Here is a 62,040-nt window from a genome sequence, read left to right on the forward strand (position 1 = left end):
TTGCATACTGCTCATCAAGGGAAACAAATGGGCCGGTATGCGTGTGTGCATGTGTTGCATACTGCTCATCAAGGGAAACAAATGGGCCGGTATGCGTGTGTGCATGTGTTGCATACTGCTCATCAAGGGAAACAAATGGGCCGGTATGCGTGTGTGCATGTGTTGCATACTGCTCATCAAGGGAAACAAATGGGCCGGTATGCGTGTGTGCATGTGTTGCATACTGCTCATCAAGGGAAACAAATGGGCCGGTATGCGTGTGTGCATGTGTTGCATACTGCTCATCAAGGGAAACAAATGGGCCGGTATGCGTGTGTGCATGTGTTGCATACTGCTCATCAAGGGAAACAAATGGGCCGGTATGCGTGTGTGCATGTGTTGCATACTGCTCATCAAGGGAAACAAATGGGCCGGTATGCGTGTGTGCATGTGTTGCATACTGCTCATCAAGGGAAACAAATGGGCCGGTATGCGTGTGTGCATGTGTTGCATACTGCTCATCAAGGGAAACAAATGGGCCGGTATGCGTGTGTGCATGTGTTGCATACTGCTCATCAAGCTTTGATTATTTTAATCATGCATTATTGTAATAGTGAACACCCCAAAAAATGATGTGCACCCCTTGGGGTCCCAAGGACCGAGTTTGGGAAAAGCTGTAAGAGTTGAGTACCCATGGTATAAAGAAAGACAAGAATACAACAGAAAGCAGAAAGTGCATTTTTGTGGGGAAGGGGACTAGACATGTGAATAGGTGACTATTGAAACATTCCTCTGCCTTTGTGAGACTTTACTTTCTGACTGCACGCACTTCTTTAGTATCTTTTTAGGTGTCTTTGACACGGAAAAGCCTGCGGCTATATTAAGATTCATAAGCCAAATGATCGTTTGTAATATAACACACATTGATACAGACAGATGTCTAGACTGCCTCCACATGTACCCTCTCAAATTCAAATACAGACGTATCCGCCGGTTGCCATGGTGATCCTTAATTATATTGAAGTAAGGCTTCATTGTTGTGGCCAAATAAAGTGCTCACTATTGATTGCAATTAGGAAATGTATCTACTATTACCATTGATTTTAATAAGGTAAGATGTTTATGCATTGATGAAAGAATATGACTAGGTGTCACACACCAATACAAATACACTTTGTGTGGGCTATCACACGCTTGCTTGCGCACGCAGGCACACTTGTAATGCAATTCTTAATAATACGTGCAGAGTAAAAGAACACAGGCACATGGTTGAAGAGGTGGTGGTTAGGGCTGGGCGATAAATCAATATCAATAATTATCGAGGTAATTACTTCCCTCAATAGCGATATAAAGACGTTTAGATTCATTTTCGATAATGTCGATATAGAATAATTAGGTACAGCAGTCCATTTCACCCCTGACGCAGCAGGAACATGCGGAGAACTGACAATATGCACGTGGAGAGGTATACGCCCACTAAAAACCACTTAGCACCTCGAGTGATGGAGAAGCCACTATTAACCACAAAATGAGTGATGTAGGCGAAAACAGTGGCAGTGATAGCCATGGAGAAGGAGAAGCTCCCAACGAATAAATTATTGATAAAAAGGGTTAAACTGTTTCAGTAATTTGGAAGTGGTTTGGCTTTTTGAAGTTTGACAGTGGCTACGAAGTCTCGTAACATTTTTCATCTGAAGCAAAAATCACTTTTTGGAACATGAAGAAAGTTTGACTTTGCGCCACGGTATTGATAAACTCCCCTCAAGCTCCAGGCCAATCTAGGGATGTTTGCCCGAAGCAGTCAACACTGATAGTGTTTATGCCCTACAAGCAAACATCAAAAAGACAAAGACATCACAAATGCTATTATGCATTGCATTACTAAGGACATGCTACCAATTAGCACAGTCGAAAAGGAAGGTTTCAAGAGGCTTATCAATTTAATTGACCCCAGGGTATGTGCTCCCTGGCCGCAAACATGGAACAATTTTCCTTAAAGTATAATTTTATGTGTAGCGCACATAATAAAAAATGTAACCTTTATTTAACTTGGCAAGTAAGGTTAAGAACAATTTCTTATTTACAATGACAGCCTATCGGGGAACAGTGGGTTAACTGCCTTGTTCAGGGGTAGAACAACAGATTTGTACCTTGTCAGCAAAACACCAGTCTCAACGTCAACAGTGAAGAGGTGACTCCGAGATGCTGACGTTCTAGGCAGAGTTCCTCTGTCCAGTGTCTGTGTTCCTTTGCCCATTTTAATCTTTTGTTTTTATTGGCCAGTCTGAGATATGTTTTTTTTTGCAACTCTGACTAGAAGGCCAGTATCCCAGAGTCGCCTCTTCACTGTTGACTTTGAGACTGGTGTTTTGCGGGTAATATTTAATGAAGCTGCCAGGCATCAGTTGTGAGGCATCTGTTTCTCAAACTAGACACTCTAATGTACTTGTCCTCAGTTGTGCCCCGGGGCCTCCCACTCTTCTTTTTATTCTGGTTAGAGACAGTTTGCGCTGTTCTGTGAAGGGAGTAGTACACAGCGTCATACAAGATCTTCAGTTTCTTGGCAATTTCTCACATGGAATAGCTTTAATTTCTCTGAACAAGAATAGACTGACGAGTTTCAGGAAGAAAGTTATTTGTTTCTGGCCATTTTGAGCCTGTAATTGAACCCACAAATGCTGATGCTCCAGATACTCAACCAGTCTAAAAATGCCAGTTGTATTGCTTCTTTAATCAGAACAACAGTTTTCAGCTGTGCTAACATACTTGCAAAAGTGTTTTCTAATGATCAATTAGCCTTTTAAAATTGTAAACTTGGATTAGTTAACACAACATGCCATTGGAACACAGGAGTGATGATTGCTGATATTGAGCCTCTGTACGCCTATGTACGCCTATGTAGATATTTCCCCCCCAAAAATCTGCCGTTTCCAGCTACAATAGTCATTTACAACATTAACAATGTCTACACTGTATTTCTGATCAATTTGATGTTATTTTAATGGACAAAAAAAATAGATTATTTCAAAAACAAGGACATTTCTAAGTGACCCCAAACTTTTGAACGGTAGTGTATGTACTGAAAATATTAAATACATTTTACTGTATGCATCCATTTGTTTACCTTGTGACTGCTAAAAAGATCATATAAATATTGAGGAGACTTAGAAAGACATGAAATCACCATGGCGACAACAAGAAGAGTACGATAATAATAAAGGTTTTCAGTGGACATGGACTGAAAATTAGCAAGACAAAGAGGGAAAGACAAAGCGAGAGAGAGGGATGGTCTTTTGACGGCAATTCATGCACATTGGTTATGACTGCCCTGTGCCAGGAACATAATGAGTCAACTGATCAATGACCCGGTCGATGCAAGCTGTTTTGACATTGTACATTAAGCACTAACTAATTGCTAGATTGCTAAATGCTTTTAAAAAACATATCCAGGACAATCAATAATGCAATCGCTCACACTCACACACACACACACACACATAATACTGTCAGGGACAGGCAAGGAGAGAGGAGTTGTTGTGGTCCATGAACATGGGAGTTGTGGTTTAGGACTAACTGTGATTTTGGTTGGGTTTCATTCTCAGTGGAATTGTTGATTTGTTTCACAGCTCGGGTTGACCACCATCCATTTAAAGAGCTCAATGGAAGTGAAAGGTGGTTTAACGTTAAATGTGTGTAATGTACATAGTGTGTGTGTGTGTGTGGTTGCGCGAGTGTATGAGTTCTTTATAATTGCGTACTGATGATTTCATAGGTCAGGGAAAGTGAGAACATGATTTATCTCAGAGTAACAAGGTCAGTGTGAGTAAGAGAGTGTGTTTGTGTGTGTGTAATATGGTGAGGGACATTGTGAATGATAATCCAGTCAATCGCTTTCCTTACAAGAAAGAGGAATTTAAAAATCCTTTCGATTCATTTTGAAGCGGAGTGAGGCTTCAGTTGCTGGAGGTCTCCCCTTATGTATAAATGTTTAACAGTACAGGGTGGACACGAGGCATTACAGTTCAGCTACACAGGCTGTTATTGTTGTACAGAGGAGCACATAAAACAGCCTGCCTGTAAATCATGTTAAGTGCAGCTGGATACACTAGTTGATGACAGGCGAGGGGAGGGGTGTCAATTTATTCAATTGAAATCCACTTCCTGGATGGAAAATTGCCCATTGTTTTCTATAAGGCTTGATCAAATTGAACATTTCATTTACTTCACCTTGCTTCGTAGTGTGGCTGACATTTTTTATTTTCAACATGCGAAAATAGTGTAAAGACCTGTGTTGCCGTCTCAGCATGTTCCGATCCGTACACAATCGATGAAGCCCCTCCCCTCACAAGCCGCCCATCACGACCACGCTCACTATCTGTTACCCTCTTCATGTTACGGTTGAGTTCCATATGAAATTGGATCATGTGGTCACCTGGAACACTGTGAATCAAATCAAATCAAATCAGAAGAAGCAGACAGAAGATTGATGCCAAGCTAAAGAAAGCTGCATACTGGAAAACCACCTAACCACTGCTGCCCTGGGAGAGGGAGGCTTCATTAAACCCACACAAATAACACGGATCCACGGTCAGGTACACGAGGATCACAGGAATGTGATGAAAGGAAAACCACACTTTTAGCACTGACTTCGGGTCAGATATCAAATGGATCACACAGGTTTATTCATAAAGGTCCAAAACAAGCACACAACACTGACTTGGCTCCATTATAGGCCTTACAACAATAACCTTGCTAATGTTGATGTAACGTTGCTATCCCCAGGACCCCCCTCCCTTGTGTGCCTCTCCCCACAGCCCCCCCTTCCCAAGCTCCAAGTTGTCTCCCATGCCTTCCTTCCTCCCATCTCCCTCCAGTAGCAATTACACAGATAAATTATTAATCATTATAATAATCAATCAATAATGCTCTTTCTATACCACTTAATAATTGACATATCCAGAAAGAACCTCTACCCTTCGTAGAGTGTGTGTCAATTTGTTCAATGCTATTTTAAGCTTAAGGGTTAGGTTTTGGGGTTAAGGTTAGGGTTTTGGGATTAGGGTTTGTTTTAAAGTTAGATTAAGGGGTAGGGTTAGGTTTAGGGAATATGGATTTTTATTTTATTATTCTTTTAAATTTTACCCCTTTTTCTCCACAATTTCATGGTATCCAATTGTTAGAAGCTACTATATTGTCTCATCGCTACAACTCCCGTACGGGCTCGGGAGAGACGAAGGTTGAAAGTCATGCGTCCTCTGATACACAACCCAACCAAGCCACACTGCTTCTTAACACAGCGCGCATCCAACCCGGAAGCCAGCCGCACCAATGTGTCGGAGGAAACACCGTGCACCTGGCAACCTTGGTTAGCGTGCACTGCGCCCGGCCCGCCACAGGAGTCGCTGGTGCGCGATGACATTAACATTTTTACTCACAAAAATAAAGCAGTGTGTAACAGTATAACTTTAGACCGTCCCCTCGCCCATACCCAGGCACAAACTAGGGACCCTCTGCACACATCAACAACATTCACACACGAAGCATCGTTACCCATCGCTCCACAAAAGCCGCGGCCCTTGCAGAGGAAGGGGAACCACTACTTCAAGGTCTCAGAGCAAGTGACGTCACCGATTGAAACGCTATTTAGCGCGCACCGCTAACTAGCTAGCAGTTTCACATCCGTTACATGTGTTCATAAGACAGTAAATGTTTCCAGAGTAATAATGTGATGTGTCATAATAATGTGATCTTTCTATAGTATGGCTATAGGCCACATAAACCAGGGCCAGAATAGAACCATGACACAGATGCAGGTTTCTCTAATCACAGCCACTTTCTCACTCTAACCGTCTCATCTGAGCAACAAACCCATGCACAAACATCCACCTCTAGAGTCTAGGCTAGCCCTCTCTAGCTACAGTACCATCATGGTTTGTTTTGCGGGTACTGCATTGGCTCTTATGAGGAGGGCCAGACACCTCAGATATGACAAACATCAAGGCCTGTATGCATAAAGCATCTCAGAGTAGGAGTGCTGATCTAGAAGTCTGGGTAATCAAAAATAATCTTGCTCAGGTATCCCTCAACACTGACCGTTTTAAACTCTTAACCAAACACTGTGATATCTAACACAGTGAAAAGGAGATGACACTTGAACACCCTCAGGGGGAGCAGAGGCTTGTGGGAGATTAGTGTTGTAATGACGGGTTCCTCTGGGGCTTCCTGTCACAACTAAACAACTGGAGGCTCAAGGAGATTTCAGCACCAATACCAACGCCTCTATCAGAACAGCTTGCGGTAAAAACAAACATGTCCTCTCATTGACTCTAGCCGGCTTAATCATGGGGCGTGTCTGCCCAAGGTTGCAAATTCATGGGGTGAATAGTTATTTTGCTGCAAACTGTGTGTACGGGGCCTCTGTCCCTGACCCTTCAACACTGCACCCTAAATGACCTGCTAGCAGGACCTTTCAGACAATTATGTTAAGCTCAAACTATGGCTCTGATTGTTGTGACTTGTTGTGATGGAAGTGAAGAGCTATTTGATTGACAATTCTGTAATTCCTTACTAAATATACTGTCTTTCACCTGTCACATGTCCAGCAGGTATGCTCTTCTTCCCTCACCTGTTATTCTCAGGCCAGTTAAAGACCTGCACATGTTTGATAGGGCTGGTGGTGGGAGTGGGTGTAAGAGAGTGAGTCAGTGTGAGTGAGTCAGTGTGAGTGTAAGCGTGAGAGAGAGAGAGAGAGAGTGAGATGCTCGCAGGTTAACTACGCTCATGAGAGGGTGTGTGTGTGCTCCAGTGTCTCTCTTGGAGCCTGCTTGCCCCCTGCTTTAACCTGAAGGTTATTGCTTTTAACTCAGACGGTGTCCATCGACATCCCAGTCGACCTGGGCAGGACCCGCTGACATAGGACTAGCCCGTCAGTCGTCAGCTAATGTCCATCAGTCACTCACTCCATCACAAACATCCCAGCTAGTACATTTGGAAGTTGTGGGAATGGAACGTTTTTTTTAAACGTTCTGAGAATGGAATGTATGTTTTTATATAGCATTCTTAGATCATTCTCTGAACGTTACTAAAGTTTTCTTGTGGTTTTTAAGGAAAGTGTTCTTAACGTTCTCTGAACAATTTGAGAACATGGCTTTAAATAGAATCATGAGGAAACCTGTAGGAAACGTTCTGGTGTAGTACTGAAATTCTCACAGAAGAACGTTGTTTCTTAACGTTCTCTGAACTATTTGAGAACATCCCTAATTTCTAGATCATTACCAAAAAAGTAATGAAATATCAAGAAATAGTTTTTTGTGTGTCAATTTCCTTAAATATTCCAAAGCCAAGCAACTATCCTGCACCATTACCAGAAAGTTGTGGGAAGGTTGTATGCAAAATGACCATAATAGGAGAAAGATGCTTTCACCAAGCTCTAAGAAAACATACGGTTCTCTGAACGTTATGTGCTATTTAGGATACATGTTCCTTTTTCTTCGCCCCTCACACTCTTTCACATCTCAACATTGTCCTCATACGTAAATGTGAGTTTGACCTCTGGTACCCTAGTCATTGGAAAGACTACAGAATAAATAACCAGCCCCTGGGTAATACATTGTCTCATGAGTCTGTTTTCAACAGAGTTATAAACTAGGGCACAAAAATACTACAGTATGTCAGTCTGTATGTTATTATTTTTAACTGCCCCATCTATCACCAGGCCAGTGAGAGCTCTGGCTATAGGGCACCACTTCCTGTTCTCCCACAATGACAACCTGATATGCCCGAGAGAGAAAGAGGGAGAGAGACAGAGTGAGAGAGACAGAGCGAGCGAGAGGAAAAGCGAGAGAGGGAGAAGAGACAGAGAAACAGAGAGAGAGCAAAGAGATGCACACAGACACAGAAAAAGTGTCTGTATTTACCTTTATTTAACTAGGCAAGTCAGTTAAGAACAAATTCTTATCTTCAACGACGGCCTAGGCGCGCTTCGACTTCTATGCGCGCTTCGAGTAACACTGAAGCATGCATGACAGCACCAGCTGTTCTGGACGACTGTGTGATCACACTCTCCAAAGCCGATGTGAGTAAGACCTTTAAACAGGTCAACATTCACAAGGCCGCAGGGTTACCAGGACGTGTACTTCAAGCATGCGCTGACCAACTGGCAAGTGTGTTCACTTACAGTTTCAACCTGTCCCTGGCCGAGTCTGTAATACCAACATGCTTCAAGAACACCACGATAGTCCCTGTGCCCAAGAACACTAAGGTAACCTGCCTAAATGACTACTGACCAATAGCACTCACGTCTGTAGTCATGAAGTGCTTTGAAAGGCTGGTCATAGCTCACATCCACACCACTATCCCAGAAACCCTAGACCCACTCCAATTTGCATACCGCCCCAACAGATCCACAGATGATGCAATCTCTATTGCACTCCACACTGCCCTTTCCCACCTGGACAAAAGGAACACCTACGTGAGAATGCTATTCATTGACTACAGCTCAGCGTTCAACACCATAGTGCCCTCAAAGCTCATCACTAAACTAAGGACCCTGGGACTAAACACCTCCCTCTGCAACTGGATCCTGGACTTCCTGACAGGCTGCCCCCAGGTGGTAAGAGTTGGTAACAACACATCTGCCACTCTGATCCTCAACACGAGGGCCCCTCAGGGCTGTGAGCAGCGATGAGACAGCCTATAGGGAGGTCAGAGACCTAGCATTGTGGTGCCAGGATAACAACCTCTCCCTCAACGTGATCAAGACAAAGGAGATGATCGTGAACTACAGGAAAAGGAGAGCCAAGCACACCTCCATTCTCATCGATGGGGCTGTAGTGGAGCAGGTTGAGCGCTTCAAGTTCCTTGGTGTCCACATCACCAATGAACTGTCGTGGTTCAAACACACCAAGACAGTCGTGAAGAGGGCACGACAACGCATATTCCCCTCAGGAGACTGAAAAGATTTGGCATGGGTCCTCAGATCCTCAAAAAGTTCCTCAAAAAGTTTGACAGCTGCATCATCGAAAGCATGGTTACATCACTGCCTGGTATGGCAACTGCTCGGCCTCCGACCGCAAGGCACTACAGAAGGTAGATCACTGGGGCCAAATTTCTGCCATCCAGGACCTCTAATACCATGCGGTGTCAGAGGAAGGCCCTAAAAATTTCCAAAGTCTCCAGCTAGTCATAGATTGTTCTCTCTGCTACCGCACAAGTCTAGGTCCAAAAGGCTTCTAAACAGCTTCTACCCCCAAGCCATAAAACTCCTGAACAGCTAACCAAATAGCTACCCGGACAATTTGCATTGATTGCATTCATTTCAAACTTCACATTTCTCTAGTAAAGGCTACTTATCGTAATGAACGATGGCAGCAAAATGCCTGCGATAATTAATCGGTATGGTCGGTGTCGATCATTTTTGGTTTATCGTCCCAGCTCTAGCCTGTACCCCGTCCCTATCTCATTACCACAACTCACGGCCTGTTCCATTCACATCCCATTTTAATTGGTCTCGAGAATTGGGTTTATTTGCATATGCATGTGAACAGGGATCACATCGGAGGAGAGGGAGATAGAATGTAGATGGAGAGAAAAGAAAAACATTTGTGAAGAGGCTGAATGAATAACACGCTGGACGGGAGTAAGCGCGTCCTAGAAAATAGGTCTACAGTTACCGTGGCAACGTGAGGTTGAAGTCAGCTCCGCTTTCCACATAACCAATTATGCCCATGTGAGTATGTCAGAGAGAAAGTGTGTGTGTGTGGATTTTTTTTAAAGCTTATGTTGAAGGTCTGATGGCCAGTTTGGCAGGGACAAAGTATACAGTTAGGCACGGACACTTATGTTAATTGCCCATGTCGTGTAAGGGCCTCAGCTTAGGCCAATAAGAGACCGACTGAAAGCCGTGCATGGCGCCCAAGTGATGTGTGTGTGGGTGTGATGAACATGGCGATCTTCGGCAGCAGCTGAATGCCCCCCTCCATCGTCAAGACAGAGAGAAGCCGGAACTGTAATTGGGTTGGGGGCGGAGGACGTCTTTTAGTTCTTTGTTCACCACATTTCCGAGCGTGTGATTGACACAGGGGAGGGCAGGCAGAGACAGGAAGTGGGGCGTAGGGCTGAAAGAGGAAAGAGTTGTTGATGCTCTGCATCTCTGATTAACATTTTCCTCCACTACTAATCCTCCTCCTAACACAAGGCTCTCTCAGTGTCCTGCAGCTTTTCTCTTCTCCTCCGCTGTCACTCTGCCCATCAGCGGCACAATGCGATGACAGAGAGAGAGGTTGACTGCATGTCCTCCAGACAGGTGGCTCTTTGGCTGATTTATTGACATGCACACTGTACAAATGAATTAATATGATCTGTCTTCAATGACTCCTCTTTCATTCTAGATTTCCCTCTGTCCAATGTCCAGGTTGTCTGTAGGTCGTTGGTTTGGAGACACCACCCTCTCTCCATGTGTCCCCTGATGAACTTTAACCTTCTCCATGAAGCTTTGTCTAACCCATAGAGAATGAGAGGGCTCTAGTGGTCAAAATGACTTTTTAGCATGGGCAGTGCCATAGAGGGCCTCCACCATGCTTCTGCCATTTTAAAGTAGTCAACTGGGTGGGGATTCCTATGGGTTGTAGCCTCAATGGTGCTGCCCATGCTATCACAGACGCTGTAATGGCACAGAAATAAAGAGGAGTCCACTTTCTGTATCAATGGTCCGACCTCAGATTGGCATATACAGCCAGAGGGGCATTAGCGGTGGGCACACACATCACTTGCACTCAAACAGAATCAACAAACACCTCTAAAAATAGAGATAAAAAAAGACATTCTAAAACACATACACCACACACACAAAACACATCCTTCAAAACAAAATACTCACTCGGGCTCAACATTCACATGATTAAATGGATAATAATACACCGCAAAATGATCCAGATATTTTCACATTCACATTTATTTCCCATGATTTCATTGCAAGCTTCAACTTATTTGTGTTACAATCAAATTAAAAGGTTTAGTCAGTTTTCTTTTTTTACTCCCACAAACACAGAGCGTTTGGCTGCCCAGTTCTATGGTGGTCTAGCATTTCCATCTACTAAACACACACACAGTGCGTCTCACAAATAAAATAAAACTAAATAAATAAGAATAACATTAAAATAGTCATGCACCGACTGTACAAACACAACCAAAACCTAATAGCTACTTACATCTAGAAAAAATACAAGTAAAAAATAAAATGTCTAACCTACTCCCAGATAGCACCATCCTTCCTAAAACTCAGTACCATTGCATTGTACGGACAACCAACTAAGCTTACAGGCAGACTAGAGAAATACATATACTTCTCAGTAGCAGAAAACAGATCCACAACATCAATGTCAGTTATCAATGTCAGTTATGGCCTGAGCTTTTGACATTTTACTGTGAGGTGGATTGTAAAAGTGCCTTTTCTTCTGCCCTGTACGTGTGTTCATGTGTACGGTATGCATGTTGATGTGTTACATGTGCAAATGGTTCTACTTTGCTTACTACCTTTCCGGTATGCCAATTGTGCGCTACTGTTATTAGTAGGTAATTGAGACATACTGTACTATTTATGCAAATACGACCAAGGTGTACATTCCATCTCAACTTGTGTCTAACCATAGAATTACCTATAGACAAATTCTCTTTGTGTAACACTTTTCATGACAAATGGCGACATTGCAACAAAACCCTTGTGTTAACTTGTGTTATTTGTCTAACGTGTCTATTCATTCTATAACGCTCTAAATCTGCATGAGATATGCAAGGCAGATATAGCATGGATGTGGTATCCATGATGCACCAAGGCCAGAGGGAGAGGAGTAAGTAACTTCAGAGCAAAATGGGGATATCTGGTTGGGTAGTGATCAGGGGGTTTGAGCTAGGTGAGTGAGTCTCTATGGTTGTTGGACTCGGAGTCGGAGAGGTGGTTGTCGTGGGGGTCGGCGGTGTTGGGGTCGTTGTCGGGTTCGTCGCCACTCTCGGCGCTGTAGTCCACCTCCTCCATGAAGGATGCCTCTTCATCCTCCAACAAGTACGTACTAGGGGTGCTGCTTGACAACACAACACACAGACAGACCATCATTCTAGGCAGGCTCAATGTGTGAAATAGGACTAACATAAAAACACCCACCAAATGATTAAAACACAAAGTATTTGAAAGAAAACAAATATTTGACCACGGGTCTGGACAGAAATTAGGTATAATGATTTATAAGATTTCAGAAAGAAATTCAGAAGATAAAACTAGTGTTCAGGCACGTAAAATAATACAAACCCAATGACAAAAATCTAATCAATCACTAGTTGTGCTACGTTTCTGATAGAGACATCTCTTCTTACGCATTGGTTTAGTGGTTTAATGGATAAATGTCTCAGATGTTTAGTGGTTTTAGTGTTTTTTAAATGGTTTTTAATGGTGTGAGGTCTTTGAAAGAGGATCTTGTGGAGACAGTGGATGGTTGGGGTTCAGTCATTGACCCCTGCTCCCCGCCCCAACCCTCTCTCTGCCCCAGAAAAGGGTAAAGTGGATTAGGTGGAGGGTGTGACAGGTTGTAATGGGATGGACAGAGTGCTGTCTGGAGAGGAGTATTAAGATCCCAGAGTGAGAGAGCTTGAGCCATTACAGTCCATTAGAGAAAGACTGCAAGGGCCGCACTTACACCGGACCGGCCACACACACACACACACACACACACACAAAGGCCACACACACACATGCATGCACACACGTGCATGCACACAAAGGCCACACACACACACACACGTGCATGCACACAAAGGCCACACACACACACACACACACACACACACACACACACACACACGTGCATGCACACAAAGGCCACACACACACACACACGTGCATGCACACAAAGGCCACACACACACACACACACACACACGCACTGTACACATACAGGGCCTAGTGAACATCTATACAGCCCTTGCATATGCTTCTAATTTTGTTGCCTTAAAATTAAATCAAAAAAATTAATACATTATATTTTTTGTCCTACAGATTTACACAACCTAGCAATGTTGACAAAAACAATGTCCCTGAGAGTTGTGCAAGGTTGGTAGAATATTATTGTAAATTATTCACAGCTGTAATGGCAAAAGGTGCTTCTACTAATGTATTAACTCTGGGGTGTGAAGACATACACAATCAATATGTTCTCATTTTGTGTTTTTAGTCATTTGGAAAATGTTTTATAATTCTTCTTTCACTTTGAAAATGTGTAGATTGTAGGGAAAAAAACTTATGTCATTACTTTATAGATTACATTTTATGGCAGAAAAATGTGAAGACCGTGCAAGGGGAATAGCCTTCCACAGAAACACACGCACAAAATTCCAATCCTATTGTTATGATATCATTGGTCTAATGATTAAATATTAAACGAGAAAAAGCATAAAGCTGTGATGAGCCTATAGCCAAGCCCTGAGGTCTCTAACCTGGCTACTTGATGGGAGTCAATGAATACAGTGCATTCGGAAAGTATTCCACATTGTTAAATTACAGCCTTGTTTTAAAATGAATAAAGTCATTTTTTTCCCTCAATCTACACACAATACCCCATAATGACAAAGCGAAACCAGTTTATTTTTTATTTTGTATATAAAAAAATGTATATAAAACTTTAAAAAATAAAATTATTTACATAAGTATTCAGACCCTTTGCTTTGAGACACCGAAATTGAGCTCAGGTGCATCCTGTTTCCATTGATCATCTACAACATGATTGGACATGATTTGGAAAGGCACAAACCTGTCTATACAAGGTCCCACAGTTGACAGCGCATGTCAGAGCAAAAACCAAGCCATGAGGTCGAAGGAATTGTCCGTAGAGCTCCGAGACAGGATTGTGTCGAGGCACATATCTAGGGAAGGGTACCAAAACATTTCTGCAGCATTGAAGGTCCCCAAGAACACAGTGCCCTCCCATCATTCTTAAATGGAAGAAGTTTGGAACCACCAAGACTCTTCCTAGTGCTGGCCTTGCCAAACTGAGCAATCGAGGGAGAAGGGCCTTGGTCAAGGAGGTGACCAAGAATCCGATGGTCACTTTGACAGAGCTCCAGAGTTCCTCTGTGGGGATGGGAGAACCTTCCAGAAGGACAACCATCTCTGCAGCACACCACCAATCAGGCCTTTATGGTAGTGGCCAGACGGAAGCCACTCCTCAGTAAAAGGCACGACAGCCTGCTTAGAGTTTGCCAATAGGCATCGAAAGGACTCTCAGACCATGAGAAACAAGATTCTTTGGCCTGAATGCCAAGCGTCACATCTCAAGGAAACCTGGCACCATGACTACGGTGAAGCATGGTTGTGGCAGCATCATGCTGTGGGGATGTATTTCAGCGACAAGGAGACTAGTCAGGAACGAGGGAAAGATGAAATGAGCAAAGTACAGAGAGATCCTTGATGAAAACTTGCTCCAGAGCGCTCAGGACCTCCGTCTGAGGCGAAGGTTCACCTCCCAACAGGACAACGACCCTAAGCACACAGCTAAGACAACGCACGAGTGGCTTCGGGACAAGTCTCTGAATGTCCTTGAGTGGACCAGCCAGAGACTGGACTTGAACCCCATCAAATATCTCTGGAGAGACCTGGAAACAGCTATTTAGCAACGCTCCCATTCCAACCTGACAGAGCTTGAGAGTCCACAAATACAGGGGTGCCAAGCTTGCAACATAATACCCAAGAAGACTTGAGGCTGTAGTCACTGCCAAAGGTGCTTCAACAAAAGGGTCTGAATACTTACGTAAATGTGGTTTTCAGTTTTATTTTTATACATTTACAAACAAACACTTTGTCATTATTGGTTATTTTGTGTAGATTGATGAGGGGAAAACAACTATTTAATACATTTTATAATAAGGCTGTAACATAACAAAATGTGGAAAAAGTCAAGGGGTCTGAACACTTTCCTAATGCACTGTAAATACATTAATTATACATGGATAAATCAATAAATGCAAGAGGAGATTTGTAAAAAGCCACATTTAAATGTCATGAGGATTCTGAGGATGACAGCGGACGGTGCAGCTACACTACTGTCCTGAGTGTTAGCCATGCTGCAACTCTCAAACTAGTATACCATGTATGGTTTATTGTTGGTAAGTGGGATTGTGTGTGTGACCTGGTAAGTGTGAGCGTGTCTAAGTGTGCGTGTGAGTGAGTGACCTGGTGAGGGGGTGTGTGTCTGACCTGGAGCCTTTGCAGCGTGTCTCCGTAAGGTCACTCTCGACGTCCAGAAGGTGTGCGTGGTTCCTCAGCTTCAGGGGGGAAGTTAGTCTCTTCAGTCTTAGCAGAGCCACACAGAACTGGGCTCCCATCTCCTCTAGCTCTCTGGTGCCTATCTGAAGACCCTGGACACACACACAATCACTTACTGTACAAACATTATATAAACATACACAAGCATGCATGCTCAGTGCACACACATATTATTTTAGGGCTGTCCCTGACTAAAAAAACCTCTTGGTTGACCGAGAGTCTGTTCTTCCATTTTAAAATGTATATTTTCCATATATAGACACATCCTATGTGTTTTAAATCAAATCAAATATATGCACTGAACTCGTCAGATGCTTTCAGCGCACTCTTTGATTAAATAATTAAGACACAAATGACTAAATGGAGTCCGACTGCAATTGATTTGATTGTACTGGGCCAGACGAAGACTTGCTGTGCTGTGTAAAAAAAAGAAAAAAAAGACAGTGAGTGACTGTGTGATTAGCACCCAATTGTCTCTGTCACCCCAGTCAGACGTGTGGTATAAATTTGACTATTTGTGGAAAATACTGGAGATCAAGAACAAGAAGGTAAGGAGCAAGGTCTGCCTGCATATTATGTGTGCCAAACAGGTGCTGTTAGATTACAATATCATTTTTCCAATGTAAACACAATCAATTTTAAGCAAGTTTTTTTGTGAAGCATTTATTACAGCAAAGACTAAAAACTGCTGCATTCATTCGTGAATGCAATTTCCGAAATGGAACAGTTTATTTACGCTAATTATTCAAGTGGCTTTATTATTTTATTTAAAAACTAAAATGCTTAATTGCATTTCAAATCGTGAATGACTCATATGCTGTGAGATGACATGAATAAATTAATGATTGATACAGTACTGTAGCCTATAAAAAGTTGAAATATAGGCCGAAGTAAGTTACGGCATTAAGACTATACAGGATGTGGTCTTTGGCCTACAGCTCGATGGTGGTTATAAAAGGTTGCTATGCCAATCCTACCAATGATAATGACATTATTATTAGTTTAATGATGATCATAAGAATAACAATAAGGAGATCAAGAAAAAGGAGGGTTATTATTTTTAAATCAATTATAAATAATATCAAAGGCTGTTCTAACGGGAAAAAAGTGTAACGCATTTATTACAGAATAGCGAAGATTAAAAACAGTTAGAAATGGTTAGAAATTGTTGATCCGACATGTGGTTGCGTGAGGCTTGGCACTCACGGAATCAGTAGGCTATTAAAACAAACACACAAGCAGGATCTGTCATATTTCTGTAGCTAGATATATACAGTAGGGATGATTTATAAAGCCAGGCACATTTAACAGTTTGGCTATTGATTATAGACCTAATAAATTTGGGGTTTCTTCTCTCCTCACTTTTCCTAGACAATTAAGGCAAGGGCTGTTTTCTAACTCTGCTGCTGCCTCCACACCAATATGCTGGTTAACCTTGCTATTGTAAACATAGCAACATGGTCTAGGAAAAGGCGCCAATTCAACAGCGCACTGATGTGTTTCAGAACCATGGACAGCGACCATTAACTAACGCGGGAGAAAGTGCATCTGTTATGAAATAATATTTTTTATTAGTGTTGCACCATTGTTCTTATGTAATATAACCATATACAATTTCAGTTGCACGTCTTAGTGATGGACTGTGCCATCCCTACGGCCTCCACGGTGGATTAGTCCACTCAGACAGGTGTCTTGTACACCATTAATTATTCTTTTTTGCTACTGCTCGACTTAAGAAATCTCGGTCGACCAACAGCCTATCGACCAAACAATCGACCAGTCCTCTAAATTAAGTCAGCGCTGTATTATTTACACTTAAAAACATCTCACACACACATACACACACACACACACACGTCTGTCCCATGTGCAATCGCAAGTCTACAGTGGGCTTCCAGTAAAATGGTTGTGTTGTGGAGCATTGTGATTAGCCGAGTGGTTAGAGCGTTGGACCAGTAACCGGAAGGTTGCAAGATTAAATCCCCGAGCTGACAAGGTAAAAATATTCCGTTCTGCCCCTGAACAAGGCAGTTAACCCACTGTTCCTTGGCCGTCATTGAAAATAACAATTTGTTCTTAACTGACTTGCCAAGTTAAATAAATGTAAAAAATAAATAAAGAGGACACTGGCTTGGCACGAGCATGACAAATAGAACGTCAACAAAATGGCCGTCCTGCACATCTGTCCAAACAATTTCCCCATAAATATATAACCCAATCAGGAAGGATGAGAGAAAGGGACCATACCAAACTGGCAACCCTAGCCTACCCCTGGGCTCTGCAGATGTTGACATTGGCAACTCCAGTGCTGAGAGGGCTAGGAGCTGCTAGAGGTTTCTGCACTCACTGACAGGCAGAACATCGGTACACTCAATTGTGTTTTTTCTACCTTCCTAGTGGGGACCAAACAGTTGATTCCCATTCATAATCCAATTTTCCCTAACACTAATTGTAACCCCAAGCCTAAAATTGCCTTGTGGGGACAGGCGCATGTTTTACTAGCCTTGTGAGGACTTCTGGTCGCCACAAGCCTTGTGAGGACTTCTGGTCCCCACAGGGACAGTAAAACCACACACACACAGTTATGTCCCGTGTTTAGTGGATATGACATAATAAGCCAGATGATGCTGCTTTTAGTCACTGACAGTATGATTTACAGGACTATAGCTCCCCCTGCTGGTTGTTAGTCCACCCACACACACACACACACACACACACACACACCAGGCTGTATCGGCACACACACACACACACACCCCACCTTGTATTTGCCCTGGTCACAGCCGCAGAGTGTGCTTTCCATGGTGTAGCTGCGCTGGACTCCGATCTCTCTCCACACCACCACGCGGGCCGTGGCCTCCTTGGAGCGCTCCACCACAAAGCTACAGCTGGCCATGCTGAAGGCCGGTGCCATCTGGGACAGGATCTTAGGCAGAGTCTGAGGGACAGAGTACGGGGGAAGAGTTTGAGCTCAACACCCATAGACAATAGACAATGAGGGCATGCCTGTGGATGGATGTACGTGAGAGGATCTAAAAGAGAAACAGTCGGTGTGTGTGTGTGTAACTATACACTGTGTCCGCATTGTTTCCAGGTGGCCTGGTGTCTCCCTGTATGCAAATTATTTGAGAGATATTGTTGCTGAGTTGACCTGAGAAATTGTACAGCCATGAAAATTCCATGAAAAATGTGGAAAGCATATCCAGATTCCTATAACAGGGATCACAGCTGTACTGATGTAATCTGTTCTGATTTATCATCAGGGTTTCATTGGTTAAATGCAAGTAATATGTTTCTGAGCAAGAGCCTTAATACATTAACGAACATAAGGGAAGATCGTGTGTGTGTAGGGCTGGCACAATTACCGAGCATTTGTGCGGTTGACTCCGTTTCTGTGGTGACATGGACTTTAACAAGGTGATGAAACTTTGTTGCTCCTTTCTGAAACAAGCAGCGTGTTGTAGCAAAACATAGAAATAGAATCAATAGAATGGGCTTGGCACCTCTAACCCTGAAAATTTGACTGGTAAAGTCATGGGTACACTCGCAATGGCTGCCTGGTATTGTGATGCAATCATTTCCATGGTAATGTAGAATGTTCATTAAAATTGTGATAACTGATGTGGCTCATGCAATGGAATGTATTTTTTGTAATGTCAGTTGAATCAACAAATCCCAACACATATTAATGGGTACGCTCCCTGCTTTGCTCCTATGTACACTTGCAAAGGCCGCCAGTCCCACCCATTATGCAATCATTCACTTGAATGGGGACACCCGTTCTATTCCTTCTATTTCTATGACAGCACATGCAGTCAGGACCGGAGGAGAAAATGCACCCCAAACGGTAATTACGGAGACCGCAGTTATTTGGCTGGCCAATTACTGTCATCCAAAATTCTATGACCATCAGAGCCCTAGGTGTGTGTGTGTGTATATTTGTGTGTGTGTGTTCTCACCCTATAACCAAGGTCTTCATGTAGCTCACAGGATGTAGCGCTGATGTTGGTCTCCCATACAGTCTCCTTCAAACTGCAACCATACATAAACACGTTCTTCTTCCGGGAGTGACCGTGGTAGTCACAGAACACCTACATAGCACAGGGAAGGAGAGGAGTCAGACACACAGGGAAGGAGAAGACTCAGACACACAGGGAAGGAGAAGAGTCAGACACACAGGGAAGGAGAGGAGTCAGACACACAGGGAAGGAGAAGACTCAGACACACAGGGAAGGAGAAGACTCAGACACACAGAAGACTCAGACACACAGGGAAGGAGAAGACTCAGACACACAGGGAAGGAGAAGACTCAGACACACAGGGAAGGAGAAGACTCAGACACACAGGGAAGGAGAAGACTCAGACACACAGGGAAGGAGAAGACTCAGACACACAGGGAAGGAGAAGACTCAGACACACAGGGAAGGAGAAGACTCAGACACACAGGGAAGGAGAAGACTCAGACACACAGGGAAGGAAAGGACAGACACACAGGGAAGGGAAGGACAGACACACAGGGAAGGAAAGGACAGACACACAGGGAAGGAGAGGACAGACACACAGGGAAGGAGAAGACTCAGACACACAGGGAAGGAGAGGACAGACACACAGGGAAGGAGAGGACAGACACACAGGGAAGGAGAAGACTCAGACACACAGGGAAGGAAAGGACAGACACACAGGGAAGGAGAGGACAGACACACAGGGAAGGAGAGGACAGACACACAGGGAAGGAGAGGACAGACACACAGGGAAGGAGAAGACTCAGACACACAGGGAAGGAGAGGACAGACACACAGGGAAGGAGAGGACAGACACACAGGGAAGGAGAGGACAGACACACAGGGAAGGAAAGGACAGACACACAGGGAAGGAAAGGACAGACACACAGGGAAGGAGAGGACAGACACACAGGGAAGGAGAAGACTCAGACACACAGGGAAGGAAAGGACAGACACACAGGGAAGGAGAGGACAGACACACAGGGAAGGAGAGGACAGACACACAGGGAAGGAGAAGACTCAGACACACAGGGAAGGAGAAGACTCAGACACACAGGGAAGGAAAGGACAGACACACAGGGAAGGAGAGGACAGACACACAGGGAAGGAGAGGACAGACACACAGGGAAGGAGAAGACTCAGACACACAGGGAAGGAGAGGACAGACACACAGGGAAGGAGAGGACAGACACACAGGGAAGGAGAGGACAGACACACAGGGAAGGAGAGGACAGACACACAGGGAAGGAGAGGACAGACACACAGGGAAGGAGAAGACTCAGACACACAGGGAAGGAGAAGACTCAGACACACAGGGAAGGAGAGGACAGACACACAGGGAAGGAGAAGACTCAGACACACAGGGAAGGAGAGGACAGACACACAGGGAAGGAGAGGACAGACACACAGGGAAGGAGAGGACAGACACACAGGGAAGGAGAAGACTCAGACACACAGGGAAGGAGAAGACTCAGACACACAGGGAAGGAAAGGACAGACACACAGGGAAGGAGAAGACTCAGACACACAGGGAAGGAAAGGACAGACACACAGGGAAGGGAAGGACAGACACACAGGGAAGGAAAGGACAGACACACAGGGAAGGAGAGGACAGACACACAGGGAAGGAGAAGACTCAGACACACAGGGAAGGAGAGGACAGACACACAGGGAAGGAGAAGACTCAGACACACAGGGAAGGAGAAGACTCAGACACACAGGGAAGGAAAGGACAGACACACAGGGAAGGAGAGGACAGACACACAGGGAAGGAGAGGACAGACACACAGGGAAGGAGAAGACAGACACACAGGGAAGGAGAGGACAGACACACAGGGAAGGAGAAGACTCAGACACACAGGGAAGGAAAGGACAGACACACAGGGAAGGAGAGGACAGACACACAGGGAAGGACAGACACACAGGGAAGGAGAAGACAGACACACAGGGAAGGAGAAGACAGACACACAGGGAAGGAGAAGACAGACACACAGGGAAGGAGAGGACAGACACACAGGGAAGGAGAGGACAGACACACAGGGAAGGAGAGGACAGACACACAGGGAAGGAGAGGACAGACACACAGGGAAGGAGAGGACAGACACACAGGGAAGGAGAGGACAGACACACAGGGAAGGAGAGGACAGACACACAGGGAAGGAGAGGACAGACACACAGGGAAGGAGAGGACAGACACACAGGGAAGGAGAGGACAGACACACAGGGAAGGAGAGGACAGACACACAGGGAAGGAGAGGACAGACACACAGGGAAGGAGAGGACAGACACACAGGGAAGGAGAGGACAGACACACAGGGAAGGAGAGGACAGACACACAGGGAAGGAGACAGAGATTGTGAATGTATGAAGACTATCAAAATTCATCAAACTGGCTTTCCTGCCACGACTGTTAGGGAAAGAGAAAAGGTTAAGGTAATGTCTAGGGAAAGGGTTAGCGTGACAGAGTTAGCCACGTGCGACCAGCGCTGTAAGGGTGTCGGGCTATGGCACATATGATGGGTACGGTATTCAACCGTGGGGCTGACCAATGGCGCCCTCTGGATGGCAGCGAGGTACTGCAGCAGGCTCTTAGTGTGGTAGATGGTAGGATGCAGCTCAGGACTGGGGTTCTGCCACTGTCGGTTCAGATCCTCCCCGCTCAGAGAACAACGGTGACTGGAGGGAGGGGCGGGAGAAATGGAATGAGAAAAAGATAAGTTAATCAACTTGAGTTTGTGTGCGCACATGTCTGCAATATAGTATTGGCTGTGTGTGTGTGTTCGCGTATGTGTGTGCGCACATGTTCATACGCGCATTGTGTGTGTGTGTACACTTACTTGCCATTGACCACTCCGTCAGGGTTGAGCATGGGGACGATCTTGAAGATGTAGGCCTCCCTGAGACTGTGTGCCAGGGGGCTGCTACCCATCAGGAACTCCAGGGTGCCCTTCATCACCCAGCTGGCGTTGGTCTCCCCTGGGTGCACCCGCGATGACAGGAACACCAGCGGCCGGTTCCCTGGACACACACACAGTACATAGAAATACACTCAGCAGCACACACACCCCCCCCAGAGAAGGAGGAGACAGTTATCTGGCAGACAGTGATATCTTTAACTCAGTTCAGGTCAGTGTTCCTACCCCAGTAGTCAGTGGTCAGTCAGTACTCACTGAACTGGCAGATCTGGTCGTTGCTGGTGGACTCGGGCATGGCGGTGATGGTGAGGAGGGGGCAGCTATTTCCCCCCAGAGTCTCACACAGGACGTCTTCGCGCAGGTAGGTCTGAGGGGTTCTCAGAGCCTCCAGCTTCTGCAGGTGCATCTGTGCAGGAACACAGACGTAAGAAGGCTTTACACAACGGTGGAGCTCTGTTGCGCAAACATCAAAACAGTGAAACTTTAGTTTTTTAAAAGAGTTGATTTAGCTTTTATACCTTTAGAGTACAGTAGGGGTAGTGCTATGCTGGGCGGCATGTACCCTAGCGGTTAGGAGTGTTGGGCCAGTAACCAAAAGTTTGATTTATAATGGACTGGTTTTGGATTGGTTAAACAACAGTAATTGTGTGAGGGCGGGGATGCAGGGTTCTGTTCCAAACAGCACAGCTGGGAGAACTCAAAATAGCACCTTATAGTTGAAGACTCTTCTTTGAATCATAAAAGTGCATTGAAATGACTTAGGAACTGTGTACACGTTGGAGAAGTGTGTGTCCAATTAGAGACACCAGTTATTCCTCTCACTCAAACCCATGTCATTGTTTTGTCTCATGTTGCACCTACCCCACATTATCCAGAAATATTCTTATCATGTTACTGAATGTATGCAGAGTATTTTCACATTTCGTTATCAACAAATGCGGCAAAAAGTACAGTAAATACACTGCTCCAAAAAATAAAGGGAACACTAAAATAACACATCCTAGATCTGAATGAATGAAATATTCTTATTAAATACTTTTTTCTTTACATAGTTGAATGTGCTAACAACAAAATCACACAAAAATTATCAATGGAAATCAAATTTATCAACCCATGGAGGTCTGGATTTGGAGTCACACTCAAAATTGAAGTGGAAAACCACACTACAGGCTGATTCGACTGTGATGTAATGTCCTTAAAACAAGTCAAAATGAGGCTCAATAGTGTGTGTGGCCTCCACGTGCCTGTATGACCTCCCTACAACGCCTGGGCATGCTCCTGATGAGGTGGCGGATGGTCTCCTGAGGGATCTCGTCCCAGACCTGGACTAAAGCATCCGCCAACTCCTGGACAGTCTGTGGTGCAACGTGGCGTTGGTGGATGGAGCGAGACATGATGTCCCAGATGTGCTCAATTGGATTCAGGTCTGGGGAACGGGCGGGCCAGTCCATAGCATCAATGCCTTCTTCTTGCAGGAACTACTGACACACTCCAGCCACATGAGGTCTAGCATTGACTTGCATTAGGAGGAGCCCAGGGCCAACCGCACCAGCATATGGTCTCACAAGGGGTCTGAGGATCTCATCTCGGTACCTAATGGCAGTCAGGCTAACTCTGGCGAGCACATGGAGGGCTGTGCGCCCCCCAAAGAAATGCCACCCCACACCATGACTGACCCACCGCCAAACCGGTCATGCTGGAGGAAGTTGCAGGCAGCAGAACGTTCTCCCCGGCGTCTCCAGACTGTCACGTCTGTCACATGTGCTCAGTGTGAACCTGCTTTCATCTGTGAAGAGCACAGGGCGCCAGTGGCGAATTTGCCAATCTTGGTGTTCTCTGGCAAATGCCAAACATCCTGCACGCTGTTGAGCTGTAAGCACAACCCCCACCTGTGGACGTCGGGCCCTCATGGAGTCTGTTTCTGACCGTTTGAGCAGACAAATGCACATTTGTGGCCTGTTGGAGGTCCTTTTGCAGGGCTCTGGCAGTGCTCCTCCTGCTCCTCCTTGCACAAAGGCGGCGGTAGCGGTCCTGCTGCTGGGTTGTTGCCCTCCTACGGCCTCCTCCACGTCTCCTGATGTACTGGCCTGTCTCCTGGTAGCGCCTCCATGCTCTGGACACTACGCTGACAGACACAGCAAACCTTTCCGTAGCTCGCATTGATGTGCCATCCTGAATGAGCTGCACTACCTGAGCCACTTGTGTGGGTTGTAGACTCCGTCTCATGCTACCACTAGAGTGAAAGCACCACCAGCATTCAAAAGTGACCAAAACATCAGCCAGGAAGCATAGGAACTGAGAAGTGGTCTGTGGCTATCACCTGCAGAACCACGCATTTATTGGGGGTGTCTTGCTAATTGCCTATAATTTCCACCTGTTGCCTATTCCATTTGCACAACAGCATGTGAAATTTATTGTCAATCAGTGTTGCTTCCTAAGTGGACAGTTTGATTTCACAGAAGTGTGATTGACTTGGAGTTACATTGTGTTGTTTAAGTGTTCCCTTTATTTTTTTGAGCAGTGTATAACATTCACATAAAATCAACAGTGTAATGTAGAGATTCAGTCTTTTATTCTACAGGCCATCCATTGGTGAGCTGAAGCTGAAGGGCAGCTGGGTCATGCAGCAAGACAATGATCCAAAGCAAGTCTACATCAGAATGGCTGAAAAGCAAGAAATGTAAACTTTTGGAAAATGTCCATACCTAAAACCAATGGAGATGTGGCAGGACCTGAAATGAGCAGTTTATGCTTGAAACCCACAAATGTCGTGGAGTTACAGAAGTTCTGCATGGAGGAGTGGGACAACATTCCTCCACAGTGATGTGAGAGTGATCAACAACTATAGGAAGTGTTTGTTGACTCCTTGCTGTCCCCAGTCCACCTGGCCATGCTGCTGCTCCAGTTTCAACTTCCACCTGACTGTGCTGCTGCTCTAGTTTCAACTGTTCTGCCTTATTATTATTCGACCATGCTGGTCATTTATGAACATTTGAACATCTTGGCCATGTTCTGTTATAATCTCCACCCGGCACAGCCAGAAGAGGACTGGCCACCCCACATAGCCTGGTTCCTCTCTAGGTTTCTTCCTAGGTATTGGCCTTTCTAGAGAGTTTTTCCTAGCCACCGTGCTTCTACACCTGCATTGCTTGCTGTTTGGGGTTTTAGGCTGGGTTTCTGTACAGCACTTTGAGATATCAGCTGATGTACGAAGGGCTATATAAATTAATTTGATTTGATTTGATTATTGTAGCTAAAGGTGGCAAAACCTGTGTTACTGAAAGGGGGCAATTACTTTTTCACACAGGGGCATTGGGTGTTACATAACTTTGTTTCTTAAAATACATGAAATAAGGATCACATTTTTGTGTTATTTGTTCACTCAGATCCCCTTCATCTAATATCACATTTTGGTTGAAGATCTGATAACATTCAGTGTGGAAAATATGCACAAATACAGTAAATCAGAAAAGGGGCAAATACTTTTTCAGGGCACTGTATCTAGTACCTTTAGAGCCGAGTAGGTGTAGTGATATACAGTACCTTTAGAGTAGTGTAGGTGTAGTGGTATACAGTACTTTTAGAGTAGTGTAGGTGTAGTGGTATACAATACCTTTAGAGTAGTGTAGGTGTAGTGATATACAGTACTTTTAGAGTAGTGTAGGTGTAGTGGTATACAGTACCTTTATAGTAGTGTAGGTGTAGTGGTATACAGTACCTTTAGAGTAGTGTAGGTGTAGTGGTATACAGTACCTTTATAGTAGTGTAGGTGTAGTGGTATACAGTACCTTTAGAGTAGGTGTAGGGGTATACAGTACCTTTAGATTAGAGTAGGTGTAGTGATATACAGTACCTTTAGATTAGAGTAGGTGTAGGGGTATACAGTACCTTTAGATTAGAGTAGGTGTAGGGGTATACAGTACCTTTAGATTAGAGTAGGTGTAGTGATATACAGTACCTTTAGAGTAGAGTAGGTGTAGTGATATACAGTACCTTTAGAGTAGGTGTAGGGGTATACAGTACCTTTAGATTAGAGTAGGTGTAGGGGTATACAGTACCTTTAGATTAGAGTAGGTGTAGTGATATACAGTACCTTTAGAGTAGAGTAGGTGTAGTGATATACAGTACCTTTAGAGTAGGTGTAGGGGTATACAGTACCTTTAGATTAGAGTAGGTGTAGTGATATACAGTACCTTTAGAGTAGTGTAGGTGTAGGGGTATACAGTACCTTTAGAGTAGGTGTAGTGATATACAGTACCTTTAGAGTAGAGTAGGTGTAGTGATATACAGTACCTTTAGATTAGAGTAGGTGTAGGGGTATACAGTACCTTTAGATTAGAGTAGGTGTAGGGGTATACAGTACCTTTAGAGTAGAGTAGGTGTAGTGGTATACAGTACCTTTAGATTAGAGTAGGTGTAGTGATATACAGTACCTTTAGAGTAGAGTAGGTGTAGTGATATACAGTACCTTTAGATTAGAGTAGGTGTAGTGATATACAGTACCTTTAGATTAGAGTAGGTGTAGTGATATACAGTACCTTTAGAGTAGGTGTAGGGGTATACAGTACCTTTAGATTAGAGTAGGTGTAGGGGTATACAGTACCTTTAGATTAGAGTAGGTGTAGTGATATACAGTACCTTTAGAGTAGAGTAGGTGTAGTGATATACAGTACCTTTAGAGTAGGTGTAGGGGTATACAGTACCTTTAGATTAGAGTAGGTGTAGTGATATACAGTACCTTTAGAGTAGTGTAGGTGTAGGGGTATACAGTACCTTTAGAGTAGGTGTAGTGATATACAGTACCTTTAGAGTAGAGTAGGTGTAGTGATATACAGTACCTTTATATTAGAGTAGGTGTAGGGGTATACAGTACCTTTAGATTAGAGTAGGTGTAGGGGTATACAGTACCTTTAGATTAGAGTAGGTGTAGGGGTATACAGTACCTTTAGATTAGAGTAGGTGTAGGGGTATACAGTACCTTTAGATTAGAGTAGGTGTAGGGGTATACAGTACCTTTAGATTAGAGTAGGTGTAGTGATATACAGTACCTTTAGAGTAGGTGTAGTGGTATACAGTACCTTTAGAGTAGGTGTAGTGATATACAGTACCTTTAGAGTAGGTGTAGTGATATACAGTACCTTTAGAGTAGGTGTAGTGATATACAGTACCTTTAGAGTAGGTGTAGTGGTATACAGTACCTTTAGAGTAGGTGTAGTGATATACAGTACCTTTAGATTAGAGTAGGTGTAGTGATATACAGTACCTTTAGAGTAGAGTAGGTGTAGTGATATACAGTACCTTTAGAGTAGGTGTAGGGGTATACAGTACCTTTAGATTAGAGTAGGTGTAGTGATATACAGTACCTTTAGAGTAGTGTAGGTGTAGGGGTATACAGTACCTTTAGAGTAGGTGTAGTGATATACAGTACCTTTAGAGTAGAGTAGGTGTAGTGATATACAGTACCTTTAGATTAGAGTAGGGGTATACAGTACCTTTAGATTAGAGTAGGTGTAGTGATATACAGTACCTTTAGAGTAGAGTAGGTGTAGTGGTATACAGTACCTTTAGAGTCGAGTAGGTGTAAGGGTAGTGGTAAGCAAAGTAGCAGACATCGTCCTTGTGGTTGAAGGTCATGCTGAAGGTCATGGTGTAGTAGGACTTCCCCTTCTGACCACCTGCTGCTATCGAGCTCCTAGAGAAGTGGTTTCTAGGTAAAAGGATGTTGAGAAGTTCACAAAAGCTTGATACAATAACATACAGAAACACATTGACATGACACCAGTATCTACGGAAGTGACCAACAAGTAACCTATTTCATGGCCCTGTTCAAATACTTAACTACAAAATGCACCCTTCCTCGCACAGACCTAAACTAGCAAAAAAATAAACATCCTCTCACTGTCAACTGCGTTTATTTTCAGCAAACTTAACATGTGTAAATATTTGTATGAACATAACAAGATTCAACAACTGAGACATAAACTGAACAAGTTCCACAGACATGTGACTAACAGAAATGGAATAATGTGTCCCTGAACAAAGGGGGGGTCAAAAGTAACAGTAAGTATCTGGTGTGGCCACCAGCTGCATTAAGTACTGCAGTGCATCTCGTCCTCATGGACAGCACCAGAATTGCCAGTTCTTGCTGTGATATGTTACCCTACTCTTACACCAAGGCACCTGCAAGCCCCCAAACATTTCTGGGGGAATAGCCCTAGCCCTCACCCTCCAATCCAACAGGTCCCAGACGTGCTCAATGGAATTGAGATCCAGCATTGTTTGATGAGCCTGCAGGAAGGGTAACACATGAGGGAGGAGGATGTCTTCCCTGTAACGCAAAGCATTGAGATTGTCTGCAATGACAACAAGCTCAGTCCGATGATGCTGTGACACACCTCCCCCAGACCATGACGGACCCTCCACCCCCAAATCGATCCCGCTCCAGAGTACAGGCCTCGGTGTAACGCTCATTCCTTCGACGATAAACGCGAATCCGACCATCATCCCTGGTGAGACAAAACCGCGACTCGTTGTTGAACAGCACTTATTGCCAGTCCTGTCTGGTCCAACGACAGTGGGTTTGTGCCCATAGGCAATGTTGCCAGGAATTGTCTGGTGAGGACTTGCCTTACAACAGGCCTACAAGCCCTCAGTCCAGCCTCTCTCAGACTATTGCGGACAGTCTAAGCACTGATGAAGGGATTGTGCGTTCCTGGTGTAACTCGGGCAGTTGTTGTTGCCATCCTGTACCTGTCCCGCAGGTGTGATGTTCGGATATACCAATCCTGTGCAGGTGTTGTCTGGTCTGCCACTGCGAGGACGATCAGCTGTCCGTTCTGTCTCCCTGTAGCACCGTCTTAGGCATTTCACAGTACGAACATTGCAATTTATTGCCCTGGCCACAGCTGCAGTCCTCATGCCTCCTTGCAGCATGCCTAAGGCATGTTCACACAGATGAGCAGGGAACCTGGGCATCTTTCAGGGTTTTTCAGAGTCATTAGAAAGGCCTCTTTAGTGTCCTAAGTTTACATAACTGTGACCTTAATTGCCTACTGTCTGTAAGCTGTTAGTGTCTTAACGACCTTCCACAGGAGCATGTTCATTAATTGTTTATGGTTCATTGAACAAGCATGGGAAACAGTGTTTAAACCTTTTACAATGAAGATCTGTGAAGTTATTTGGATTTTTACGAATGATCTTTGAAAGACAGGGTCCTGAAAAAGGGACGTTTCTTTTTTTTGCTGAGTTTATAAGTGAAAGCAAAGTTACAACCCTATTACTTTCACCACACTAATCAATTTAGATCTGGGGTTACTTCAAGGTACAGGTTGGAAGGATGCATTTCTAAAGTATTGGAACGGGGCTCATTTCTCCTGACAGGTACACTACTTGTCCGGTGGGCTGTGTGATTACTGCCTCTCCTGGCGGGGTGAGGGAGGACAGTCACACCTACTTGTAGTAACATATGTCCGTTCCGGTGCGAACCCAACGGGGCCTGCCGCTAATGGCCTCCTGTACAGAGTACATCAGAACCTGCATACCTGAAGACAGTACCAAGGAGACGTTAATACCATACACACAGAAAACTGAACTAGCATTTATTTCGAAACACAGAAGCTTTGCCAAACATCTTTGACTAAATAATGCAACAAAAATGACCAAGTCAGTGAGTCAGTCAGTCACTTACCGTAGTTGAACTGGCTGTTTGACTTTTCACAGTTGATGATGTTGAAGCGATAGGGGGCTCCCACGCGCATGCCGCTCACCTCAAAGTAGAACCACTGGTGGTAGTGGTTACTGTTGATGTCGGAGTTTAGGACCAGGTCGTACTCAAACCTGGAACACACACAGATCACATCAGCTCAACCTTTACGCAAACCAAATGGCCCATACATGTGGCCAAAGACGATTGAATACAACAACTACTACTTTTTTTTACATTTAATTAACTCTTTACAGTTGTGGGAATTGGCCTATATGGACAGGGCAAAATTAAGAAATATGAGAAGCATATGCATAACCATGGTAGCAATTGAAAAGGAACAGTTTGGAGACCGTGGGAAAATTAGACCAAAGGTGAGTATCAACAACAACAGTTCACCTGAAAAGACTGCATCCAAATATCACACTGTTGATTTTATGTGCATTTGACATTTACTGTACTTTACCGCATTTGTTGATAACGAAATGTGAAAATACTCTGCATACATTCAGTAACATAATAAGAATATTTCTGGATAATGTGGGGTAGGTGCAACATGAGACAAAACAATGACAAGGGTTTAAGTGAGAGGAATAACTTGTGTCTCCAAGTGGACCCACACTTCTCCAACGTGTTCACAGTTCTGCACTTATGACTGAAAGAGTCTTCAACTATACGGTACTATTATTATTTGTAGCTCTGCTAGATATACCATTGAGGAACTCGAGCAAGCACACTTGTAGTTGTTTTGAACACAACCCTCCATCCCAAACGTCACACAATTACTGTGGTTGTTGACGCAATCCAAAACACTATAAAAATCCTGGTCAGGTGGGCATGATTTGAAAGCTTGTTCTATCGACCACTTCCTGTGTTTGCAAACATTGCCACAAGTTAGTGGCAGAACAAGGGGAAGTTCTTATAGAACGCCAGCAAAAAAGCCTCCATTTACATGTTGAATTATGAATGGGATTTTAAGGCTTGTATGAATGTCCTTCTTAATATAATGTTTGCGTCATCATCGCAAATCATCTGCATTATACTTAAAAAACATTGTAATCTTCAAGCAGTAAAATGGCTCTTTGGCTAGCTTTTGCTACAGCCTATATTAATGAGGGTTAGCATTCTAGCTAACAACTGCAGCATCCAAAATAGTTATTTTGCAAAGACCACAAACAAATATAATCTAAGTGACTGTTCAAGCAAGAATTAAAACACCACTGTAAGCGTATGAAACCCCAAAAAGTTATTTAGTTTAGAAGTAATAAAAACATAGATCTAGGCGATGTTGAATGGGCGCAGCTGGCGATGGCTCTCTTACAGCCTCCAAGAGTCGCGGGTATCTGTACCTGACGTCAGCGGGTCGTGTACTGGAAAAGGGTCTATTGCTAACATGACTAGCTAAATTACAAAATACGATATTACAGTTTTAGGCTTTCGCAAGGTAATTCAGAGAAACAGATCATTTTAGTGTGAATTGAAAGGAGTCATGTTTAAATTATCTAAATGTTGAAAGTGCGTGTGCGACGGAAAGAAACAAAATGGTGTAGTTTCAGGCCATGTGGCGGAAAGTGATGCGGGCTGGAGATGGGGGTGTGAGCAGGTGGATCTGGGAAGGGGTGATATTGGGGATGCTTGTGTACATCTGTATGTTGTCGTTTGTATGTGGATGCTTTGAATTGTAAAAAATGATCACACCCACAAAAGAAAGGAGTCCTGAGTGCATTCAGGTGCGTGTGCCGCAGCAAATCTTCTTCACAATAAAAAACAGACTCATTCTGTTCAGAACAACCCAGTGTTTGACGCCATGTTGTCTTGTAACTGTACATCAAATTCAGTGATCATAAACATTGACACTGTATAGGACATGAGTTTTATGAGATGGAAATGAGAAGAGCATATTTGGACTCATGGGTGTTTGGCTTGCGTCTCATCTCTCAAAACACAGTCATCTTAATTTACAGCATTTCACCTCTCTCTGACAACAAAAACTTTAGCAAAGGTTTCCCAATTAGCATGAGTGATCGGGGAATCATCTTGTCGCGCTCGTTGCTCAAGTTCAGAATGGCTATCAGTGAAAACCCACACTGTGAAGAGCAGAGCCAGAGCTCTGGAAACGCTAGACCCCAGTATAATGACAGCCACTACGTTCAAACTTATTAGTGTCCAAATCTGCCATTTTGAACCCGTATGACTAAACGGTCTACATACATTTTTATTTGTTTATTTTATCCCAGTTTATTTAACAATGGGACACAACACTCACTTTCTGATTTGAACTGCTTTCCTCAGGTTGCCAGACTCAAACTGAGAGTTGAACTTCAGAGATTCGCCACCGTCAACCACTGGACAACTGAAAAACACAGGGCCCACACCGTGAGACACACACACACACACACTTCCCTGGACGGACGATGGTGCTCACCTCTGTATGTCCAAGTCGTAGACCACCTTATCCAGGATGTCGTTGGGGTGGATCAGCCTCTCAATGTCCTGGAAGATCTTAGTCCTGAAGGGGGACAGAGGACTGAGTGACATCATCATCATCACACAACAGTAGCAGTAAGACAACAGAGGGAGGGGGCAGTCATATAGATCCTAGATCAGTGTCTAGGGGTCTCACCTCTGCACGCCGTAGACCCTCTCCAGGATGTGTTCTCGGGAGGTGGGCGCCACGTGGCCAAAGTAGTCTGGGTAGGCCACCTCAGAAAACTGTGGCACAGAGCTTGTGCTCTTCACCATCTCCACGTACAGGTCAGGGTCGTGGAGCGGCAGGAGCAAGGCCGTGTCTGGCACATGCAGCACTCCCTCCTCGCTGCTCTCCTCCTCCTCAGCCCAGTCCTCCGCTAACATCTCCTCACCTTCTCCCCCCAGTCGGGCAGCCACACCCCCAGCCAGTATTGGGGGCTGTCTATTGTGCTTGTTGCCCCCTCCTCCTCCACCCTGAGGTCCAGCCCCATCCAGGGCCACCCGCTCCAGTCCCTGCACCAGCTCCTGCTCCAGCCCCGCCCCAGGGTGGGTTTGGCTGTGGGTGTGGTCACCGCAGCCATCTTGGTCCTTGGTGATGTTGATGGTGTCAAGGTCCAGGGCAGGGACTGGGGCCAGATGGGGGCACTCCCCCTGAAGGGGGGCAGCAGTGGGGTTTTTCGGGGGCAGGGCCTGGGCGGTGGGAACGATGATTGGGCGGTGAGACTTGGGAGCTGCTGGGGTGGCCGTCACACCTTTCTTTGGGTTGTCAAAGTTAAACACCTGCATAGACACAAAGGAAATTGGACTTCAGGCAGCTTTCTGATCACTTACCACAGTGTGGTCCCCAGGTTAAAAACACACTTCTGGAAGTTTTAAGATGGAATGTTGAAAATGTGGGGGGCAGGTAGCCTCGAGGTTAGCGCGTTGGGCCAGGAACCAAAAGGTCACTGGTTCAATACCCAATTGCTTCAGGGGCACTGGACAATGGGGTCACTGGCCGTGACCCCACTCCCTGCAGGTGTCTCAGGGTGAGTTGCAAGAAACATTTCCATTACACACTAGTACAAGTGTATACCGGAAATATGAAAACATCCCCAAAAATACTATTATTAAACCAAAGACAAAGGTGTACTGCATTACCTGGAAATCCTCTGAGAGCTCCATAAAGAATCTCTCATAGATCTTCAGCTCTTCAAACGGCCTGCTATGGGTCTCTTTGGGTCTCAGGTTATTGATGTCCGTTTCTATGTCATCATTCTGCAGAGGGGAAAACATCATCATCAAACACCTGAAAAAGCAGGAACAGGATCCCAATAGAAAACCCTGTATTAGATTGTTTTTACTTCAACCAGAGAGAGAGAGAGAGAGAGAGAGAGAGAGAGAGAAGAGACAACCCACAGACAGGCAGAGAGAGAGAGAGAGAGAGAGAAGAGAGAAGAGAGAAGAGAGAAGAGAAGAGAGAAAGAGAGAGAGAGAGAGAGAGAGAAGAGAGACAACCCACAGACAGGCAGAGAGAGAGAGAGAAGAGAGACAACCCACAGACAGACAGGCAGAGAGAGAGAAGAGAGACAACCCACAGACAGGCAGAGAGAGAGAGAGAAGAGAGAACCCACAGACATGCAGAGAGAGAGAGAGAAGAGAGACAACCCACAGACATGCAGAGAGAGAGAGAGAAGAGAGACAACCCACAGACATGCAGAGAGAGAGAGAGAAGAGAGACAACCCACAGACATGCAGAGAGAGAGAGAGAAGAGAGACAACCCACAGACAGGCAGAGAGAGAGAGAGAAGAGAGACAACCCACAGACAGACAGGCAGAGAGAGAGAAGAGAGAGAGAAGAGAGAGAGAAGAGAGACAACCCACAGACATGCAGAGAGAGAGAGAAGAGAGACAACCCACAGACAGGCAGAGAGAGAGAGCAGTTGTGGTTGTGGTCAGTATATATGTTTGCATATTACGTCTGTCAGTCTGGTCACTGCAGTGTAACCTTTCTTGTGGTCATTCTGAGGTCAGTCAAACAAGGTGCGGTTTAAATTAAAAGGCTGTGGTCATGGTCACTGTACCCCAGCGTGGTGGTCCTTCTCCTCCACCTCGTTCTCCATGTCGTTCTCGGCCTCTGCATCCTCATTATTGTCGCTCTCGTCCACCACATCATCCACTGGCAAGCACACAGGGAAACAGGCAGGGTTAGCATCAATTCCATTTCTAATCATACATTATAGTTTACTTTCAGTTTACTTCCTGAATTGAGCCCAAGATTAAGGCGTAACCTGACTGGTTACAGGGGGTAGCGTTTCCAAAAAACAAAGACAATCTTAAGTCCATTAGTAAGCAAAGGATGAACAATGATCAATGCTTAGTTAAATAAAAGGTTAAATAAAATGTAAAAATGCTAAAGATAATATTTATGATTTCTGATTGGTTGGTTGGATTGTGCAATAGAGAAAGGTGACTGAGAATAAGTAGCCAGGAGTGAGATGAGAGAGAGCTGGTGTGTTGATTGGCTCGTTGAGTGAGGTGATGTCAATGAACAACTAAGTAGTGTGAAAGTTCACGAGTTACAGATCCTTGATGTAGGACAGGGTGTATTATACTGTTAGCAGTGTGACAGACTGAGGAGTGTGAGTCAGTAGTGGTTAGGCTGCTGCTATTTATTGTGACAAGTCTTACCCCATGGGGGCTTGGTGTAGAACTGGTAAATGGGTCCTCCTGAAATGGACGTGTGGAGCGTGAGAGTTAACTGTGTGCAATGACCATTGGGGTGATTTAAGTGGCTCGCAAGTATTGTGAGTGTAGAATGTGTGTGTCTGTGTGTGAGCCTCACTCCCCAGTGGCTGGTTGTAGAGCTGAGCGACTGGCCCTCCTGCAGGTACACGAAGCAGCTGGTGGTGGAAGACACTCTTGATGGTGGGCAGAGGGAGGCGGTTCTTGGGGAAGCACTTCCTCATGATGAGGCTGGAGGTGTTGATCAGAGGGTCCAGAGTCCTCACTGGCAGGCACTCCTAAAAACAACACATCACCATCATTAATATTCACCATCATCACCACCATAATCATCCATTTTGGTGTAATGTAAAAGGTGAGACAGCATTGGGGATAGAGCTAGGAACATAGAGGGTGGCTGAGACTGAGCTCAGGTTTTGGTAATGTTGTCACCCTACTCACAGTGGAGGTGTTATAGAGGATCCTCATCCCGTCAGCGTCGATGAAGGCCTTGCGGCCCAGCTTGATGTTGGTGATGTTCTTCAGGCAGCCCAGGATGCCCTTGCGGATGAGTATGTGGCGGTGGCGCGTGTCGTTGCGGTGCCAATCCTGATAGATGTGCAGCAGGATGGGCACATGGACCACCGCCCGCTGGGCGTTCGTCTCTGAGGGATGGAGAGGGAGGGAGGGATGGAGAGAAGAAGGAATGAGGAAGTGGGCGAGGGAAGGATGTAAGGAGAGACGGGGAGGGAGGGGGAGAGGGATGGAGGGAGGGGGAGAGGGATAGAGAGAGAGAGAGAGAGACTGGTTGATAATAGCCACTGACAATAGCACTGTTATTGAAGAACCATGACAGGACATTGTCCAAAACACTGCAGAGCGAGAGAACGGGGGAAGAGAGAGAGAGACACTTACTGGATTTGAGCAAGGCCCCCAGTGTGTCCAGGGATACTCTGTTGAGTAAAAGACAGCCAGAGAAGGGTCAAAAACAGCAGCACCCACACCATTCATCCTCAACACATACACACACCACTTACTTCAGCAGACTGGTGTTCTTTTTGCTGTAGGGTCCAATGATTTTGAACATGAGCTCCACCACTCCATTCTTCCCCAGGGACACAGCATTCACAGCTGAAGGCAGACAAACCTCAATGCCCTCAACAATACCACCAGACAGTAGTTGGCTGTAGTTGAAGTCATACTACAATAGGCTGGGTTTGTAACTGTCAGATGTATGGTTCCTATGGCAACAGCAGGTTGGGTTAGTAACTGTCAGTCAGATGTATGGTTCCTACAGTATGTAAGGTCAGACTCACTGTTGGAGGAGTAGACCTGTAGAACCAGCAGACAGGGCAGCAGCAGCTTGTAGTTCTGCAAGTTTTGTTTGAGCAGGTTCACAGTGACGTTCAGAGCTCCGTTCAGACGGGCTTTCACACCAAACTTCCTGTCTGGAGAAAGACAGACGTGAAGGGGTGTACATGCTAAAATTGGTATGGATTTAGTTTATGGTAGAAGTTTGGATGACAATGTTAGGGCTCCTGGTACAGCAATAGAGTACCTTAACATACAGAGTGTGTTACCTTTTGGTCCAACCTTGGCCAGGACTGAGTGGAGCTGCAGCATGACCTCCTCACTAGGGGGAGACTCTTTACTGGCACTGATGACCAGCTGCAGCAAGATGCCTGTGCCACCCTTGGACACAAACACACCAATCCTGCGACCCCCACCTGGGACAGAGAGAGAGAGAGAGAAAGAGAGACACACACACACACACACACATTACTACAGCCTCCACAAATTGATCAATCACCATTTAAAATTTCACAAGTCAAATGATCCCCATCAGTTTCTACAAAACCAACCTATCAGTTCAGCTGTTATTGAGCAGAGTTCACACAAACCATGTGAGAAAATCTAGTCTGATCTCAACTGGATTCCAGTTGACGAACAAAATCCTGTTTACATTTTTTTGAAAGATTCTTGATCAGTCTCAGATTTCGTGTGAACAGGTTCCAAACTTCTACAACTTGACAATCTACCCCAGTTGAAATGAGTCTACATTTTCTTAGATGGTCTGCGTGAAAACAAAACCTACCCAATCAAAGCACTGTTTCCACCCAAGACAATTGACACTTGTCAAATCAGAGATCAGGACACTCAAACAGAACACCGTTTGCCCCCATTATCCAATTACAGAGCGGTTACCACTTACCCACGGTTAACAGCTCATTCAGAATGTACAAAATGTTCAGGATAGATTGCAGATCCTGTGTGTTCTATCAAAAACAGAGAGCATGCTGGGTATTACCAACACACCCAATAACACGTGAGCATGGACAAACACATTTGTATGTGCACACACAGACAGACACACAGCCATTCATGTACACACCACCAAATCTACACATACACACAAACCGTCTCACTTAGGTTTCAGTCTCTACAAATAGTAATGGCTTTTCCCCAACTCATAAATTGATCTGTCATCAAGTGGTATATAAAGACATAGGGAGATATAACTAGACAGGGAGATTTAGAAGCCATTGCCAAAACCAAGTGTGTAAACTGCATCTCGGGAGGACAATTATTTCCAATACTTTTAGGATACCATGATGTTGATAGTAGGGCTGGGCGATATGGCCAAAATATTATATAATGTTTTTTTTTTTTAAACAGGACGGTAATGATGGTATTTTTAGATTTTGATTTGCTTTATGAGTAGTGAGTGATCCTAGGGTGGCGACACATACATTCTAAGTGATATCAATGAGTCTTTCTCCATTCTGATTGTTATATACTGTTCAATTCAACTACAACCAAAACAAATTACAGCACTTTTATAATTTCTGCATTTCCTGCATTCAATTGCAGTGGTGGAAAAATACCCAATTGTCATACTTGAGTAAAAATACAGATACGTTAATAGAAAATGACTCAAGTGAAAGTCACCCAGTAAAATACTACTTGAGTAAATATCTAAAAGTATTTGGCTTTAAATATACTTAAGTATCAAAAGTATCAAAAATAATTTCAAATTCCTTATATTAAGCAAACCAGACGGCACAATGTTCTTGTTTTTTAAATTTACGGATAGCCAGGCGCACACTCCAACACTAAGACATAATTTACAAACAACGCATTTGTGTTTAGTGAGTCCTCAGAGGCAGTAGATGACCAGGGATGTTCTCTTGACAAATGCGTGAATTGGACCATTTTCCTGTCCCACTAAGCATTCAAAATATAATGAGTACTTTTAGGTGTCAGGAGAAATGGTCAAAATCATGTAAAACGTACAGTATTTTCTTTAGGAATGGAGTGAAGTAAAAGTTGTCAAAAATCAAAAATAGTAAAGTACAGATACCAAAAAAAAAAACTTAAGTAAAAAATACTTTCAAGTACTATTTATGTCTTTACACCACTACTCAATTGAGATAACTTCCGCACTGCCACGTAGGGCTGCACTATATAGGCAAATAATCTAGGACTTATTTTTAACCAAATGTTGCGATTGCGATTTGACTTGTGAATTAGGGCAAAACTATTGGAATCATGGAAATAGAATGTCTATTTTGAATACAGTGTCGTTTGAATACAGTGTCGTTTGAATACAGGCACTTTGAATACAGTGTCGTTTGAGACAATTAATTAAAATGCCAGGGAAGAGTAATTGTGACATGGTAGGAACTAAAGTGTTGTTAAGTGTTTCCTAGGGGACCCTATAAGCTTTGGCTATATTGCAAGTTCTCTTATCTACTTCATGTAGCTAACATATTCTTGCTTTACATAATCCTCTGATTTAGAAGATACTGTTGCACAAACAACATGCTGATTTAAGTCTACACTATCACTGGTATTATCAGGCTGTATTAGCTTGCTACGTTTGCTCTTACTCAGTACATTTATTAGCTAGCTAGCTATTAGCATCTATCAATTAGCGTCTCATAAGATTTAGGGCAACATGCTATGAAAAGACAAACTAGCTGTTTGCTGATGTAAGAAACACAAACTAATAGTGTCATTATAGAACCCTAGTGGAATTATATGAAGAAGCTAAGTGAAAACAGCATTGTTGTCATCAACATTGTTGCATGTGCTGCATTGACCATGCAGACTGAACGCAAGTGCCTTGTGGTTGAGAAACATCAAATGCACTCCTTGAGTGACAGGGGGCGTGGCTAGGTCTGTGTGGTTAGTAGAGCGGAGAAAGATGACTCAAGTAGCGAAATAAACTATAAAAATTAACATTACACATGGTGTATCCCAGTTAACAAACCAAACATTCAAATACCGTTACAGAAGGTAAAGTAAAAACCCATACCGCCCAGCACTAGTTGATAGTTATTGTTATAACTGAGTTGTACCCTTTTCACACTACTGAACCAAGCTGTACAGTACTGGCCTGGTTACGCATCCACCATACTTGCTGGACAAGTGCTAAAAAAGGCAAACTGAAAAGAAAATAGCAACGCCAGCATAATATTCCTTGTTATGAATGGGTTAGTCTCCTTATTCCCTCTCCTTATTATGTTGTGGTATTGTACAGTAGCGGAATATGGAGTTAAATTAGTGACATGTGAGCTCGATTTTTAGCACCAACTTAACTCTATAGTGGAATGTGGCGGGAACTCACCTCCAAAGTCGCCAGGATAACCTCCATTCCACTGGAACCCTTGGACACGATCTCCTTCCGTGTCTTCTCTGTAACACAAACAGGGACCTTAGTTACATTACATTACATTTCCCTCCACTATGTTAGCACTTACAAATAGGCTACTGTAGTACAAATAATCAATCATCATCATCATGCTGGCCTTTTTACCATGCCATTTCTTAATCAAATATCAGAATTCATGTGAAAGTGAGTAGTAGTGTATAAACAAAGATAAAAATAACATTCAGTGCCTTCGGTGCATAATTCAGACCCCTTTACTTTTACCACGTTTTGTTATGTTACAGCCTTAAAATGACAGCCTTAAAATAGTTTCCCCCCCCTCATCAATCTATACACAAGACCCCATAATGTCAAAGCAAGAAAAGGTTTTTAGAAATTTGTGCAAAAAATAAATAAATAACTGAAATAGACCCTTTACCCAGTACTTTGTTGAAGCACCTTAGGCAGCGATTACAGCCTCAAGTTCTTGGGTATAACGCTACAAGCTTGGCACACCTGTATTTGGGAAGTTTCTCCCATTTTCCCCTGCAGATCCTCTCAAGCTCGGTCAGGTCGGATGGGGAGCATCGATGCGCAACTATTTTCAGGTCTCTCCAGAGATGTTCGATCAGGTTCAACTCCAGGCTCTGGCTGGTCCACCCAAAGACATTCAGAGACTTGTCCCAAATCCACTCCTGCATTGTATTGGCTGTGTGCTTAGGGTCATTGTCCTGTTGGAAGGTGAACCTTCGCCCCAGTCTGAGGTCCTCTGTACTTTGCACTGTTCCTCTTTCCCTCAATCCAGTCTCCCAGTCCCGCCGCTGAAAAACATCCCTACAGCATGTTGCTGCCACCACCATGCTTCATCATAGGGATGGTATTGGCCAGGTGATGAGCGGTGCCTGGTTTCCTCCAGACGTGGCGCTTCGCATTCAGGCCAAAGAGTTTAATCTTGGTTTCATCAGACCAGAGAATCTTGTTTGTCCTGGCCTGAGAGTCCCTTAGGTGCCATTTTTTCACGGAATCGCGGCTGATGACATGGATATTCAGCTAGCAGGATATACACTGCACCAGCTAGATAGAACAGCGCACTCCGGTAAGACAAGGGGGGGGGGGGGGTTGCATATTTGTAAACAGCTTGTGCACGAAATCTAAGGAAGTATCTAAATTTTTCTCGCCTGAAGTAGAGTATCTTATGATAAACTGTAGACCACACTATTTGGCAATTGAGTTTTCATCCTAACTTTTCGTGGCTGTTTATCTACCACCACAGACAGATGCTGGCACTAATAAGCAAACCGCTCACCCAGAGGCGGCGCTCCTAGTGGCCGGGGAATTTAAGGCAGGGAAACTTAAAATCAGTTTTACCTCATTTCTATCAACATGTTAAATGCGCAACCAGAGGAAAAAAAATCTAGATCACCTGTACTCCACACACAGAGATGCCTACAAAGCTCTCCCTCACCCTTCATTTGGTAAATCTGACCACAATTCTATCCTCCTGATTCCTGCTTACAAGCAAAAATTAAAGCAGGAAGCACGAGTGACTTGTCTATAAAAAAGTGGTCAGATGAAGGAGATGCTAAACTACAGGACTGTTTTGCTATCACAGACTGGAGCATGTTCCAGGATTCTTCAGATTGCATTGAGGAGTACCACATCAATCACTGGCTTTATCAATAAGTGCATTGAGGACGCCATCCTCACAGTGACTGTACATACATACCCCAACCAGAAGCCATGGATTACAGGCAGCATTCGCACTGAGCTAAAGGGTAGAGCTGCAGCATTCAAGGTGCGGGACTCTAACCTGGAAGCTCATAAGATATCTTGCTAAGCCCTCCAACAAACCATCAAACAGGAAAAGAGCCAATACAGGGCTAAGATTGAATCGTACGACACCGGCTCCGACGCTCATCTTATATGGCAGGACTTGCAAACTATTACAGACTACAAAGGGAAGCACAGCTGCGAGCTGCCGAGTGGCACGAACCTACCAGACGAGCTAAATCACTTCTATGCTCGCTTCGAGGCAAGCAGCACTGAGGCATGCATGAGAGCATCAGCTGTTCCGGACGACTGTGTGATTACGCTCTCAGTAGCTGACGTGAGTAAGACTTTTAAACAGGTCAACATTCACAAGGCCGCGGGGCCAGACGGATTACCAGGACGTGTGCTCCGGGCATGTGCTGACCAACTGGCAGGTGTCTTCACTGACATTTCCAATATGTCCCTGATTGAGTCTGTAATACCAACATGTTTCAAGAAGACCACCACAGTCCCTGTGCCCAAGAACACTAAGGCAACCTGCCTAAATGACTACAGACCCATAGCACTCACGTCTGTAGCCATGAAGTGCTTTGAAAGGCTGGTCATGGCTCACATCAACACCATTATCCCAGAAACCCTAGACCCACTTCAATTTGCATACCGCCCAAACAGATCCACAGATGATGCAATCTCTATTGCACTCCACAATGCCCTTTCCCACCTGCACAAAAGGAACACCTATGTGAGAATGCTATTCATTGACTACAGCTCAGCGTTCAACACCATAGTACCCTCAAAACTCATCACTAAGCTAAGGATCCTGGGACTAAACACCTCCCACTCTGAAACTGGATCCTGGACTTCCTGACGGGTGGCCCCCAGGTGGTGAGGGTAGGTAGCAACACATCTGCCACGCTGATACTCAACACTGGAGCCCCTCATGGGGCGTGCTCAGTCCCCTCATGACTACATGGCCAGGTACGGCTCCAACACCATCATTACGTTTGCAGACGACACAACAGTGGTAGGCCTGATCACCGACAACGACGAGGCAGCCTATAGGGAGGTGGTCAGAGACCTGGCGGTGCCAGATTAACAACCTATCCCTCAACGTAACCGTGACTAAGGAGATGATTGTGGACTACAGGAAAAGGAGGACAGAGCACGCCCCCATTCTCATCGACGGGGCTGTAGTGGAGCAGGTTGAGAGCTTCAAGTTCCTTGGTGTCCACATCACCAACAAACGAGAATGGTCCAAACACACCAAGACAGTCGTAAAGAGGGCACGACAAAGCATATTCCCCCTCGGGAAACGAAAAAGATTTGGTATCGGTCCTCAAAAGGTTCTACAGTGCGTACGGCCCAGTACATCACAGGGGCTAAGCTGCCTGCCATCCAGGACCTCTGCACCAGGCGGTGTCAGAGGAACGCCATTAAAAATTGTCAAAGACCCCACCCACCCCAGTCAAAGACATTTCTTTCTACTACCGCATGACAAGCGGTACTGAAGCGCCAAGTCTAGGACCAAAAGGCTTCTCAACAGCTTTTACCCGCAAGCCATAAGACTCCTGAACAGGTAATCAAATGGCTACCTGGACTATTTGCATTGTGTGTGTCCAAACCCCTCTTTACACTGCTGCTTATCTCTGTTTACCATATATGCATAGTCACTAACTGCTAATCTCTGTTTACCATATACAGTGGGGCAAAAAAGTATTTAGTCAGCCACCAATTATGCAAGTTTTCCCACTTAAAAAGATGAGAGGCCTGTAACTTACATCATAGGTACACTTCAACTATGACAGACAAAATGAGAAAAAAAATTCCAGAAAATCACATTGTAGGATTTTTTATGAATTTATTTGCAAATTATGATTGAAAATAAGTATTTGGTCACCTACAAAAAAAGCAAGATTTCTGGCTCTCACAGACCTGTAACTTCTTCTTTAAGAGGCTCCTCTGTCCTCCACTCGTTACCTGTATTTATGGCACCTGTTTGAACTTGTTATCAGTATAAAAGACACCTGTCCACAACCTCAGTCACACTCCAAACTCCACTATGGCCAAGACCAAAGAGCTGTCAAAGGACACCAGAAACAAAATTGTAGACCTGCACCAGGCTGGGAAGACTGAATCTGCAATAGGTAAGCAGCTTGGTTTGAAGAAATCCACTGTGGGAGCAATTATTAGGAAATGGAAGACATACAAAACCACTGATAATCTCCCTCGATCTGGGGCTACACGCAAGATCTCACCCTGTGTTGTCAAAATGATCACAAGAAAGGTGAGCAAAAATCCCAGAACCACACGGGGGGACCTAGTGAATGACCTACAGAGAGCTGGGACCAAAGTAACAAAGCCTACCATCAGCAAGGGCATTGAAGATGAAACGTGGCTGGGTCTTTCAGCATGACAATGATCCCAAACACACGAAGGAGTGGCTTTGTTAGAAGCATTTCAAGGTCCTGGAGTGGCCTAGCCAGTCTCCAGATCTCAACCCCATAGAAAATCTTTGGAGGGAGTTGAAAGTCCGTGTTGCCCAGCAACAGCCCCAAAACATCACTGCTCTAGAGGAGATCTGCATGGAGGAATGGGCCAAAATACCAGCAACAGTGTGTGAAAACCTTGAAGACTTACAGAAAACGTTTGACCTCTGTCATTGCAACAAAGGGTATAGAACAAAGTATCGAGATAAACTTTTGTTATTGACCAAATACTTATTTTCCACCATAATTTGCAAATAAATTCATTAAAAATCCTACAATGGGATTTTGGGGATTTTTTTCCTCATTTTGTCTGTCATAGTTGAAGTGTACCTATGATGAAAATTACAGGCCTCTCATCTTTTTAAGTGGGAGAACTTGCACAATTGGTGGCTGACTAAATACTTTTTTGCCCCACTGTATGCATAGTCACTAACTATACATTCATGTACATACTACATAAATTAGCCCGACTAACCAGTGCCCCCACACATTGGCTACCCAGACTATCTGCATTGTGTCCCGCCACCCACCAATCCCTCTTTTACGCTACTGCTACTCTCTGTTTATCATTTATGCATAGTCACTTTAACCATACCTACATGTACATACTATCTCAATTTGCCCGACCAACCGGTGCCTGTACATAGCCTCGCTACTGTTATTATTCACTGTCTTTTTACTGTCGTTTTTAAGTTCCTTACTTATCTATTGTTCACCAATACCATTTTTTTTACTTAAAAATTGCACCACTGTTGGTTAGGGTCTATAAGTAAGCATTTCACTGTAAGGTCTACCTACACCTGTTGTATTCGGCAAATAAACTTTGATTTGGGCAAACTCCAAGCAGGCTGTCATGTGCCTTTTACTGAGGATTGGCTTCCGTCTGGCCACTCTATCATAAAGGCCTGTTTGGTGGAGTGCTGCAGGGATGGTTGTCCTTCTAGAAGGTTCTCCCATCTCCACAGAGGAACTCTGTCAGAGTGACCATCGGGTTCTTGGTCACCTCCCTGACCAAGGCCCTTCTCCCCCGATTACTCAGTTTGGGCAAGCGGCCAGCTCTAGGAAGAGTCTTCCAAAGTTCTTACATTTAATAATGATGGGAGGGCACTGTGTGCTTGGGGACCTTCAATGCTGCAGAAATTTTTTGGTACCCTTCCCCAGTTCTGTGCCTCGACACAATCCTGTCTCGGAGCTCGACGGACAATTCCTTCGACCTCATGGCTTGGTTTTTGCTCTGACAGGCACTGTCAACTGTGGGACCTTATATAGACAGGTGTGCCTTTCCAAATCATGTCCAATCAAAATAATATACAACAGGTGGACTCCAATCAAGTAGTAGAAACATCTCAATGATGATCAATGGAAACAGGACGCACCGAAGCTCAATTTCGAGTCTCATAGCAAAGGGTCCGAATACCTATGTAAATAAGGTATCTTTTTAAACCTGTTTTCACTTTGTTATTATGGGGTATTGTGTGTAGATTGATGAGGAAAAATATGAATTTAATCCATTTTAGAATAAGGCTGTAACGTAACAAAATAACCAACATTTTCCTCCGCAATGATGGGTCTGCCTGCCATAGATTCTCTCTGAAACACTAACCACACGGATGGACAAGAAACTCCAGCAACCTTTCCGTGACGGTTCCTCAACAATTTGTAAAAATAGTAGAGGGGGTCTCACTCACACACACAAACACACTAAAAACCAACGGAGCAAACCTCAAAACACTAACTAAAACGAATGTGTGTGCCATAATGTATACCCTCTGACCAACAGCACCAACAGAAACCAACAGAAATAACAGAAAGTCCAGGAACGCAAACAAAATAAGGCCTATAAAACTCAGTCAACAGCACCCAGGGCAGCTCATATCCCATCAAATAGAGTCTCACCACCCGGACCAATAAATGGTTGATGGAGCGGACCTTATGAACCCCAGGATGAATGGGACTATGGAGATGAAAAGTGTGAAACATCCCCCCTCTGATTTATAGACTCATAAATAAAGCACACGTCACAAATCAGGTTTCAGCAGTGGGGCAGCCAACGAGCTCAAACATGTGCATACACAGACCAGACGTGCACCCACACAGACCCCCCTGGTGCATAATTCAACTTCACAAGACCCGGACCAGTCTCTCATCTATGCCCCAGCGCGCACACACACACACACACACACTTCAACAGTCAGGGGCTATACGAAAAAGTGACCTCTAAAAACATTTGTCATACTAGACTTTTTAAGCTCTTCGAAAACAAAAACAACAGCTCACAGCTGATCTTGAAAACCAAAACAAGAATGCAAATACCTATCAAAGAAATGCATCAAGTAAAATAAACTTAATGGTTCAAATCAAACGCTACTATTGATGTGATGACGGACATGCCAATGGCTTTACTGTAACAGTCTTGTAATAGGATAGTAAGGAACTATTACGGGCACTACCTATCCAGTATTATGGTATTCATGTTGTGTTATCTCCACAAGAAATAACCAATACAAGGGTTTTATTGGTTATTGAAGTAATCTACAGGATAATAGAATACAGTGGGGTTTACACTGACATATTGGCTGGCAAGGTGAACCGTAAACACTTCAGAAATACGTTAAACTTTACACAACTTTCTTTTATTAACAGAGTAGTGATTTTATTTTGTGCAAATACAAGATTTGCAGGTTCTATAGAAACCTTTGTCCCATTGAACAGTAGCCTAGCTGCACAAACTGCTCAAAGCAGTAGCTACAGTAGCGGTGGTAGAACTATTGGTGTTCTGCACTACAGGGGCTGCACAACTGTAGAACTTTTCTTCTTCATACCCCAGTCTCAGTCCCAGTCCCATTCCTTACCTGGGGAGGTGGATCGCTCTGCGGGCTCCACCAAGCGGCTAGGTCTCTCGGTGCATCTATATTCCATCTTTCTCAGAGGTAGGATCCCCCCAAACAGCCAGGAGTACACTGACGCTAACCGCCCCCAAGCCCAACCACCAGACCAGGATAGAACACAGCTCTTGGCACCTCCTCCTGCACTCTAAAAGTTTAGACCTAGAAGGATACTACACTACCCAGCATCCACTCAGCATTCAAGCCCAGACCGACAGACAGGCAGACCAGACTGTGTTCCAGCCATGCAGACAGCACCTCCTATGCAGACAGCGAGCACAATACCCAGGCATGGATAGAAAGACAACTTCCTCCAATCTCGCTCTCCCTCCCGATGGATACAGTTCCATATCATAATATTATTTTGGACGATATCACGTCGATACTTTGACTGCAAATTGATTTAGTTTTGCTAGGTAGCGTTAGCTAGCGCTAATCGGCAGTACCTGTGCAAAAACACTTATTTTTCATCCTATAGCTTGTTCTCCATCTTCTTTTTAAAATAGCAAGCCAACATGTTTTCAGTACTTATTTCCATGACTGATTATGGAAATAAGTGACGCGTCTCTCTGCAGCAGACATATAGAGAGCAATATCTTTGGAACATCAAATTGCAATAAAATGAACCGTATCAAATTGCCAGTGTTTCCACTGCAGTCATTTATCTTTGGTGCTGCACCACGGCAAAATTGTTGCCACCACGCCTATAAAATATGTAACATGAAAAAATATTTATGCTTGAACAGTCCACATTGACTTTGTCGGCAAACAAAACGAGTAACGAATAGAAAATTCAGATTACCCCATAGACTAGTTTAAATCTATAGTATTTACTTAGAACACACAACAACAAGCCGACCTATGCAAGATAAATATTCCTCTCGAGGCGCATTCAAGTTAGGAGTGCCATAGGGAGGGCAACGTGCAGTCAATGCACAACAATTCTTGCAATTATGGGGAAAACAGCAGTTTTAAAACAGCCTTTGTTAAAAAGAGGGGGATCTTTCCAGCTTTCCATTCCTACTTTCTTATTTCTCAACTCCTAAATATGTACTATTTTAAACCCAGTTTTTATCAGCAGCTTTGTAAGCATGTTACTGCGCAGCAATAGGGGGGAGGGGCTAAATGTAACATGGGTCAATTATAGGATATTTTGGAGTGACATATTATAATGAGACAGATGACATTTTAAGTTGAGCAGGAGTAGTGGCAACAATGGAAAGTGATGGGGGAAGAAATGGTGACATTAAGAGGTTTCTGTGAGAAGTACAGGCATGTTACCCTGGGTTGCGAGTTACCCCTACTTAGTCTAACAGGCCTGCAATATAGACTGTTTATGCAAGTTTTTTGGGACATAAGATTAATCAATAGGATGCTAACTAGTCAAAAGATCACATTTAGCTAATTATTTTATTTAACTAGGCAAGCCAGTTAAGAACACACTCTTATTTACAATGATGGCCTACTCCGGCCCAACCCGGACAACGCTGGGACAATTGTGCGCCGCCCTATGGGACTCCCAATCACGGCCAGTTGTGATACAGCATGGATTTGAACCAGGGGGTCTTTAGTGACGCCTCTAACACTGAGAATCAGACCCCCCCCCGAGTGATTAGCCCAATAGGATAGATAGATTAGCCCAATGCAGATAGACAACCCATGCTTCAGCCTATATACACTACATTTTATTTTACCTTTAACTAGGCAAGTCAGTTAAGAATACATTTTTATTTTCAATGACGGCCTAGGAACAGTGGGTTAACTGCCTGTTCAGGGGCAGAACGACAGATTTGTACCTTGTCAGCTCGGGGGTTTGAACTTGCAACCTTCCGGTTACTAGTCCAACGCTCTAACCACTAGGCTACCCTGCCACCCCTACATGACCAAAGGAGTGTGGGCACGTGCTCGTCGAACATCTCATTCCAAAATCATGGGGCATTAATATGGAGTTGGTCCCCCCTTTGCTGCTATAACAGCCTCCACTAGATGTTGGAACATTGCTGGGGGACTTGCTTCCATTCAACCACAAGAGCATTAGTGAGGTCGGGCACTGATGTTGGGCAATTAGACCTGGCTCGCAGTCGGCATTCCAATTCATCCCAAAGGTGTTCGATGGGGTTGAGGTTAGGGCTCTGTGCAGACCAGTCAAGTCCTCCCACACCGATCTCGACAAACCATTGTTGTATGGACCTCGCTTTGTGCAAAGGGCATTGTCATGCTGAAACAGGAAAGGGCCTTTTCCCCAGACTGTTGCCACAAAGTTGGAAGCACAGAATCATCTAGAATGTCATTGTATGCTGTAGCGTTAAGATGTCCCTTCACTGGAACTAAGGGGCCTTGCCCGAACCAGGAAAGCAGGCCCAGACCATTATTCCTCGTCCACCAAACTTTAGTTGGCACTATGGATAGGGAGGCAGGCAGCCTAGCGGTTAGAGCGTTGGGACAGTAACCGCAAGATTGCTGGTGCAAATACCCGAACCACCATGGTGAAAAATCTGCCGATGTGCCATTGAGCAAGGAACTTAATCATGATTTGCGCCAGAGGTGCTTTACTACTATGGCCGACCCTGTAAAACAAATAATTTCACTGCACCTATCTGGTGTATGTGACAATAAAACATGTTTGTTATTATATCCATGGTCCAATATGTTAAAATAATTTAAACAAATAATTGTACCAATATGTTTGTTATTGGGCTCATTTCTATAGGTGGAAATTATATTTTATACATTTATTTAATACATTTTGGAGTAGAATGTCCTTTTAAAAAGTCCCCAGAACTGTCCTTCAGTACTGCTATATCAAAATTATCCTGGGGGGGATTCACTGACCCGCACCAGAACCCAACCCCCCCCCCAAAACCATTGAGAGGAAACTGGAGGAAATGAATTACATACTATGCTGTTTTTTACAAAAATAATTGTCCATTGTTACATGCTAGTAATTTTTACTCATACAAACTTGTCTTGTGTGACTTAGTCATACATCTGAGCGTACAAATTCATGAGCCATTTGGGTGCGACCACAGTATGTGACCTCTTGTGTCCACAATCGGCAGGAATTTAGCTATGTGGGAATTGCACGGAGGAACAGAGAATGGTGGCGATATCAGCTATCTTGATCTGCACAGATGAGCCAAATTATTTCTTGTAACTCTGTTCCTCAGTCCTGTTTCTGCACATCTGCTAACTGTCACATAGATAAGAGGATGTACTTTCTATAAAAGGAGAGCGCCAACTTTGTTCGTTGGGCTTTCAACTCTGAACTATTTGAGTGATTGTTGATTGCTCCATTTTTGCAAATCTTATAATAAAGTTGTTTGAAGAATCTACAGTCTCTCTTTAGAATTTCTACAACAAAACAATCTAAATACATATAATCATGATAATTTGGTGCCGATATGTATTGTATTCTATATCATATACTGAGATCCCTGACAATTCTATGCCCTAATGATGACTGTGTGAAACAGGTCTGGATGTCTCCCAAGTGGGGCTGACCGTGTCAGGGTGTGGCCGGAGGCCGAGCCCGAGAAGAGCTGTAGCCTGCCGTGCGTGCAGGAGTCAGGGCCACAGAGATTTATCACTGCAAGAGGGACGTCCCACCAAGAGAGACACGCTCACGTTTCACCACGCACCGCTGCTCTGATTTCAGCTAGAAACTACAGCTGTGAGACAGCATTCCCTCTCTAGAAGACTATATTTCCATAATAGACACATACAGTATCATGTTTTTTCGAATGAAAACCTATTTGAGCAACAACAACCGAATAGATAATGTGATAATAGATAAACCTTCAATGAATCCAAAAGTGCTGAAGCGTGACTTCTACTGGCTACATCAGACATTGGAAAGTCTGTGCTGCCCATGTTCAAAGAAACAGATCTAAAACAAAAGGTGTAATGGCTGAAAGCTAAGTTTTGCTAAGTGGCTATGAGCTTAGAATGAAGAACTTGATCCAGCCAAGTGACCTCTACATCAGTGGAGGCTGCTGAGGGGAGGACAGCTCAGAATAATGGCTTGAACGGTGTGAACAGAATGGCATCCAACACATGGAAATCATGTGTGATGCATTTGATTCCATTCCACTCCAGCTGTTATCCATGAGCCTGTCCTCCCCAATTAAGGTGCCACCAACCTCCTGTGCTGTACAGCTAACTCAACTTGGCACAACAAACCAATCCATGTGTCAATGCTGATCTTGAAGTGATCTTCAATCAATGTTTGACGTCCAGTTCTCTTGTTTCCATTTTCAAAGTCTCAACTTTGCTCTAGCGCCACAAACCTAGCACCACCGGTCCACCACTGACCCTTGTCATCGCAACAGATGTCTATATATGGATGTGAGTGTCCACAACACAGCTGTGTCATGCGAGTCTCTGACATTTATATTTCTAGCTATGCCATTTATCTCAATAGCAAAAGGCCAATGTGTTTTTTTCCCAAACAGTATCACATTGCTGACTAATGAACGAAGTGACGGGATCTCACTTTCTCCATCAGCTGTTGACTCAGCAGTCTTCACTCGGAATGACGTGATACACCAGATTAGTTGTCAGGCTTTTCTTTTTTCTGAAGCAGTTGCCCTATACAGCATAACGGCATGCAAATGTTTGTTATTCACTCAAACCAGGACCTGTGTGTGTGTCCAGACACACACACACACTCAATGGCCTTCCTCAGTGCAGTCTGTCTGAGAAGATTCACTGAGGGCTGCTGGCTGGGTAATTATAAACTTAGTGAAACAGCTTTTCCTCAAATGTCAGATTCTCTGTGACGTAAGAGCCAGCAGGGGGGTGGGAAGGAGGAAGGATTAAGAGGAACTCACATTGGTGAGGGAGCTGGGCAGTCCAAGAGGGGTGGAGGCGTCAGGTATCACTCCCAATGGGGCAGAGAGCTGAGCATTCACTGGGTGGGGGGGGGGGTCTAGTTACAGAGCTAACCGTCCCTCTGCTAAAATGTTTCCACCACTAAAGACATGCAACATGCCATCCTAGGACAACCACCCCAAATATCTACCCACTAACATCCCAACACTCCTTTCACCCTCGTAAATCTCCCCTGACCAACAAACACATACCCTTTGATGTCACCAAACATCTACTTAGCAACCCAAATACCTTTTGACCTATTCACATATCCTATAGGCTGTCACTTGAACAGAGTCCTCATCTACCCTGAGATGCTAAAGACAGGCTACAGGACAGGACAGTAAGTGTGGTCAGCTCTGCATAAAAAACAAACAAGATCAGGTAAGAGGAATTACGATGGACCTTGTATTCAACTCCAGAAGACCTCGACTTTGCTGATGACCAGGATGTTTTATCACACACACACCAACAAAACTCACCAACAACTACCCTACAAGAAAAACAACAGATGCAAGTCAGACTGGTTATTAACTGCAAGACAATGGTCATGCCCATCAACACAGCAACAACAAAAAAGAAAAGAAACATGACCTGGAGTTACTTGACAAAGTTTTACATACCTAGGGAGCACCATCTGCCATGACAGTGTACCAGCACTTGGATCAACAAAGAACAAACGACTAGTGATGACTATATATCGCATTGACAATATCGCAATATCCTTTAAGCGCTAGTTGGCTGTACCTACACCAAAACAGTATTTTTCCTTCCTAGCTTGTTCACAATCTTCTTTTAAATAGGGAGCACTTTTATTTCCATGACTGCTCAAAACTTTCTCAAGGCTCTGTCTCGTCCCTCAGCAGCCAACATATGGTGAGCAACATGTTTGGAACACGAATCGGCACCTAAGTATCGTGATAATATTGTATTGTCATTGTCGCTGGCAATTCCCAGCCCAACAAACAACACAAAACTCAATATCTACCAGAGCGGTTTACTAACAACACTTCTAGGAGCAGGTCTATAAGGTTATTCTAAGTGCTGAAAATGACCAAAACATATATACACCTTACACACAACTTGTATCCGAAGAATCATGAACGGCATCTGGACTCCAGAAGGAAGGCCCAAGACAACATGGTGGATTACCATAGAGAATGAGCTACAACAACATCAGCACTAGAGTAAAGGTACAGAGAAGATTTCCAAGACAACCTTTGATAATGCTATATGCGCCAGCTGGAATAACAGGGGTGAGTGAGTGAATGTCATGTGTGCATAATACTGTAAGTAATGAGAGTAATACTGTAATGGGGTTGAGCTGAAGGGAAGTGCAGCCATGAGAAGAATACAAATAATGTTGAAGTGTTGTTATGAGCAGTTGTTGGGGCTTGGCGACGCAGGTGAGGTAGAGGTTTGGTGCAGGTGTAATGCAGCCACAAAGGTACAGATGTAGAATCATAATTTGAGCCAGTTTGCTACAGCAGGGAAATAATCCTGCAGCAGAAAATGTGAATTATTATTTGGATTATAATTAAATGGACATTTTTGTACATATACATTTTTCATTTGGGAAAATCAAGTCTGAAGCCTCAAATACATTACAACTTTAAAATGTCCTGCATTGAGGAAAGTTATACTACAACAGGGTGATCAAATTAAGATCCTACATCTGTAGCACAAGTGCCTCAGCTTGACTTGTTTGAGAGGTTCCACAAAGACATGTGATACAGGTATGATCAGATATGTCTGTGATACAAATATGATAGGGTGCAGCTATTATCAGGCTGTATTGCCAGCAATCATTCAGTGTGAGCTAGAGATGCTGTGAAATTCCACCAAGTAGACTGGCAAAATGTGTGCAGCTTAATTATCTAATTATTTTTTGAACAAGTGTTTATTAGAGCCTAGCGTTTATTTGCAAAAATTTGAAATTATACCCAGCTATTACAAGAAACAGGCACTTGTTGGAGACTCAGCGTTTAATGGAAGTTTTACGGTTTGCTGACTAATATAGGATATTATTTCCCATTGGCCTTTATGGCATGGTTTCAGCAACTATATGGTCAGTGAGTAACAGGCTAGCTTGATCAGCTAGGCTCAGTGAGTGTGAAAGGAGTAGTATACAGTAGGCTAGCACTGTTCTCACCTTGAGTCTGTATGAGGTGAAGGATCTTGGCAGTGATCTGCCTGGCGATCTCAGGGTCCACCAGCATGGACTCCCTGTTCAGCTTCTCCAGCTGGCCAAACAACATCAGCACCCTGGAGTTACTGGGAACGCTGGGAGGGAGAGAGAGAGAGAGAGAGAGAGAGAGGTTTAATACTTGACACATAGCCAGACATGATCAGCCCATGCTCTCATGAAGCAAATATTTTCCGTAGTACGCCCTAATGAACATGACCCTGCTCTATGGTTATATTAAGCTCATAAGGGGCAGTGAGATCAAAGGTCACTTTGGAATGACAACAGCCATGGGAGAGACAATCACAATGTAGAAATAGACCCAATGTCTCTCATATGACCTTATAAAGACAGAGTGAGAGATACAGACAGACAGACAGACAGAGAAAAAAGATAGACAAACAAACTCACAGACCAAAATACAGTGAGAGGGAGATGGAGTAAGATACTGCCCAAACAAATCTACCAAAGCAAAAATACACATGCGCATACATATACCTTCATGCATTACTAACACACTCAGACACATTAGTTAGGCTAAAGAGAACAGACATCCACACTCAGAGTCAAACATTCTGCCAAGGCCTTACAAGAGGGTAAACATTATGACTGTTTTCAGAGTTCATAGCTTATCAAAATGTAGCCTAGAAATTGTGCTTTGCCATTGAAATGTTAGGCCTTCTTACTATAAGGAAAAAAGCTAATGATTACAGGTGGAGAATCAAAAATAGGCTAGCTTCTGTCTCAGTGTCTGGCGACGCAAGACTAAGGCTTGACAGTAGGTCAATAGGTGACAATAGGCTAGTTATTACAAGGCCCCAAAAAGTGATTGACCCCAAACAGTAATGTTTGACAGAGGAACCCAACACAATAGCTAGGGTCAAGATGGCATCATGACAGGCCCTAGCAGGTTTAATGATCTGTGGTGTTGCTGTCCTAAGACTGACCTTACATTGTCACAAGACATAGAGCAAACAAGAGTGTAGCATATGAGGGCAGTGTGTGAGAGAGACTAAGAGAATCTGGAAGAAACACTTCTGTTCACACACACACATATCACACAGAAAGAACCTGGCGCATGTGTTCAAGACGGGTTACTCACCCTTTCTCAGTAATCATTTTGTGCTTATTCATTTTTTCTCACACATCAACATTTCACATCAACTGCAAGTAAAGAAACGCAAGGATCAGCAATGCAATTCAGTTGTCATTCCCGGTCCGGACTTGTGTTCACCCGTGGAAATCAGTCTATCCTTTCTATTCTCTCTCGCTGTCCTGTGGCAAGATGAGATCAGCAACATAGAGAGATGACCATGAATGAACAACCCATATCGGTATATGCAATGTAACAAAATAGGGCCAGTTTTGCTCTAACCAGCTCAACTTGTTTAACCAAAACAAAAGGGTGTCCAGTAGAGTTAAATGGCTCCAGTGTCAGGAAACAAAACAGCCCTGACTATGTAATTAAGACACTTAATCAGCGCAAAAGCATGACAAGCCAACAGGAGAAATACACTAGTAAAGAGATAGAAGACAAGAGTGTAGACGTGTGAAGATACAGTACTTGACCGGTGTCATTAATGAGTTATTACCATTCATTATGTCATTGATGATTTTAATAAGTGTGTAGCCTATCACATGCACTATTCTTGGATATGAAATTGGAGGCCATCATTTTATTACAAGGCTGTAACTAGTGGGACTACATGTACAGCCGATGCAGTGCATGCTTGTTGTAGTTAGCCCAGCAATCTAGCTAGCTAACTTGACCCAACTGATGTAGCTAGAAGGGCCTAATCAAATTGAACAGCGTAATCTGGCCAGGCCGCCCATCTGTCAAGTGTGTTGCAGATCTTCATTGACAACAACAGAACTAGAGTTAGCACAACGGCGAAATCAGCTAGACAGCTAACTAGCAGTGACTGACTGGTTTACGAGATAACTGGCTGGCGAGCTAAGGACTTCACAGCCCACATTGCACCTGCTCAGTCAGTATCCATTCAGTTTGCTAGCTGACGTTAACGTAGCTAGATAACTTAACATTCCTGCTAATTTGGCTACCTAGCTAGACATACATTTGTAAACAATGACATGTACTAGCCATGCAAAATACTTCAAACAAATACATTTTTCGAACCTATATTGAAAGGAATTGTTGTCCCATTATTGCGAGCCAATCCATAGACGTATTTGTGTTGCCTGAAAAGCCCCGACGTTATGATACAAACCCCCTACTCAGATGGAGAATTAGGGTCCGGACCTTGATTTGGGTTGTAGAAACGAGGGATATCAGCCCTTGACGAGAACAGGAAAAATCAAAAATCTAACAGTAATCTGCACCGCACGGTCATGTTGTCAACAAGGCATCATGATGCATTGTTCAGAAACATACATATATTTTCCATAAAATATATGTTCGAATTTTCAAACTAGTTTTAATTGCATCACCGACCCGTGTGAAAACAGAATCCTTACCAGAGAGAAAGAGGCAAATCGAGAAGCTTTACTCGTTTAAACTCTGTCCACGAAAATAAAACAACGAAGTGAGGAAATGTTGTATGGAGGTTAATTATAGTGTCGAATTTGGTTGAAAAAAATGGAATTGCTGAGGCTTATTTGATCGAATATTAATTTCGTATTGTTACAATGCACTGATATAATTGGACGCACGTGCCATTTCGGGGGAAAAAAACGACTTTATATCAGGTTGTGCCTGTTGTAGAGATAGAGGATTGATCATGGATATAACCTGATTTAGCATGTACTTAGCCAATTTATTATTATTATTTTAACTTGGGAAGTCAAGTAAGAACTCATTCAAATTCGTATTTACAATACCGCCAAACCCGGACGATGGTGGGCCAATTATGCTGCGCTCTATGGGACTCCCGATCATGGTCGGATGCCTCTTGCACTGAAATGCGGTGCCTAAGACCGCTGCTGCCACTTGGTAGCCCAATAAAGGCTTCCACCATTTTAAAGTAGTCAACTGTGTGGGGATTCCAATAAGTTGGAAACAATTAGACAATGAAGACGAATTGACTACTTTAAATGGATAAAGGTTCAATTAAAAAAACTAAAACAACTAAAGGCACTGCCCATGCTGTCAGACGCATAGCTTCTATCTATATCATAGCTGTCTATATCTATGACCTGTTGTTCCACACACATCTGTCCTCTCATTGGCTAAAATGGTCCCACCTGATCTCGCCTCCTTCCATATTTTAGGACATGTATTTCTACCTTTAGAGCGGTCACTTGACAATATAGTACACAATATTTGACGCTATTCATCCACAGCCACACGTGCTTAATTAATCTACATCACTTTTGTGACCCGGGACGTTAACATAACTCCCTCAATGTCAAGAAGATCTACCAGGAGGCGTGAACAAGGCGAGAAAGCTAATTTAGTTTTTAGACACGACACGAAATTATGACTAGCAGCTCTGATGCTGCGTTCATGGGTTAGTTGGAACTAGGAAACTCTGACATTTCCAACTTGTATAACTACAACCAAAATGTATGAACATGTTAAATTATTATTTGACGTGAGGTCATATTCAGGCCCTGATTGGTCAATAAGCTTATTTTACACGTCAAATCGTGTTATTTGACGTGTATCTTTTTTGACACGCAAAGACCCAGACGGCGTTCCAAAAGGAGCAGCGATTATGCTGCGTTCAAATGCTAGTTGAATTGAATAAACTCTGACATTTCCGACTTGCTGATTCGTTGAACACGGGACTTGTATAACTACAACCAGTTAGCAAGTCGTACATTTCAGAGTTTCCTAATTCCGACTAGCATGTGAACACAGCACGAATGAAAGCTGGTCATAAACGCGGATCAAACATCACATACACCATTAACAAAATAGGGTGCAAAACCCCCATACGGGCCTGAAATTATCACCCAAAGCGAACCTCCAAGCATAACCGACCAGCTTGTTTACAGTTGTACTAAGGTCGGACAGCATTACTATGGAGCCGGCTCGAAAAACATACGTCAATCCAGGGATGAGAAATGCAATGTCCCATTATCCCAACTGTTAAACTGAGAAGATTGAACGACTGCAAGAAATAGTAGTTCAACCTTCTTGGTGTAAGAGTTGGGATAATGAGACAATTTAGAGAACAATGCATATATGCAATATCTGTCATCTCTGGATTGAGGTATGTTTTTTGGACTATATCTCGAAGCGGCTACGAGGTGTTTTAAAGGTGCAATAAGAAGAAATTGCTCCCCCACTTCCTGGTTGCAAAAATTCTAATCTTTTGCCTAATTTCAGTTTGTGACAAACCGCTGTGAAATATCTTTTCAATTACCAAAATATTGTATTTTCAGCTGTTTGAGTCTGGTGTAAAAAGTAAAAAAAACTAGGCAATGATGTCCTTTATCTACTTCCCCAGAGTCAGATGAACTAGGGGATAACATTTGTATGTCTCTGTGTCCAGTATGAAGGATGTTAGAGGTAGTTTTGAAAGCCAATGCTAACTAGGGTTGGTGCAATGACTGGAAGTCTATGGGTATCTGGTACACAAAGTCTATAGGTATCTGGTACTTCCATCATTGTGATAACGGCAGTTACCAATTGCGCTAGTGCTAATTATATGTGAATTTGGTGGGGTCACCAGAAAAGTTACATATAGCAGCTTTAATATTTAGAGGAATGCTGTCTGACGCTGCAGCTGTAAGTGAGCGGGTCGGATCTGCTGGCTATTGCGATAGCTAGCTATGCTGTGGGACTTCATGTCCAAAGGTGCAACGTAATACCATCCTATTTGTGCTTTTTCCCAGGCTCAGATGACTGCTAGGCAAAGGTATTGAACAGGAATATGTGGTGGTGGTGGAGGTGTGGTTGAGAGGAGGGATGCTAGTGGTAGAAAACTATTATAATCCTTGTCAGATATTGGACCTGGAGGTGCTGGAGAGGGTGGAGTGCCAGGATAGAAGTAAGGTAATGTGGTGAGGGGATTTTAATGCCTACAATATGCTCTTGGGATGGATGGTTGGAAATTACCAAGTGATGGAAAACCTGATAGAAATGAAAGATCTGGTGTGCCTGAATTATGGCTGAGGGACCAGGATTGATGTAGCCACAGGAAGAGTCTGCCTTAGACCGCACTCTGGTATCTAGTGTGATGGCAGGAATCTGTATGGGAGGAGTCAACAGTAGGGAGTGATCATTACCCCATAGCATGCACAGTAGGCCAGAGGGAGGGGGAGGTGTCAGTGGATGGCAGGTGGGTGTTGGAAGGGAAAAGTTGGATCAATTTCAGGAACTGAGTGAGCAGGTGATGGCTCGTGTGGATATGAGAGGGGATGTGGATAGCATAACTTCCAACATCTGATTCAGTATAAATAGGCCCAGGCCCAGGTGAGGAGAACTATCCATTAGGCAAAGAGGTAATGTTAGCGTTGGTTCGGTGTTGAATGCACCACTTACCATGGCAGAGGTGAAAGGGGCAATATGTAATGCTGGATTAACTTCACCTGGGAAAGATGATGTGTACTCAGTTATGTTGGCCCATCTTAGTGATGAGTCACTGGATAAGGTATTGGTGTTGTACAACAGAGTCTGGGAGTAGGGGAAACTACCAGGTAGTTGGAAGGAGGCCGTAGTTGTACCAATCCGGAAGCCAGGAAAAGACCCAACAAGGCCAACAAACTATCAGCCAAAAGCTTTAACATCGCATGTACAGTTGAAGTCGGTGTTTTGCATACACTTAGGTTAGAGTCATTAAAACTTGCTTTTCAACCACTCCACAAATGTCTTGTTAACAAACTATAGTTTTGGCAAGTCAGTTAGGACATCTACTTTGTGCAAGTCACCATTCATTTTTCCAACAATTGCTTACAGACAGATAATTTCACTTAATTTACTGCATCGCAATTCCAGTGGGTCAGAAATTTACATACACCAAATTGAATGTGCCTTTAAACAGCTTGGAAAATTCCAGAAAACGACGTCATGGCTTTAGAAGCTTCTGATTGACGTAGCTAAGCTAATTGACGTAATTTAAGTCAATTGGAGGTGTACCTGTGGATCGATTTCAAGGCCTACTTTCAAACTCAGTGTCTCTTTGCTTGACATCATGGGAAAATCAGAAGAAATCAGCCAAGACCTCAGAAAACAAATGGAGACCTCCACAAGTCTGGTTCATCCTTGGGAGCAATTTCCAAACGCCTGAAGGTACTACGTTCATCTGTGCAAACAATAGTACGCAAGTATAAACACTATTGGACCACACAGCCGTCATACCGCTCAGGAAGGAGATGCGTTCTGTCTCCTAGAGATAAATGTACTTTGGTGTGAAAAGTGCAAATCAATCCCAGAACAACAGCAAAGGACCTTGTAAAGATGCTGGAGGAAACGGGTACAAAAGTATCTATATCCACAGTAAAACTAGTTCTATATTGACATAACCTGAAAGGTCGCTCAGCAAGGAAGAAGCCACTGCTCCAAAACCGGCATAAAAAGCCAGACTACGGTTTGCAACTGCACACGGGGACAAAGATTGTACTTTTTGGAGAAATGTCCTCTGGTCTGATGAAACAAAAATAGAACTGTTTGGCCATAATGACCATCATTATGTTTGGAGGAAAAAGGGGGAGGCTTGCAAGCCGAAGAACACCATCCCAACCGTGAAGCACGAGGGTGGCAGCATCATGTTGTGGGGTGCTTTGCTGCAGGAGGGACAGGTGCACTTCACAAAATAGATGGCACCAACTTATTGTGAGAAGCTTGTGGAAGGCTACCCAAAATGTTTGACCCATGTTAAACAATTTAAAGGCAATACACTCAATTAGTATTTGGTAGCATGTAAACTTCTGACCCACTGGGAATGTGATGAAAGAAATAAAGGCTGAAATAAATATTCTCTCTAATATTATTCTGACATTTCACATTATTAAAATAAGGTGGTCATCCTAACTGACCTAAGACAGGGAGTTTTTACTAGGATTAAATGTCAGGAATTGTGAAAACTGAGTTTAAATGTATTTGGCTAAGGTGTATGTAAACTTCCGATTTCAACTCTATGTAAGATTATGGAACGTATGATTACGGAGAGGCTAACTTACTTCCTGGAGAGCAGGGGGCTAGTCTTGCCACATCAGAGTGGCTTTAGGAAGGGTAGGGGAACTATGGACCCAGTGCTCTGTTTAGAAGCAGAGCTGACTTTTTTGATGTGGAGAAGGCATATGATATGACGTGGAAGGAGTTTTTTAAAATTAAGCTTGATATTATTGGGGTAGGAAAAGGATTTCCTGTTTGGAAGGTCTATCCAGCTGAGGGTGGGGAAGTCTATCAGGCCTGGTGGATAATGGTACACCACAGGGGAACATGATTAGTTGTTCTCTGTTCTCAATCCTCCTCCTGGGCAGCAGGTAGCCTAGTGGTTAGAGCGTCGAGCTCGTAACCGAAAGGTTGCTGGATTGAATCCCTGAGCTGACGAGGTAAAAATCTGTCGTTCTTCCCCTGAACAAGGCAGTTAACCCACTGTTCCCCGGTAGGCCATCATTGTAAATAAGAAATTGTTCTTAACAGACTTTCCTAGTTAAACAAAAAAATGTGTCATACATAGTCAGGAAGCTACATGAAGCAATTGATGAGGTAGAGTGGTGGGCATTAATGTGGAGATTCAGGTTCCCTGTAGAGAAAACTCATACAGTTTTCTTTACCAGCAGGAAGGTGGGAGATGAGGTTATATGGGAAAAACTTGGAGTATACCCAGGTTCCTTGAGGTATACTTTGACACTAGACTAACCTGAGCACAACACATTGAGAAAGTGTAAGAAGGTGCTAAATGTGATGGCTGTCTGACAGGGAAGGAGTGGTGGGTTGGGTGTTCCTCATTGATCCAAACTGTAATAGACTATGGCAGTATAGCGTATGGTTCAGCAGCCCGGACCTCATTGGAAAGGCTAGATGTCATACAGGAGCAAGGATTCAGAACATGTAGTGGGGCATTTCGGACGTCCCCAGTGGCTGCACTACCGGTGGAGTTTGGGGGATATGCCATTGCAGATTAGGAGACAGTAGCAGGCAATTAATTATTGGTTCAACCTACAAGGACATGGGGTGTCTCGTCCTGCGAACGGGATTTTATAGGC

At 43.9% G+C, this 62,040-nt stretch overlaps 1 protein-coding gene across 9 annotated transcripts; it reads right to left on the bottom strand.

Moving 5' to 3' along the window:
- Positions 1–10,906: 10,906 nt before the first annotated feature.
- LOC109876496 (ATP/GTP binding carboxypeptidase 1) lies at positions 10,907–57,051 on the bottom strand. Of its 9 annotated transcripts, XR_004208208.1 has the most exons (29): positions 56,398–56,837; positions 56,060–56,217; positions 55,025–55,086; positions 53,890–54,020; positions 39,707–39,774; positions 37,289–37,352; positions 36,657–36,803; positions 36,393–36,524; positions 36,114–36,207; positions 35,992–36,029; positions 35,539–35,741; positions 35,198–35,375; positions 35,044–35,082; positions 34,437–34,531; positions 33,514–33,630; positions 32,528–33,153; positions 32,330–32,413; positions 32,171–32,257; positions 29,890–30,038; positions 29,656–29,743; positions 27,765–27,909; positions 22,458–22,608; positions 22,125–22,305; positions 21,834–21,963; positions 19,246–19,377; positions 18,652–18,727; positions 18,048–18,224; positions 15,218–15,378; positions 10,907–12,053 (listed from the first exon to the last, which is right to left on the bottom strand). XR_004208208.1 is itself a non-coding variant. In XM_031818244.1 (28 exons), exons 3-28 carry the CDS (start codon positions 55,054–55,056, stop codon positions 11,885–11,887), a joined length of 3,618 nt encoding a protein of 1,205 aa, XP_031674104.1. In that variant the 5' UTR covers positions 55,057–55,086; positions 56,060–56,217; positions 56,398–56,833; the 3' UTR covers positions 10,907–11,884. The 9 variants fall into 9 exon arrangements, 8 of the variants coding, with proteins under 8 accessions (XP_031674104.1, XP_031674106.1, XP_031674108.1 ...); XM_031818244.1 differs by lacking the exon at positions 18,652–18,727 and having other exon boundaries at positions 56,398–56,833; XM_031818246.1 differs by lacking the exon at positions 18,652–18,727 and having other exon boundaries at positions 10,920–12,053; positions 55,025–55,197; positions 56,398–56,833.
- Between the last annotated feature and the right edge of the window lie 4,989 nt (positions 57,052–62,040).

The sequence above is a fragment of the Oncorhynchus kisutch genome, linkage group LG3, assembly GCF_002021735.2.
Source record: "Oncorhynchus kisutch isolate 150728-3 linkage group LG3, Okis_V2, whole genome shotgun sequence".
Lineage (NCBI taxonomy): Eukaryota > Metazoa > Chordata > Actinopteri > Salmoniformes > Salmonidae > Oncorhynchus > Oncorhynchus kisutch.

What these genes read in the sequence shown, in the direction of transcription:
- LOC109876496 (XM_031818244.1), bottom strand. Translation starts at nt 55,056, where the DNA reads ATGAATAAGCACAAAATGATTACTGAGAAAGG. An exon ending in AAAATGATTACTGAGAAAGG is followed by an intron (nt 54,021 to 55,024) that starts GTGAGTAACCCG and finishes TCTCCCTCCCAG; the next exon opens with CGTTCCCAGTAACTCCAGGG. An exon ending in TACGACTTGGACATACAGAG is followed by an intron (nt 32,258 to 32,329) that starts GTGAGCACCATC and finishes TGTGTTTTTCAG; the next exon opens with TTGTCCAGTGGTTGACGGTG.